Source organism: Apium graveolens, chromosome 3 (assembly GCF_009905375.1).
Source record: "Apium graveolens cultivar Ventura chromosome 3, ASM990537v1, whole genome shotgun sequence".
Classification (NCBI taxonomy): Eukaryota; Viridiplantae; Streptophyta; class Magnoliopsida; order Apiales; family Apiaceae; genus Apium; species Apium graveolens.
The window spans coordinates 49938750-50010838 of NC_133649.1; the positions used below are offsets into that span (position 1 = coordinate 49938750).

A 72089-nucleotide genomic window follows, 5' to 3' on the forward strand; every position below is an offset into this window, starting at 1 on the left:
CCTTTGAGTATGAATACTTTAAATCCAATCCAGGAGAAGGAATCACTGAAGTGTTTGAGAGGTACAATGCATTGATCAACAACCTGAACATTAATGGTAAATACAATTCCATCAGGGAGGTCAACAAAAAGTTCCTTTTAACACTGCCAACTCATCTCGAACATAGAATCACTGCCATAAGAGAAGCAAGAGATCTGAGTGAGATTTCTTTCGATAGGCTCTATGGTGTGTTAAAGACTTATGAGTTGGAGTAGTTTCAACAGAAGGAAGTTTACGGGAAAGGAAGAGTGGTCAGCACGTCTACTGCTCTAGTAGCTGATGAACAACAACAACAACCACAATATCAACAACAATCTCAACAGACAGAAAGAATGGTATAGTCTTCCAAGGTTAAAGAAAATGTGATAGTAGCAGAATTTGATCCTCCTACTACAAATCAATCAGGAGATGATTTTTATTCCTTGGAAGAACTGGAGCAATTGGAGGATGAATCAATGGCCCTAATTGTCAAGAGATTCTCAAATGTCAGATTCAAAAGGAATCCCAAGTTCAAGTACAAGTCCAACTACAACAGATTCCAGAAAGGTGGATCTTCATCCTCTAACACCAGCAGTGGTGGGTATAAAACAGGGATGGTTGATCGAAGCACCATTCGATGCTTCAACTGCAATGAGTTGGGACACTTTGCCACAGAATGCAGGAAGCCAAAACAAGTTAGGAAGAACTCTTACGATTCTAATCAGAAGAGTAAATCTGAAAGGGCTTACCTGGCAAAGGGAAGAAGCTGGGATGATACTGACAGTGAAGATGAAGAAGTTGGGAATCTTGCTCTCATGGCTAGTGATACAAAAACCTCATCGTCAAGAAAAGAGGTAAAATTTACTGATGCTGAATTAGTTTATCATCTAGGAGGTTCCTTAGATTGTGCTCGTCGTGATAATGAATTGTTAAATCAACAAATCAAAGACCTTGAGAAAGAGGTCAATGAATTAAGACTTGTGCACATTAATCAAGATAAATTAAAAGAACAAGTATCTTTTCTAGAGAATAGAGTTGACTGTTATAGACAACTTGAAACTATTCTCAAAGACAAGATCACCGGTCTTGAGGCTAAGGTTAAAACTTACTTTAATTCTTGTTCGAAGTCCAAAGAGTTTTACAATAAGCAAGCTGTTAATCAAACATCTGGAATAGGTTATGATTATAATGCTGCTATTGGAAAATTAGGCATAAACTCCCCTCCTCATGTCTGTGCTAAAGGCAAGGAAGTACCACATGTGCTTAAGGGTGTTGACGAACCCCTCTATAAAGAATCAATTGTTGAACCATTTGATGAGACCTCTTTTATTATTCAAGAAGAAATCCGTGCTGAAGATAATGCTAATGAGAAAGCTGTCTCCAAGTCAAGTGTGTCAAAAGTTCCAGTCAAGGTTGTGAAAGCAACTGAGGCTAACTCAGACACACATGAGTTGGATAACACAAATGCCATGTCTACCATGCATAAGTTGCCTATTGTTAATCCCTCTCATAAAGCATGTGGTGTTCCTGATTGTATGTCTTGTGCTTTTAATCTGATGTATGCTTATTTTAATGGTAAGCATGTTTCTAATGATAAGACTACTCCTCGTCAGCATGTGAATAATAGAAAGCATGATAGGTCTAAGACTGCTAGTCCTCCTAAAGCTAGAAAGGAGATATTTGTGCCTAAGCCTAAACAGAAATTTGTCAAGGCTGTTCACAAGGTCAAATGTCCAGTCATTGAGAAAGTTGAGAATATTAAAATTAAGAATGTTGTTTTGCCTGATAAAGGCCAATTTTACAAATATGCCGGACCCAGCCAAGCTTGGGTTCCGAAGAAGGTCTAATCCATTTGTATTGCAGGGCATTAAACAGGTACAACCGGTAGTGTGGATTCTTGACAGCGGATCGTCAAGATATATGACCAGAGATAGAGCCCTGCTATCAAATGTGGTTGAGAAAGCTGGCCCAGTGGTTACCTTTGGAGATAACAGCAAAGGTTTAATGGAGGGATATGGCTGTTTGCTAGCTGGAAATGTTATCATTGAAAATGTGTATGTTGTGCAAGGACTTGAACACAATCTGCTTAGCATTAGTCAGTTCTGTGACAACGGCTACAATGTTTTATTCGACAAGCTGAAGTGTCAGATTCTGCACAAGAAAAGTGAAAAACCCTCCTTGATGGGAATCCGGAAAGGAAATCTGTTCGTAGCTGACATGAACTCTGGAAGCAATCCTGAAGTCAATTGTTTCTATGCAAAGGCATCGTCAGATGAGAGTTGGCTATGGCACAAGAGACTTTCTCATCTCAATTTCAAAACAATGAATTCTCTTGTCAAAAGAGAATTGGTCAGAGGTCTGCCTCAGCTGGAATTCTCCCCAGAAGGACTATGTGAGGCTTACCAGAAAGGAAAGTCAAAGAAAGCAAGTCACAGAGGCACTGACACATCTTCCATAACTGGTGTTCTGCAATTATTGCACATGGATTTATTTGGACCAGTTAATGTCCTTTCGATGTCAAAGAAGTGTTACTATCTTGTGATAGTTGATGACTATTCCAAGTATATGTGGGTTTTATTTCTTCACTCTAAGGATGAAACACCACAAGTTGTGATTGATCATATCAAGATGATTGAGTTAGATTCTAATATCCCTGTTAGAGCAATAAGGTCAGATAATGGAACAGCATTCAAGAATTCACTTCTCAATGGTTTCTGTACAGACAAAGGGATTACCTGACAATTTTCAGCTCCTAGAACCCCTCAGCAAAATGGAGTGGTAGAAAGGAAGAATCGTACATTGATTGAAGCTGCAAGAACGATGTTAAGTGAATCAGGTCTTCCAATGTACTTTTGGGCTGAAGCTGTCAATACTGCATGTTATACTCAGAATCGAACTCTAATCAACAAAGACTTTATGAAAACTCCTTATGAGATTTTGAATGAACAGAAACCTTCTATCAAATACTTTCATGTATTTGGTGCCAGATGCTTCGTGCTCAAGGATGGAGATGATCGTCATGGTAAATTCGAGGCAAAGGCATATGAGGGTATTTTTGTTGGATATGGAAGAAGATCATACAGAGTGTATATCATTGATCAACACAAAGTAACTGAAAGTGTCAATGTTACATTTGATGACACTAAACTCCCTAGTATCCAAACTGAAGATCCTTCTGAGAAACTGAAGTTTGATGATATGTCAGATTCAGAATCAGAAAATGGTCAGGAACCTGAGGTTGTTGCTGGTGAAGAACCTGTTAATCATGATGATACTCAAGGTAATAGTGATGGAAACTTTGGCAACAATGGAGATACCACTGCTACTGACGGAGAATCTTCAAGTCAACATGGCAACAACTCAGGGGGAGATGCTGAAGGATCATCTAGTAGGACACAACATCCCAATGAATTTCAAGGCGAATCATCAAGATCAAATCTTCCAAGACTGACTGTCTGGAATAAAGCTCATCCTTTTGAGTTGATTATTGGTGATCCAGATGTTGGAGTCAGAACTAGACGTGCTACTCAAAATGAGTGTCTGTTCTCAGGATTTCTTTCTAAGATGGAACCTAAGAAGATTGAGGAAGCACTGACTGATCCAGATTGGGTGATTGCTATGCAAGATGAAATCAATCAGTTTGAAAGTCAACAAGTCTGGAAACTGGTACCTAGACCTTCACACAAGAAAGCTGTTGGTACTAGGTGGGTATTCAGGAATAAACTAGATGAAGATGGTGTGGTTACAAGAAACAAAGCAAGACTGGTAGCAAAAGGGTATTCACAAGCTGAAGGCATTGATTATGATGAAACCCATGCTCCAGTGGCTAGACTAGATGCCATCAGGATATTTTTGGCATTTGCAGCATTCTCTAACTTTAAAGTTTATCAAATGGATGTCAAGAGCGCCTTTCTGAATGGAAAGCTGGATGAAGAGGTATATGTAGAGCAACCTCCTGGTTTTGAAGATCCAGATCATTTGGATTTTGTCTTCTTTCTTTTTAAGGCTATCTATGGGCTCAAACAGTCTCCAAGAAAATGGTATGACACTCTCTCTAAATTTCTTATTAAAAATAGCTTTATTAGAGGTGTCATAGACAAAACTCTCTTTTCTAAAAAACATAAGAATGATACTATATTAGTCCAAGTCTATGTGGATGATATAATATTTGGGTCTACTAATGATAATCTCTGTAAGAGATTTGCTAAGTTAATGCACAGCAAGTTTGAAATGAGCATGATGGGAGAGCTGAAGTTCTTTCTTGGATTACAAGTAAATCAAAGGTTAGATGGAACATTTATTTGTCAATCCAAGTATCACAAGGAACTCCTCAAAAAGTACAATCTAGAGGATTCTGCATCAGCAAGGACTCCATCAACTACAGCTGTCAAGCTTGGACCATGTGAAAACTCCATTAAGGTAGATGTCACAAGCTACAGAGGTATGATTGGCTCGTTACTCTATCTTACTGCAAGTAGACCAGATATTATGTATGCTACATGCTTATGTGCAAGGTTCCAAGCGGATCCTAGAGATATTCATCTCGTTGCTGTTAAACGAATCTTAAGATATCTTAAGGGAACACCAAATCTAGGTATTTGGTACCCTAAAGAATCTGGTTTTAACCTTATTGGATATACAGATTCAGATTATGAATGAAGTGTTGTTGATAGGAAAAGCACCTCAGGGAGTTGTCAATTCCTAGGTAGCAGACTAGTCTCGTGGTACAGCAAGAAACAGCAAACAGTTTCCAACTCAACGGCCGAGGCTGAATATATTGCTGCTGGAAGCTGCTGTGCTCAGATCTTGTGGATTAGGAACCAGCTACGAGACTATGGCTCTGTATTGAACAAAATTCCTATTTTATGTGACAATACAAGTGCAATAGCCATCACCAACAACCCTGTGCAGCACTCGAGGACAAAGCACATTGACATCAGGTATCATTTTATTAGAGAGCACGTCATGAATGGTACTGTTGAACTATTTTTTGTTCCAACAGAAGAACAAATAACAGATATTTTCACTAAACCACTTGATGAATCCACATTTACCAGATTAGTTGGTAAATTGGGTATGTTGAATAGTTTTAGTGATTAATCTAGTTAATATCTGAGATCTGTTCTTGAATGAATTTACAAATGAATTTTTCATAAATGAAAAATTCATTTGCAAATTTATTTTATCATTTTATCATATTTCTTGCTTATTTCTATGTAATTTTTATTATCTTATCTTATTTATTTACTCAACTTGTTAATTTTAATATCTAAGAATATTTTATTTTCTCTAAAAATATTTTTCTATGAATTTAATTTGTTAAAATTCAAAAGAAATCTATTTTTGGATTGAAAATATTATTATCTCTGAAATATTTTAATTATGAAAATATTTTCTGCAATATTCATTTCAGTTTTCTGAAATTGAAATATTTTATATATTCTGTTTTTTTTATTATTATGTGTTTTTAACAGTTTTTATGTTAATTATTCAGTATATGTAAATACTTAATTTATCTTATACTAGAATGACAATCGGCAAGATAATTGAAATTGTCTTGCTGAAAGTCATTTCAGTAATAATGCTTGGTTATTTTTAAAATCAGTTTAATTTTATAACTGGCAAGACAATCGGTATGACTATTGATTGTCATGCCATTAATAAAATTAATATCAGATATATTATATTTTATTTTGTACTGGTATGACAATCGGTATGACTATCAGATTGTCATACCAGTTATATATTGTTATTTGTTTTATTTTTTTGTTTTTTTTGTCTTTAAGCTGGTGTGACAATTGGTATGACAATCGGTATGACAATCCGATTGTCATACCAGTTATACTACTTAATCGTTTTTGTGTGTGTTTTAATTTTCATCAGTTCAGTTCTATAGTTTTTTTTAAAAAAAAAAAATTCAACAGTCTTTCAGTTTTTTTTTCTCTCTTCTCTCTCTCTCTCATATTCGAATCAAACTCAACTGCTTCCTTGTCTTCCTCGCTCGAGTTTTTACTCAGCATACAAAAATCATCACTCCTGTGATATATACATACAAGTATATACATACAGAAGTGCTGTTGAATTTTTGTTAAAAAAATCAGTTTGTGTTTGTTGATTTTGGGTATTTTTAATTTTAATTTTAATTTCTATTTTGTGTCTTTTGGCTTTTCAAATCTGTGTGTGTGAGTTAAGAATTTTAACGAGACACATTTCTATCTAAATTTTTCGATTATAATTAATTTAATTCGAATTAATAAATTAATTTAATTAATTCGAATTTTCTTAATATTATTCTTAAAATTCTGAAAGTGTGTGTCTTATTATTATTTTTAAATGGCTCTCAATTTCCAAATTGTTTCGCATTATCTTGTTGGTTATTTTAATCCAGAAAAATGTGATGTGGAAAAATTTATGCCATGGATTAGATTTTTAAATGACCATTCGATTGTTAGCTCTGTTATTAAATCAAATGTGATTTTAAATGTCGATCTGCTTAGACTGATTTGCACAACCTCTACTGTGGCCGATGATTCAAAATCTTTTTCATTCACCGTGGCAAACACACAGTATGTAGTTGATGAAACAGTCATCAATCGAGCGTTAAATTTTCCATTGGACAATTTCTGTAATTTACCCTCTGAAAATGATATCACAAACTTTTTCCATGCTATTCACTATCAGGGGGTGATCAATTTAACCAAACTTTCAAAATCCAATTTGGTGTCTGAATGGGACATTTTCTTCGATACACTTTCAAAAGTGTTTGCCAACTGCACTAAATCCAACTTTCACAACATCACTTCCACTCTGCAGTATATTGGTCTTGCGGTTGTTTTCAATCAAAGGATCAATTTTGGCAAACTACTTTTTCCCATTCTCTTGAGACGTCTCACTACTGCTTTACGTGATCATTCTACAAATCGTAGGGTCTCGTGTTACTATGCTCGTTTTATCATGCTTATAGCAGATCATCTTCTCACACCTAAGCACAAAGCCCTTTTTGCTAACTCTGCAGTAACCGAACCCCCTCCTGTAAGCAAAAAGATTTACACCCGCCAAGACACAACCTTCAAATTCATGCAAGTTCCAGTACTTGTATCTGCTTTCATGGCCACTTATTTCCCTTACCTATTTTCAATCTTCCTGATCATGAACAACAACCTCAACCTCCAGTGGTTCAAGCCACCCAGGCTCCTCCAACATCAGATGCTCTTCCATTACAGGTAGTAATTCCTCACTCTCACTCCATTCCTACTTCTGTTGAAAGACCCCCAGTGGTCGATAGGACTAACCATGAAGTTGTAGAACCACAGCTTCAATCCCAGGTCATAGAGCCAAACACAGAGTCACAACCTATCTCAACCTCTCCCCCACTGTCTAAAATATTACCCAGAAGGTTAATAGGAAGTAGTGTATTGTTGAATGTGAGTGAACCCTCAGCTCTGCCTCCTCCCAAGAAAAGAAGAACATATACTGAGGCATCTGAAAGCCCATCCTTGTCCTCCCAACAGGACATGGACTTTGAAATGGCCAATGAACAGTTACTAGAGACATTCTCTCAACAGGATGAATCTATTGAAATTCGCCATAGGGCCATGGCATCCTGTACTGAGTCAAGCACAATTCCATTACTCACAATGGAACCATACATACCCGTAGATGATACTCAGGACACGGAGCGAGGAGTGCACATAGAGTCTGTTACAGTGCCTGCCATAGTTACGGCAGAAGAGCAGTCATATGCTTCTGAGGGAAAATCTGACTCTCAGCCACCTTTAATAGAGTCATTTTCTCCCCTCCCAGATCTAACACCTCTGGCTCCCTCACGGGATTCTCCACTCGCAGATTTATCTGGAGAAAGTGGAGGGCAACTCGGTCAATCTATCCCTGAAACAATTCAGACATCTATTTCAAATGAACTGATAGTATTGACTGAGGATAGGGACTCGCGAATTCCCATTGCACCACCACTGACCTCTCTTGAAGAGGCTAGGGTGATTTTAATTGCAGGTACAGAAGAACAGCAACAGGAAGACTCCTCACGAGCAATTATATTGAGAGAAACACAAGCATGTGAGGTGAGTGAACCAAACACGAGTGAAATTCAGGTGAGAGCACACACAGACACAGACACTGAAAACCTGTTAGCTCAAATTGCTGCTTTAAAAGAAGAACTTGCTAAAAGCCAACTGAAGCTAAATCATTCAAAGCACAAGTGGTTGAACGGTCTTCTTCTTCCACCTCTGTCAACAATCAGCTGGCACTCATCAGGAATGATATCTCAGATCTCAAGACCATTGTCATACCAAAGCTCAATTCCATTCAGGAAACTCCAACTTTATCAGCTGATGACATTTCTAACTTCTGCTCTCTACATACAAGAATGACTTCTCTTGAAGACCTGGTTGAAATGAATCATACACTGGACTCCTCCAGATTTCTAAAGATAGAAACGGGCATGGAACATCTTAATGAAGGAATGAAACACTTGTATTTCATGATCAAGAATTCTCACTGCCCTAATGAAGAACAAAGAACTTAGTTTGAAGGGCCGTCTGTTGGAGGCTCAGGCTCTGGAGGTGATGGAGGTCATGGAGGTTCTAAAGGAAAGTCAGTAGAGGATCCCTCAACTAAGGGGGAGAAAGGGAGTAGTGGAAAGGTAAAAGAAAAAGATACCTCTGCTGGAGACAAAGGAAAGGCTGATGATATCTACTACAGTGGAGAACAGGATGACTTTGATATTTTTGACATTCCCACTGAACCAGTCTTGGAAGATAAAGATGGTTTATTTGAAGCTGAAGAGGAAAGTGATTTTGGAGAATGGGAAGAGGAAGCTACAGTGGATCCTATCTTTGAGAAAGAGTTTCAGCAGCAGCAGTCAGAGATGAAAAGAAAAGAAGCTGAACTCAAAAAGGTCTCCCAAATCATTGACATGAGGAAAGACATACAAAGAACAGAAACTCTTCAAAAGCAACATCTTCATGACATTAAGGCTCAAGAAAGGAGAAGAGATGTCAGACTGAAGATTGGTGAAAAATGGGATGAAGCTAGGAGAGTACTTGATATGCCTCAGCTGAGCACTAACAATGATAGGCAGTTCCTACATCTTCTTGACAAGCTGGAAATCTCAAATCCTAACAATGACATGTACATGAATGCTATCAAGACTGAAGTCTCAAGGATCACAGCTGCTTTTGACAGATCCCTAAATGAGATGAGCATTTTTGTATATTGTCAGAGTGAAGGATCTTTCAAGGTGTCACTTCATCTGTTTGAGAATCGTTCTTTGTCATAGATTTGGGTTCTTCTCAACAAAGTAAAAAGAAGCTCAGAATTGAATGAAGTTCTTCGAGAAAGACTTAAAGAGTTTGCCAGCAGGGCTAGTCCTCAAGTGGTCAACAATCCTCATCAGGTGAGATTCTTTAAGTCTGATTGTCTTCAAATCTGTCAGCTAGATGTATAATCTCTTAAAGACTACTCAGCTAGGTATCTGGTCTGGATGGAACATCATTTAAGAACTGCTGGATACTCATCCATGTTGAAGACTCAAGCTGCTGATTTGATTCAAGCTTATTGTGAAAAGAATATTAAAAGGTACAATCAGTTCAAGAATAAGCTGAAGTCAGTTGGAGTTCAACCAGTCAGACCAGCAAGCTTCACTACAGAAAAGGATCGTGTCTTTGACAATAAGTTGCTTCAAGATCTAGAAGAAGGTGAAGTCAGAAGAGAAGACAACTGAAGTCAATTAGCTCAAAACTCAATGTAATATAATTAAAGCTTTATGAATCAAGATAGACTAATGTAGTTATATGTTCAGGCTAGAGGAACATCTATCTTGTATTCACTTGTAAATTTCCTATAGAATCTGGAAAATGTTAAATATAATCCAGAACTTTTCTGCTATTTACTTTGCATTACTGTTTATATCTTTTTCTTATTTGTTAGTTGAGTTATCCTCTAGGTATTTGTTGTTATTGTCTAACAAGCAAATAGGGGGAGATTGAAAGGCATATGTCATAGCCTATTTGTTTATTCGAGGATTTAACTCAACTCAAATAAGAATGTAATAAGTAAATAGTGGATCTATCGTCAGAGAGATCTCACAGAGTAACATCTGTCAAAGGGTTAAGAAACATTATTCATCTACAGACTTGAAGACTTAATTCACTGGAAGAAGCTCAAGAAATTGATCAAGCCTCAGTGATATAAATCAAGATTGTGGATTTAATCAAGTGACAGAGATCTCGTCAGGGTATCAATTAATTACAAGGATTTAGTCTGAAGAAAATCAAGAGTATCAAGGTCAAGGCTTGAAGAAACGTCACGGAAGTTAGTCACTCATGAACCAGACAGTACATCGAGTGTCAACATTGAAGTGGTGGAATTGATTCATAATTGACAGTAATTTTCAGAAGATTTTCAGAAGAATGGTTGCTGCTCAAGATTAGTATTAATTCTCTATTAATTAATTAAGTCAAATAATTTAATTAAGAAAATAAATTATATCTGCAAAGATTAATTTATTGATTAATTGAATTAATTGATTAATTAATTCAGAATTAATATTAAGGATTTTCAGAATTGTTATTAGATTAAAATCTATTAATAATTCAGTAAGACAATTTGATTTGAACTACTATGACAATCGGTATGACAACTGATAGTCATACCGAAAGTCTTGCTAGTTCATTCTGATTGTCTTGCTAGCTATTGGGATTGTCTTGCTAGTTCAAAAGGATAGTCTCACCGAAAGTCCTACCAGTTCAAATGGATTGTCATGCCAGTTCATTTGATTGTCTTGCCGAAAGTCTTGCTGATTCAACTGGATTGTTTTGTTTACTTAAACAACAAAAAAGCAGAAGACATTCATGCAATAATTCAAACAGAACACACAAGTCAAGAACAAGCAGAAAAGAAAAACAAGCAGCAATATTTCATTTTTTTCATCTGCTTTATTCAAGATCAAAATTCTAGATTGTAAAATTAAATCCAAACCACTAGAATTATTTATCTTGTTCTTGTGTAACAATCTAGCGGATTAAAATCCCTAGAACTTAATCTCAAATCGCATTTAGCATTTGATCTTTTCATTGCAAAAATAGAAAAAGTTCATGTCGAATTTATTCTAGATTTGTAATAATTGATTTGAGATTAATCCCTTGTAAACGATACCGTTGTTGTAACACCTTTCAAGTTTAATAAAAGTTTTATTTAACTTGAATTTTGTTTCACTTTTTTTATTCCGCATTTTATTCGATTAAACGGTATTGTTTGTATTCAACCCCCCTTCTACAAACAAATTGGGACCTAACAAATGGTAAAGTAGGGATTAACAAACACAATAACTACACACCTGATAAATATGCTCCTAGAAAAATCTGTGTCAAGTGTGGTAGTGTAAATCATCTGTCTGTTAATTGCAAATCTGTCATGCCTACTCCCATGTCTGTTCAGTCTCAATTTCTTAACATAAATGCCATGCCTCCCATGCCTGTTAATGCTATGCCTACACAGAATATGAATGCACAGTTTGCTAATATGCCATTTACACCTAATCCATATTATGCTGCATACAGTATGCCTCAAATGCCATTTAGCATGCCTTACTAGAATAACATTTTTACCCCAAGCATGCCATTTCCTGTTATCCATAATATGCATGATAATTCTGTTGCATTAAATGGTTTCAAAGGCCCAACCCAAATGACTAAGGAAGAATCTGAAATTCCTAAGTCAAATGAGTTAAGACCTAAGAAACAGAAGAAGAAAGCTAACAAGGCAGGACCCAAGGAAACTTGGGTACCAAAATCAACTTGATTTGATTTTGATGTGTACAGGGAAACAGAAGGAATATTTGGTACTTGGACAGTGGTTTTTCAAGACACATGACTGGTGATTCTACCCTGCTCACAGAGTTTAAGGAGAGAGCTGGCCCAAGTATTACTTTTGGAGATGACAACAAGGGTTATACTGTGGGATATGGCTTGATTTCAAAGGCCAATGTCATCATAGAGGAGGTTGCCTTAGTGGATGGTCTTAAACACAATCTGTTGAGTATCAGCCAGCTTTGTGACAAAGGCAATTCAGTAACCTTCAACAAAGAAGCCCGTGTTGTGACTAATAATCAAAGCAAAAAAGTGGTTCTCACTGGTGTGAGAAGAGGAAATGTGTACCTAGCTGATTTCAACTCAACTAAAGCTGAATCTGTAACTTGTCTTCTCAGTAAAGCAAGTCAAGATGAAATTTGGATATGGCACAAAAAGCTATCCCATTTAAACTTCAAGACCATGAATGAGCTGGTAAAGAAGGAACTAGTAAGAGGCATTCCTCTAGTGGAGTTTATAAAGGATGGACTGTGTGATGCCTGTCAAAAAGGGAAGCAGATTAAAGCATCATTCAGGAAGAAACTTGATTCAGCAATTGAAGAGCCTTTGTAACTGCTTCACATGGATTTGTTTGGACCAGTCAATGTATTGTCAATATCAAGGAAAAGATTTTGCCTAGTAATTGTAGATGATTTCTCAAAGTTCTCTTGGACATATTTCCTAAAGTCTAAAGATGAGGCTAGTGAAATCATCATCAATCACATAACGCAAGTTAACAATCATCCTGATTTCAAAGTTAGAAGAATCAGGAGTGACAATGGAACTGAGTTCTAGAACTATGTCATGAGAGCATTTTGTGAAGAAAATGGGATCTTGCATGAATTTTCAGCAGCAAGGACTCCACAACAGAATGGAGTAGTGGAAAGGAAGAACAGATCACTTATTGAAGCTGCAAGGACAATGTTTGAAGAATCTAAACGTCCAACATATTTCTGGGCTGAAGCTGTAAATACTGCATGCTATACTCAGAAAATTTCTCTGATTAATCAAGCAAGATGCATGACTCCCTATCAATTGTTTAAGAACAAGAAGCCAACTCTAAACTTTCTTCATGTCTTTGGCTGCAAATGATATATCTTGAGAAATCAAACTGATCAAAATGGGAAGTTTGATGCTAAAGCAGATGAAGGAATTTTTGTTGGATATGTTGTTGGTAAAGCATATAGATTCTACAATCTAAGAACCAACATTGTTGTGGAATCTATACATGTTGTGTTTGATGATAAAAAGATTGAAGGACTAGAAGATGGAGATCACCATGAGAGCCTCAAATTCGACAATGTTGAGATGGTTAGTGATGAAAGTGATGATGAGAGTGATCAAGAAACAGTGTCTAAGGATAATGCAGACAAATCTACCACCAATGAAGCACAAAACTCAACATCCGTCGAGTTGCATAATGCTTCATCCGTCGGAAGGCAATCTGTGTTATCCGTCAGAAGACAACCTGCCTCATCCGTTGATAATCAAAATTCACCATCCGTCGGGTTATCAAAAGGAGCAGGAGGTCAAGACATATCACCTATAGAAAATTCTCCCTTCTCAAATCAAAGATCCATAAACTCAGGGGGAGTTTCTAGCAATCAAAACTCAATCACACATTAAGATAATCATGAGGCCTCTTCATCTAAAGCTAATCTACCTCAGCAAAGGAAATGGACAAAAGATCACCTCTTTGAGCTTATCATTGGTGAAGTGTCTTCTAGAGTTCAAACAAGAAGAGCAACTCAGGAAGAATGTCTATACAACAGCTTTCTATCAAAGGAAGAACCAAAGAAGGTAGAAGAAGCTTTGTTGGATCCTGATTGGATTTTAGCTATGCAGGAGGAGCTAAACCAATTTGAAAGGAATAAAGTATGGAAGCTGGTACCCAAGCCTAAAGGAAAGAATCCAATAGATACCAAGTGGGTATTCCGAAACAAGATGGATGAAAATGGCATAGTAATCAGGAATAAAGCTAGATTGGTTGCTAAGGGTTACTGTCAGCAAGAAGGAATAGATTTTGATGAAACTTTTGCTCCTGTTGCAAGACTTGAGGCCATCAGAATTTTCTTAGCCTATGCAGCCCATGCCAATTTCAAGGTCTATCAAATGGATGTCAAAAGTGCCTTTCTGAATGGAGATTTGGAGGAAGAAGTATATGTCAGTCAACCTCCTGGTTTTGAAGATCCAAATTTTCCAGAATATGTCTATTATCTTCTGAAAGCACTTTATGGACTGAAGCAAGCACCTAGAGCCTGGTATGACACTTTATCAAAGTTCCTTTTGGAAAATCACTTCACAAGAGGTACTGTAGATAAAACTTTATTTTTCAGAAATGTTAATGGCTCTAGCATACTTGTTCAAATTTATGTAGATGATATTATCTTTGGCTCTACAGATGAGAAACTTTGTAAAAAGTTTGCCAAATTGATGCAAAGTAAGTATGATATGAGTATGATGGGAGAACTAACTTACTTTCTTGGTTTACAAGTTAAGCAAGTTAGTGATGGAATATTCATTAGTCAAACTAAATATATTTTTTATCTTTTAAAGAAGTTTGATCTAATGGATTGCACATCTGCAAAAACTCCCATGGCCACTGTAACTGAGCTTGAATTAAACACTACTGAAAAGTCTGTGGACATTTCATGTTATAGAGGCATGGTTGGCTCTCTTCTGTACTTAACAGCTAGTAGGCCAGATATAATGTTTGCTACATGTTTGTGTGCTAGATTTCAGGCTAATCCTAGAGAATCTCACTTGATAGCTATTAAGAGAATTTTAAGATATCTCAAGGGAACACCAAAACTTGGCATTTGGTACCCTAGAGATTCTGGTTTTGATCTAACTAGTTATTCAGATGCAGATTATGCAGGTTGTAGAATTGACAGAAAGAGCACAACAGGAACCTGTCAATTTATAGGAAACAAGCTTGTGTCCTGGTTCAGTAAAAGCAAAATTTAGTTTCTATTTCTACAGCTGAAGCTGAATATATTGTTGCTGGCATTTGCTGTGCACAGATTTTATGGATGAAAAATCAATTGCTAGACTATGGTTTGCAAGTTGAGAGGATTCCTATTTTTTGTGATAACACAAGTACAATTGCCATCACTGAAAATCCAGTGCAACATTCAAGGACAAAGCACATAGACATCAAGTACCATTTCATAAGGGAACATGTGATGAATGGTACTATGGAATTACATTTTATTCCAAGTGAGAAGCAACTTGCAGATATCTTTACCAAGCCACTGGATGAATCCACCTTTTCAAAGTTGGTAAGTAAGTTAGGTATGCTTAATTACGCTTAAATTTATCTGAGTTATTTTGCAAGTTGTAATGTAGCTAGAAATTTAGTTGAATTTTAAGACTTGGATGAGATTTTGGCTAAGTCAAAATTTGCATCTCGACGGATGACCCTTATTTATCGAGTTTAGTCATCCGTCGATACCCTACTTGCTAATAAAAGTCAATTACTTTTCTGGAATACTTTATGACTCGACGGATATCAGTTTATCCTCATCCATCGAATTTTCTAAATCTCAGCCGTTAATTCCCTGAACATTATCCATCGAGTATACTTACAGTTTGTAAGCATTACACGACGGATAATGGGTGGAATTTTTACAGTTTATTTTTAAACGGCTATTTTAGGCAATTTCTATTGGTTAATTTACTTTTCTTTATTATTTTTGTCAGTTATTTTTGAGATAGTATAAAAGCTTATTTCATTCCAGTTATTTTCTTTCATCATTCTCAAATTCAACTGCTCTTATTTCATTCTCTCTCAAGCAAATATTTTCTTTCTCTTCAAGCTTTTTTTCTCTAACAATGGCACCTGTAGTAAAAATTATGTCTCAAACTGGGTTCATTTATGAGAAGAACAACTTCACTGCATTGGTCAATAAGGGTATTCAGCAATCAGAGGACTATCACAAGATGATGGACTTTGTGAAGAACTACAAGCTAAATTACGCCATGCTGGAATCACCCACAATCTTCTGTGAAGTTGTTGAAGAAATGTGGACCACTGCAATCTACAACTCTACTGACAAGACCATCACTCTAACCATCAAAGGTAATGTATTCTGTATCAATAGTGATGTGATAAAAGAATGTTTCAAAATTCCTGATAATAATGTGACTTCACTACACACTGACACTGATATTATCAATATGCTTAATTCCATGCATTATGCACTTCCTACTTCTAAACTGAGTGATATTAGAAGAATGGGTCTTAGGAAGGAGTGGAGTTTCATGTGTGATGTAGTTACTAAGGTTTTCTCTGGAAAAGTCAGTAATTTTGATTCTGTAAACATTTCCATGCTTAACATGCTATACATGCTAGTCACAAAAAAATTTTACAATTTCAGTGACCTTGTCTTGATTGAGTTAGGTTTTAAACTAGGTGAGTTAGCTGAAAGAGGAAAGAATGTGTATTATGCTAGATTTTTCATGTTATTGGCTAACCATCTATGTCAAAAAATTGTGCTTGAGAACCCAAACAACAAACTGGCTTGTTGGGTTCAAGAGAGAAGACTCATTGCAGATTTGAACAGAGCCAACCACCACAGGGATGTGCCAATGTTCTATTTTCCTATAATGCAGACACCTCAGGTAAGTGAGGTAAGTTCATCCATCCCTACAACTATTCCAACCTCCTCCATTTCTTTGAGTTCAGGACTAGCTATGGCAACTGTGACAATGACCAAACAGTTGCCTACCAAAACTGCCAAAACTACTGCAATTTCTAAATCCAAATCAAAGAAAACCCCCTCTGGTATCTCTCAAAAGGTACCAGTTGAAAAATCCACCAATGCCAAAGAGGGGAGTGTGAAGGAGGGTAAGTTAGGTGAGGGAAGGGGTGAACATCAAAGAAACCCCAAGAATAAGGTTGGAGAGTTGAGTGAATCCCAACCTAGCCACACTATAGTTTCCCAACAAACTACAGTGCTTAAAAAGGATAAAAGCTCACTTCTAGCTACATCCTCCCAAAAGAATGCAGTTATTGAACATAGCTCTCAGCCAAGAGCACAGGACAAAAGGGTTAGGGACACAAGCTCACCCCAAACTTACACAAGAAAGAAGAAATCTAAAACCTCTGGGGATGCACAGGGCACACACACAGTGCAAACTGGTGCTAAAGACACAGTCCATGCATTCTCTCAAATTCAGTTTGATGTGACTCCAATAAATGTGGAGTCACAGCCAAAATCTCTAATAATAGAAGCATCTGAAACACCCTACTCACCAACAAACTCTCTGGAAGTGGATATGATAAACACTTCAATTCCTGATTCCCCTTCTTTAACTCTATTGGGGAAGCCAAAATCCAGTGCAAGTGAACATCATCTTTTAGATGATTTGTTGGCTCACTTGCCAATTCTTTCAGATTCTATTGTGACATATGTGCCCCAAATATCTTCAATCAACACAGAGTCAACAATAGTTTCTCTTCCCACCTCATTCACTTCTAATCTCTCGATGGATATTATTCATCCATCGAGTAGTGATTGTATCCCGACGGATAAGCTTAATAGCAGTTATCCGTCGAATAGCATTACCACTCACTCGACGGATATCACTTATCCGTCGAGTATCTCTGCACAACTTCAAACTTCAACTATTTCAAGTGCAGAAGATTTAGTGGTTGTACAGTCACTCTTAGGACTGAGAGAGGAGAGTGTATTGAGTGAGAGGCTAGGTTGCTCCCAGGCAAAAGGAGAGGAAAAGAGTGAAAATCAGCAATCCATTTATTCAGGATTGGCAAAAGTGAGTGAGAGGAGTCCCACCTTAGTAGGTGAAGGTGAGGGTGTGAGGGTGGGGAGCCAGGGTGAGACCCTGATGCAACAAAAGAGAGATTATGAGAGAAAGGCAGGTATAGGAGAAATAAGGGTGGATCCAGCCATTGCTAGTGAGTCAATGATTGTGGATGATGCTGAAAAGGAAAGACAATTTCAGCAACATTACAAAGCTGTAATTGATAACATTTCCTTGGATGCTGACACTTTTACTCATCCTGTGTCAGCCTATCAATTATTGGCTGCTCAGGGCAATGTGGAGGTAGAACAGAATTTGAACTTAGTACACACCTCAAAATCTCTTCAAAGAGATAAAGCCGCTGTCAATAGGATGCCTTCCCAAGCTGGTGAGCCATCTGAGGAATTTGAAGTAAATTCTAATGATGATGACTCTGTTTCTTTGGATGGAAACATGAACTTAGGGGGAGATAAAGGCCCAAGTTCTGTTTCAGATTTACCTGAATGGGCATGGACAAAGGAATCTACACTAGGACAATTTGGTGTATCCTTGGTTAAGCAAGTTATGGCTATTCAAAAGGCCCTTCAGGAAACTTCAGATGCTGGTACCAAGGCTATAATTCAAGCTCACCTAGACTCTCTATATCTCATGAAGATCCAGCAGTTAAGACAGAATCTAAGTGTGGATGAACTCAAAAAGGATATAGCTGACTTGAAGACCTATAATTCTGAGAAGCTGGATTCAGTCATGCCATATGGTACCATGCAAGATCTATTACTAAGATTGAGGAGAGAATCAAATTCTGAAAAGAAGCTGGCCAAGCTGGAAGACAGAGTTCAAGTTATTGAGAATTTAGTGGCTATCCTTCTTCAAAATCAACAGACTCAGACAAATCTTCTCATGCAACAGACTAAAGCACAAGGCCTAACTCCTCAACTTGATGATAACAAAAAGGGGGAGAGAGAATCAAGTAAGGGGGAAAAAGGACCAAGTGAGGGGGAGAAACTTCAAGTACAAATCAACAAAGTAATTGTACCTTCAATTACTGTCTCCAATCCACCAGTTGCAGATGGTATAGATCTGATTCAAGCAGCAGCAAATTTGAAAGTTGCTAAGAAAGAAAAGTTGAGTTTGATCAACTTGGAAAAGATTGATGAGGAGATACAGAAAAAGTTTGAACTTGTCAAGGAGCCAGTTAAGTCAGCCATCCATCACTCTCAAGTCAAGCAAATCAGTGTGAATGAGATGAGCATGAATTATCTGGAAAGAGGACAATCTTCCTGCATCAAGTCTCCAAAGGCTGAAATAATTCTTAAACCAAGGGCAAATTATCCAAAATCATCTTTGAAGAACCCCTTGGACACTGTGTATGAGACACCCAAGCCTGATGAGAAAAAGCTTCTTTCAAGATCAATTATCTTCTATAAAGATCCAGCTGATTCAGCTTCAAAAAGGAGAATTGCTAAGATATTCAAAAATGGAAAGGAAATTTGTGTGGTAGCTGGACATCCACAATTTGCTCAAGCAAAGAGAGAAGAAAAAGCCAGATTGAAGCAGGAAAAGAAGCAAGCTGCTCTAGATGCAAAGAAGTCTAAACAAAAGAAAGAGCAGATTGCTATCTTGGCCAAGCTACAGGCTGTGAATTCATCTCAACAAATTCCCTCACAACCATCTGAAGCTGCTGAATCTAAGAAGAAAATTGAAGAACAGAAGAAATCCCCAAGGAAGAAAGAATTGGCTAGAAGAACAAAAAGGAAACTGGATATTGCTGATAAAGAATTGGAAGATCAATTTCCTAAGGTACCCACACCAGCTACAACTCAAGCATCAAAGCCCTCTGTGGCATTTGAAGATATAATGGTGGTGGATCCCTACAGGAATATTCATGGTGAACCTATTGTGCCCAAGGATGAGCCAATAGAGTGGGATAAAATACCCATTCCTGACTTCAATTTATCATTCCTTAGCAAGCTAAAAAGGACAAAGTCAAGGGCAGTCAAGAAAGTGAAGCTGTCACCATTCAAATCCAAGTCAGTAGTCAAAGCTCAACCCAAAGTCAACAAGGGAGACTACTTGTACTTGTGTGACATCAAAGAATTTTCAGATCTAAACCTCTATCTGGATGAACTGGATGAAGTGAGGGGAATTGATGCATACAGGAACCTACCTGAAAGGTTAGTGTTCAAGTACAAAGGAGGAAGGAGATTGTGTGGCCTCTTCACAGGATTCTTCAAGAGAGCCAAGCTGTTCTGATTAAAGTTTATTCATCCTTCAAGAAGAACTTTGGGTTCAATATAACTGCAAGAAGACTAGTATTGAAGAAGATTGAAGAACTAACGAGTATTAGAGCTAAAGATACACTCCCAAAGACTCTAATCATCCCATACACAGGGAGAAGAGTGCATCTAAGGCCCTACTGGCTGATGGAGTTCATAGATGACAAAGGTGTGAGAAGATTCTTCAGATTAGAAGACCAATTGAGTATCTCTAGCAATGAGACTCTCTTGGAAATGTAAGAAAAGCTAGATCTCTCAGAATCTGATGAACTGAAATTCCACAGGCAGCTCCAAAGTCAGATTAATGAAAACAACAGAAAGCTTGGAAGAAGAACCAGACCTTCAAGAAACTAGAAAAATCTGCTCAGGCTAGAGGAGCATCTTGAAAATGACTGTGAGCCAAACCTTGTACATTTTGTTTAATTGAAGCATTTTCAGTATTATCTGCTTATCTTTAAAGCTGTATGTTTAGGATGTTTTGTTATCATCAAGTATCTCTTAATTTATGGCTACAATTCCAGTAGACATAAATTGGGGGAGATTATTATGCATATGTTGTGTACTTGATGGTTTTATAAACAAAACATCTAAGTGGATTTTACTTAGTGAAATAATGTAGCACTCGACGGATAAGAATTATAGTCCCGACGGATAACTCATTATAGTCCCGACGGATGTTAACTAATTATCCGTCGAGTGAGTAGCTTATGTAATAATAAGTCTGTAGCACAGTTCTGTATACATCTTTGTATAGATTCTGTAGTAGCCTATAAGTCATGTTGACTTTAACTAGATATGCAGAGTAGGTTGATTAATTGTATATAAATGATGTCTTGTAATTCTGCCTAGGTGAAATGAAGTTAAGTGCCAAAATAGCTACCGACGGATGATTAACAAAGCCATCGATGGATGATCAAATGACTATCAACGGATGTTTAGCATAGCAGTCGACGGATGATCAATGAAGCCATCAACGGATGTTCAGAAAGTCGACGGATGATCATATATCCAACAGATGTTCATAAAATCCAACGAATGATCATAAAAAGAATTCAAACAGCAGTTGAACAGTGAAAGCTGAGCACAGCCGTCGAGATGTATACAAATCTACTGTGGAAGCCCATTAACTGGGTAATAGAGGATGAAAAACAGCAAAGCTTAAGGCTGATAGTTTTTATATTTATTCAGTCTTTTTGACTTTGTAATTTTGGTAATATATAAACCAAGAACGTAGCAAATAGAAAGTGTTGAGAAACAAAAAAATAGAGAAATCTTTGTAAGCAAAATCCTTAGTATTTCCCTGTATTCTCAGCAGTTCAATTTGTAAGCAGCTGTGAGCATTCTTGCACACAGAGTCCTCTCGATATATAATATATATCTCTGGTGGAATTGTTTAAATCCACCAGAAAGTTTTTAAAGACTCTTGTTTTTAATTACTTATGTTTTGATTCAATTAAGTTTCTATTCCGTATTGTGCTAATCAAAACATTATATCTATATTCGAGTTGAACATTTTTATTTCGAGAAAAAGGTTCAAGAATTCCATTCAACCCCCCTTCTGTAATTTTTGCTATATTGTTAAGGGACTAACAAAGTATTTAAAAATTTTCTGGTGGATTGAACTTTTCCACCAGAGATATATATTAAGTAGAGAACTCTGTGATACAAATAGTACACAGCCACTTACAAGTTGAATAACAAGAACTACATAGATATTCTTTACAGATTTTGTTTTATCTATTTCTCTAGTTTTTGCTTACTAACTTGGATATAATTCAACTTGCTACCCTTGGTTTATATATCACCAAGTTACATGATAAAAAGACAAGATAATTAGACAAACTGTATCTAGTCTAACTTCAACACTTTCCTTTCCAGCATCTTTGAATATCATCTGTTTAGCATGGAAATGTAAATGCTTCTTTGTTCTCTAAATCCTTCAAACAGGCTGCCACATTACATTTTCATACAACCAATGCATGTGACTGTCAAGTCACTATCAACTGCTCTTTTGAATTTAAACATCCGTTGAAACTTAGATTGATCATCTGTTGGAACTTTGTCTGATCATCCGTTGAAACTCAGGTTGATCATCCGTCGAGACTTATGTTGATCATCCGTTGAAGCTTTGTAAATCATCCGTCGAGACTGTCTTTTTGGCAGTTAACTCTACTTCATTTACACAAGATTACAAGGCACCTAATATTTATAATTAACCATCATATCTTGTATATCAATCTAGTAGTTAACATGACTTGAACAGTCTACAACATCTAGTTCACTAAGCTATCCAAGTATGCAGAAATATGCTATTAGTTTTATTGTACATAAGCTACTCTTTCAACGGATGTTGAAAATGATCATCCGTTGAAAGTTACAAATTTTACTTAACTAAAATCTACTAAGTATTATGTTCAAGTTATCATCAAGTACACAACCTATTCCTAACAAGTTTTATCATAATCTATCCCTTCATGTTGATAGTAGCCTTTAACAACCAATTTGGCTTTGTTCCTTATGACTATGCCATTCTCATTCATCTTATTTCTTAATACCCATTTGGTGTCAATATAATTCCTGCCTTTTGGTTTGGGTACCAGCATCCATACTCCATTCCTTTCAAAATGGTTTAGCTCTTCTTGCATAGATAAAACCCAATCAGGATTCAACAAAGCTTCTTCTACCTTTTTTGGCTCTTCCTATGACAGGAAGCTGCTATATAGACATTCATCTTGAGTTGTTTACCTTGTTTGAACTTTTGAAAATGCATCACCAATAATTATCTCAAATGGGTGTTCTCTAGTCCATTTCCTTTATTGTGGTAAATTAGCTCTAGATGAAGATGCCTCAAAGTTGTCTTGATATGTGACTGAGTTTTGATTAGAAGAAACTCCCCCTGAGTTTGTGGATCTTTGACTTGAGGTTGGGGTCCTTTCTGTGTGTGATCTAAAATGACTTTCAACTCCTATTGATGGCTCAACGGATGTTGATTTTTTCCTCTCAATGGATGATGCAGTTTTTCTGTCAACGGATGATGCACTTTATCTTTCGACGGATGTAGAATTATGTGCTTCATTTGTTGCTGATTTTTCTGCATTTTCTTTAGAAATTATTTCTTGATCACTTTCATCATCACTTTCATCACAGTTCATCTCAACATTGTCAAATTTGAGGATTTCATGGAAACCTTCATCTTGCAGTCCTTCAATCTTCTTATCATCAAACACAACATGTACAGATTCCGTAACAATATTGGTTCTAAGATTGTAGACCCTATATGCTTTTCTCGTAGCATATCCAACAAATATACCTTCATCGGCTTTGGCATCAAACTTCCCATGTTGCTCAGATTGATTCCTTAGAATGTAGCATTTGCATCCAAAGACATGAAGAAAGTTAAGTGTTGGTTTCCTGTTCTTGAACAATTGATAAGGAGTCATGCATTTTATTTTATTGACCAAAGAAATATTCTGAGTGTAGCATGCAATATTTACAGCTTATGCCCAAAAATAAGTTGGTAACTTTGATTCTTCTATCATTGTAATTGCAACTTAAATAAGAGATCTATTCTTTCTTTCCACCATTCCATTTTGTTGTGGAGGACTTGCTGCTAAAAACTCATGCATGATCCCATTTTCGTCATAAACCAACCTCAATGCAGAATTCTTGAACTCAGTTCCATTATCACTCCTGATTCTTCTAACTTTGAGATCAGGATGATTGTTGACTTGCCTTATATGATTGATAATGATTTCACTAGCTTCATCTTTAGATTTGAGAAAATATGTCCAAGTGAACTTTGAGAAATCATCCATAATCACTAGACAATATCTTTTCTTTGAGATTGATGACACATTGACTGGTCCAAATAAGTCCATGTGCAATAGTTGTAGTGATTCTTTAATTGTAGATTCAAGCTTCCTTTGGAATGATGCCTTGATTTGTTTTCCCTTCTGACAGGAATCACACAATCCATCTTTTGAGAACTCAACTTGAGGAATGCCTCTTACTAGATCTTTCCTGACTAATTTATTCATAATATTAAAGTTCAAATGAGACAGCTTCTTGTGCCATAGCCAACTTTTATCTTGACTTGCTTTGCTGAAAAGATAACTAATAGAATTTGCATTTGATGAGTTGAAGTCAGCTAGATACACATTTCCTTTTTTCACTCCTGTGAGGATCACTTTGTTATTCTCCTTATATATAACAACACATGATTCTCAATTGAAGGTTACAAAATTGCCTTTGTCACATAGCTGGCTGATACTCAAAAGATTGTGTTTGAGTCCATCCACTAGAGCAGCTTCTTCAATGATGACATTCTCCTTAGAAATCAAGCCATATCCCACAGTATACCCTTTGTTGTCATCTCTAAAAGTAATACCTAGGCCAGCTCTCTCCTTGAACTTACTAAGCAAGGTAGAGTCTTCAGTCATGTTCCTTGAGCATCCACTATCTAAATACCACAGACTCTTTCTGTTTCCCTGCAAACATCAAAATTAAATCAAGTTAATTTTGGTACCCAATTTTCCTTGCGTCCTGCCTTGTTAGCCTTCTTTTTAGGTTTCTTGGGCTTTTCCTCAATTGAATTAGGTGATTGAGATTCAACCTTGGTCATTAGAGTAGGGCTTTGAAAACCATTCATAATTGCAGAATTATCATGCATAGGTTGGTTAACATGAAATGGTATATTATGTGCAAACATGTTATTCCAGTATGGCATGCTAAATGGCATTTGAGGCATATTGAATGTAGCATAGTGTAAGGATTTTGTGTAGATGGTATATTAGCAAATTGTGCATTCAAATTTTGTGCAGGCATAACATTTATATGCATTGTGGGCATGTTGGAAAATGAGGGAGGTGCAGACATGGGTGCAGGCATAGCATATTTGCAATCAATAGACAAATGATTAACACTACTACACTTAACACAGATTTTTCTAGGTGCATATTTATCAGGTGTAGTTGTTATGTTTGTTAATTCTTACTTTCCCATTCCTGTTTTTTTTTCTTTTGGAGTCTGCCTTGACCATAATTTTCTCCAATATGTCATTCAGTTACTTACAGATGCCCCATATTTACTCTTTTGTTTTCCTTGACTTGACTTGATTCTCCTGGAACAAAGTTCTTGGAAACTGATCAATATTTCTCATTGAGTTTAGCTATCTTGGCTTTGCTAATTGGCTTCTGTTCTTTCAACGGATGAGCATCCTTATTTTTCAATGTATAATTACTTTTATCTTCCGACGGATAAACTTCATCATCCGTTGATTCCACATCCGTCGATAATCCTTCTACCAACTCAGGATCCAGTTTCTCCTTACTTTTTTTCCAGGCTTCTTCACAAAATGATTCTATTTCTTGAACTTTAGCAATTTGGGCATGTACATTTCGTGATGACTTCCAAGCCTTGATTACCTCTTGCTCTCATTCAAGCCATTTTCTTAAAATTTCTTCTTTGTTCAAAGATTCAATCAATTCATCTTTTGTAATCTTACACTCTATCTTCAGTTTCTCAAACTCAATAAATTGAGTTTCTAACACAGTATTCCTCTCACTTAAAAATAGATTATTATCTTTAATTTTTGTGTTTTCTTTGGTGAGTGATTTAAGTGTAACACACAAGTGATATAACTCCGTTGACATGTCATTTATAGCATCATTACACTCATCTTTATAAAGGTGTGCTAGATTAGTAGTGATTACCTGATTGCTTGAAGATCTGGCCTCTGCTTCATCTAATTTGGCCATTAGAGCTAGATTGAGAGAACTTATTTCTTCATCTTCATCTACCCCATCAGCTGCCCAGTCATTTTCATGAGTAAGGAAAGCCCTTTCCTTTCGTTTGAGAAAATCATAATATTTCTTTTTGTAATCTACAGGCTCAAACTTTCTTTTCTCAGAATCAGGCTTTCTGCATTTATTTGAAAAATGACCACTCAAGCCACATTTGAAACACTTGAATTTAGATTTATGTCCATCATGTTTCCAACTGGTTTGGTTGCTCCAAAATTCTTTTTGAATTTGATCTTGCAAAATCTTCTTGATAGGAAAGCTAGATGTTCATATATTTCCTCCATTTCATCCTGACTAAGATGATCTTTATGCTCAGCCATTGACCTTTTCCTTTGCCTTCACAAACCCTTGAATTTGGTGCAGATTCCACAACTTCAACCTTCATCTCTTCCACTCTCTCTTATTCAGCTACCAATGCAATAGATCCTCCATTCTTCCTTCCTTTCACTAACTGCTCATCTTGTTCCAACTCAAGCTCATAAGTTTTTAGAATGCCATACAGTCTCTCCAAAGTAAACTCCTTATAATCTTAAAAGTTTCTAAGAGAGACAGTCATATGCTTCCATTCTTTTGGTAGAGATAGGAATTTCAGGTTTGAATCTTTTTTCTGGTAGATTCTTCAATGCAGCTTCAGTGCATTTAGTAGTTTTTGAAACCTACTAGAAATGTTACTTAACGATTCATTGTCTTCACAATGAAAGTGCTCATACTGCTGGATTAGTAGTTGCATCTTGTTTTCCCTCACTTGTTCAGTTCCATCACATATGATTTAAATTGTATCTCAAATGTCCTTAGCAGATTTACAATTGATGGCATTGTCAAACATATCTCCATCAAGACCATTGAACAGAATGTTCATAGCCTTTTTATCTTTGTGCGCTTGCTCAATGTCTTCATCTTTCCATTCTGATTGTGGCTTTGGAATTCTTTGCTCATTGCATGCAGCTCCTTCAACATCTGTAGCGGCTCTTTGAGGAATATGAGGGCCTTTCTCAATGCAATCAACATACCTTTCATCTTGAGAGAGAAGATGCATGGCATTTTCACCTTCCAATGGTGATAGTTGTCTTTATCCAGAAAAGGGATCTTCACTCTAACATCCTTCCTACTCATGTTGTTAGTTGTTTTGATCTTTAAATTTTTAGTGTGTCAAGATCTTGCTCTAATACCAATTGTTATTCCCAAACAATCTAACAATAGAATTACAAAAGGGGGTTTGAATGTAATTCTTAGTTTCTTTTTGGAAATTAAGAAAACTCTTTAGCAAAATATATTTATGTTTGAATATGCAAGTGTGCAGAAGTGAAATATATATGTATTCAAGACACAGAGTAATTAAACACAAGATTTAAAAACTTTCTGGTGGATTGTTCTTTTCCACCAGAGATATATATTGATTGAGAACTATGTGATATAAGAATGCACACAGCTGCTTACAAATAAAGTTACAAAGAAAGAACAGAGAAATTCCTAAGAGATGTAGCTTTTTCTATTTCCTAGTTCAATCGTCTACTTGCTACTCTTGGTTTATATATCACCAAGTTACATATGAAAAAGACAAACATATAAAACAAAATGTTTCAGTCTAATCACATGTTTCTTCATCTCTCTATCCAGTATCATTGTATTTCTTCAAGTAAGCATGGAAATGGAAATGTTTCTTTGTTTATAAACCTGCAAATAGGCTGCCACATTCCTTTTGTAAACAATCAACCCATGTGACTGTCAAGTCCCTCTCAAACTTTATTTGAATTTGTTATCCATCGAGACTTTTTAGATTATCCGTTGAGTCTCTATTGGATCATCCGTTGAGAGTATCTTGAGTCATCTGTCGAAGCCTTGTAGAATCATCCGTTGAAAGTATTTTCATAGCAGTTAACACAGTTTCATTTATGCAAAATTATAAGGCATCTAATATTTACAATTAGCCAACCTATTTTGCATATCATTTTAGTAGTCAACATAACTTAGAATATCCTACAACCTCTAATTCTCTAAGACATTACAGTATACAGGAATGTGCTGCAAAAAGTTATTTAAACATAAGCTACTCTTTCAACAGATGACAAAGTAAGATTATCCATTGAAAGTTATAAACATGCTTAATTAAATCTACTAAGGTGTTTTGGTGAAATATCATCAAGCCTACAACATATTCTTAACATGGCCCCTCCCACAAACAAATCAATGAAGTCTCCCTCTTTCATGCTGATGCAAGAAGGATCTAGGGCCTTCTTCATTTTTTTCCTCTTTTCTCGCTTTTTTACTGATAAACTCAACTCCTATCGGATAAGATTCTATAGGCCTCTTTTCCCCCAACGAAGGATTCCCTTTTCCTTCAACTTTATCTTGGTTGGAGGCAGTCCCCGAAGACGCCTCATCCCATTTTTTTAAAACATTTTTTTATTGCCTTTCGTGAGCCAACCTCAAGATCCTTCGACGATCCATGTGGTCTCTGATTGGAAAATCTTGTAGCAATACTGAAATAAAAACATTTTTTCATTCTACGTAATCACTGAAAATGTAAGAAGTAATCTTCAATAAATGGAAACAGTTAGAATCAAAATGAACAAAACCAAAAAAGAAGCAATCAAATATCATATGAAGCTGCCCGCAAGGGTTGGCTCAGTTGGTTAAAGAGGGGATAACTATCCTCTTGATCACAGATTTGAATCCCACGGAAGGAGAATTTATGATTATGCCTCCTGAGCTAGAGCATGTCACTTAAATGCGGTTTACCTTAGTTCACGTGGTTTGCAGGCTATTGCGTGAACCCGTAGGCTTTACCCAGTGCGCAGCTGATGGGTAGCGGCTGCGGGTTACCTACGATAAAAAAACATCATATGAAGTTAACGATTGTGAGCTATCAGAAAATTAGGATCCAAAAAATCTTTTACTAGCCATAAGCCGTCTATATTTCCCCCACAAACTGAGTCGCATGATCCTTTTCATTCTCCTCCAAATTCTCAAACCTATGGATCGCCCCTATAATTCCATTGGGCCTCTTATATTCCGACAAGTATGCTAAGTCCCCTCCCTTGAACTTTAAAAATTCCCCGTGCCAACCTTTATTTGACGAATGATCTGACATTAATATCTCTCCCAAAGTCGTCGCACCCCTCTAATGAAGTTCTTGCAAAGGATGATATCCCCTTGATCCCTGCATTTTATGTAATGACCAAAAAAGGCCCAAAGTCGGTTCCAGACCTAACTCCGTACACTTAACTATGAACACACTGATCTTTCTCACCGAGTTAGGGACCAATTTCCCTATGACAATTCTCATTTCACACAAGAGCGTGTGGAAAAATCTGTGCATGGGAATCCATAAACTGCCCCTGAAAGCCTCTAAAGGAAATCCTACCGATCTTTCTCCCCTTCTTTGCCAAAAATTCTCCCCTTTGGCAGACAATCTAATCTCGAACTCCTCCGGGATCTGGAAAGCATACCTCACCTCAGCAAAATAGCCATCTCCAAAGTTGGGAGGTTTTGATATATTCCAGGTCCCCAAGAACTTTTCCCAATAAGTCATCGGGAATGTTCCCAAACCTCTTTGGTTGATAATAACTAATTTCACCAAGAGATTTAAAATAATCACACCTCTGTGCGCTCGAAGGTGTTTTTACGAATTTTTGGGTACTGTCTATCCAATCGTGATCCTCAATCAAACTTCCCATCGCCAGGCATACTTTTCCCCTTCCTTTCTCATTCTCTTGCCTCTGCACTTTGGCTAAGTCTGCTATCTCTTTCCCTTTTCCCCTACCCACACCGGGAAAATTTAACTCCCCTTCTCCTCCCTTCTTATAACCCTGGCCGACAGAAATATCTTGTTTGGAACTATAAACCATAGCCGAAGACGAACATGTGTCTATTCCCATGGTCAACACCTCCCCGTAGGGGATAATTGTGACGCTCCCGACCTCGAGATGTCCTCAGAAACCCGACCCGGGAACGCCACATAAACTAAACAACTCAATAAATGCTTATAAAATCTAAAACTTAATTAATAACATAAAGTTCGTATAACATTCTCAAATTTACCATAAAAGGTACGATACATCATAAGATCCTAACATAGTACAACCATACGTCTACTACAACATTTTTCGTCACGATGCTAGACGCCTCTTGACCCTCACTAAAACCTTAGTTTATCACATTCTTATCCCTTCCCGAACATCCTTCTCCAATATTATTTCCTCTAAATGTTAGTCACATAAAAGAGTGAACTTATAGAGCTCAGTAAGCATATATCATATTAATTCAACTAAGATTTATCCGAGAAAATCAAAGTTCTTCAAATCATCAAATATATAGGATGATCAGAGTTTCATCACAATCATCAAGAGTTCATCAAAATAGTTCTCAAAAGATTAAAACAGAGTATTCAAGCACGATAGGTTCATCAATTCATCAAGTTGGGATCCCGGCCACCTAAACAATTGGTTTAGCTTACTTCCAAAAAGGAAGCATCATCATCAGTTCATCAAGTATCAGTGCAAGAATACTCATTTTTCATCAGTAAATCATCAGTCAAATCAAATCAATCATCATTTAGAGATCAAAATATCAACAGTGAAATAGTACAGTATATACTTACAATGCACCGCTTAATTTACTCTATGAATCCCGAACTTCAAATTGATTTTACTATCGATATGTCATCCACTTAAATCTATAGTGATATGGTTGCTTAAACTTGGTTCTACTTGGTCTCGATTCGACTACTTGCACGCTAAAATCGGAGTTCGATAACACCTTCGAATCCTTGTTTGATTATGAAGAACACTATAAATATACGTATTTTCTCTGGGTAATTATAAGATTTAACTGCTTGTTTATCATTATTTGAACAAGGTACTGTAAGGCTATTTATAGTTACAGAAAGATAAGATAGGATTGCACGTACTACGAAAAGATAAGATAGGATTGCACGTATTATGAAAAGATAAGATAGGATTGCACGTACTATGAAAATATAAGATATGATTGCACGTACTACGAAAAGATAAGATAGGATTTTAATCAAAATATCTCGTATATCAAAAATATATGATTTATCGGTTTACTGAAATAAAAATAATATCGTAAAATATGTAATGGGAACCGTATGGGTAAAACTGTACCCCGGATTGAAAAAGTCAAATTACAGAAAATGCTCGAAATAATCAATTTAAGATAGAAATGAGTTTTCCCGAAACTTCTGGGTAGTAAAACGTAAAAACCGTTGAAGTTAGACGATTCTCGATTATTCAAAATAATTAATATCTAATTTGAAAAATAAATAATTAAATCTATAAATCATTTATAAAATCATATAATGACATATAAATTGCTAGAAAAATATCAAAATTATCTATAATTTATTTTAGATATATAAAAATTAAAATTCGCAAATTTTATCGCATGTAAACATCGAACACAGATGTCAACTAACACATAATTAGAATATTTATTTCATTCATTCCATCTAATACTTATTTTTAAGTTACGGGTGTTACATATTAATAAGATAGGATTGCACGTACTACGAAAAGATAAGATATGATTGCACGTACTACAAAAAGATAAGATAGGATTTTAATCAAAATATCTCGTATATCAAAGATATCTGGTTTATCGGTTTATCAAAACGAAAATAATATCGTTAAATTTGTACCGGGAACCGTATGGGTAAAACCGTACTCCAGATTGAAAAAGTCAAAATACGAAAAATTCTTGAAATAATCAATTTAAGATAGAAATGAGTTTTCCCGAAACTTCTGGGTGGTGAAAACGTAAAAACCGTTGAAGTTGGACGATTCCCGATTATTCAAAATAATTAATATCTAATTTGAAAAATAAGTAATTAAATCTATAAATCGTTTATAAAATGATATAATGATATATAAATTGCTAGAAAAATATCAAAATTATCAAAATTTTATCGCATGTACACATCGAACACAGATGTCAAGTAACACATAATAAGAATATTTATTTCATTCATTCCATATAATATTTATTTTTAAGTCGGGGTGTTACAATGATCATCCTCGGATGATTCCCCATTCGCCGAAGATTCACTCATAGAAGTCTCTTCGCTCCCAGTGTCCTCCTCACCCCTCTGCGATGAAGACAAAGCCTCATTCTCTGAATTTGTTACACTCTCGTTATCCCTCTCCTTCACAACGAATCTCCCACGTTTCCCTGTTCGTAGATCTTCTACAGATAAAAGGAAAAAGGTCCTTATTAGCAAGATAACCACATTATAAGTATGAAGAAGACAAAAAATAAAAGACAAAAAAACCCCCATTTTTACCCACACCCAGAACTCGCATCATAACACCCCTCCTTAATCCTCTCATAGAACAGGAGTACTACTTCCAATTGCTCAAACTTCAGACTCCAATCTGCTGTTTATCACTATGAAATTCCTCCACCTCCCCCAAATCAACTTCAACTTATATCTCACATCCGTTCTAACCCCCGTGCCATACCCCCAACACCGCAGATATGTATACGAAGTACATTACTTTACTCAAAAAATTTAACTAAAAGACAAGGATAGCATACTTAAAGTAAACTTACACCGAGATTGAGACAATGCATGTTTAAGAATGATGGTTTGACGAACAAAATCAATTCTTTTTGCTTATCGCCCCTCTTTCTCCTATCTTTCGCCTTTTCTATATGGAAATATGTGAGAAGTAAAAAGTGAGAATGAAATGACGGGTAAATGAGTATATATTTGAAATTTGGTAACCTTCCCCATTTTTCAAGAAAGCGAATTGTCAAATCTTTTTTAAAAAATAATGATGATGAATGATGATATACATTTTTGGGACCCATAAAGATAAAAAGCGGCCGCGTGAAATCCACTCCTCCACAATTCCCCTTCCCTTTTTCACGCCTACATTTTAAGGTATGTCACTCCACCATCACCCCTTAAATCCACCTTTACAACTGTTTCGCATACCCTCTCTTTTTATAAAAAGAGATATCTATAAATTATCAAAATAATTCCCTTATCCCCTTTTATTTTTTCGCTTCCTAGAAAAAACAACACTTATCGGGGGGCAACTGATGACATTTTAATATCATGTGCCTACGAGACATTTCATTCCAGTTACAATAACACTACATCTAGGCAATATGGGAAAAATTAAAGGGCATACGTCTCGATGGCCGTAGGCCTCGTCTCCTTTGGCCTAGCCTCCGGAAGCTGTGGGCCTCCCCACAATCTTATCCTTTAACACTTCTTTACACGTTTCATTCACCTAGGCATCCTACCATTATTTCTGTTAGGAATATGTTGTGTACTTGATGATAAACTAAACAAAATACCTTAGTAGATTTAACTTAGTGAATTTTGTAGCACCCGACGGATGATCAATTATAGTCCCGACGGATGATTCAATATAGTCTTGACAGATGACTAATTGATATCCACCGGGTGAGTAGCTTATGTAACAATAAGTAATGTAGCACATTTCTGCAAATAACTTTGTGTAGATTCTGTAGTAGCATATGAGTCATGTTGACTACTAGTAGATATGCAGAATAGGTTGATTAATTGCAAATATTAGATGTCTTGTAATTCTACATATGTTAGACATATTTGATAATGTCATGTCTAATATGATTTGTGTTTAGTTTTCAGATCTTAATTAAACAGGACAAATCAGTACTTAACTGGAAGTCAGCACTTATACTGAAGTCAGAACTTAAGTGGTCAGAACTTAAGTTATCAGGAGATATTTATCAGAAGATAATATCAGGACTTAAGGAGACTTTCAGATAAGGAAGGCGGCTGATTGAAAGGAAAGAAGATCAAGACAAACACAAGAAGAGATATGCATGAAGAAGGAATTCTATGAAAAATAGAATACTTGAAAGAAAAGATAACTGATTGATATATTTTAGGAAGCAGAATTATATTCCATATAAATTAACGATTATCTTGTAACTGTGTAGTATATAAACACAGATATAGGGTTTACACTATATGTGTTATCATTATCGAGAATAATATTCTTTGTAACCCTAGCAGCTCTCGTGATAATTTGTTCATCACTGAGAGAGGACAGTTCCATATTATAACAGAGTTTAATAAAGTTTGTTTTCTGTTACTTGTGTTCTTTAATTCTATTTGATTGTGCTAAACACTGTATTCAACCCCCCTTCTACAATGTGTGTGACCTAACAAGTGGTATCAGAGCAGATTTGTTAACACATAAACAGTTTAAGATCCGAAAACAATTATGTCTGAAGAAAAACAATCTCCAGCTAAGCCCACCAAAACTGAAGAACCTCCTAAGACTCAAATCCATAGTCCATATGAGACTATTAGAGTTCCCATACTGAAACCATCTGAATATTCCATATGGAAGGTGGGGATGTCTATGTTTCTGGAAGCTACTGACCCAGAATACCTTGATAGAATCAATGAAGGACCACACAAGCCAACCAAACTCTCTGTTGTAGTTGCAGGTCAACCAGCAAAGTCTGTACCAAAGGAGAAGAGTGATTATACTGCTGAAGATATCTCATCAATTGCTAAGGATGCTAAGGTACGACACTTGCTGCATAGTGATATTGATAATGTAATGTCAAACAAGGTAATCAACTGCAAGACTGCAAAGGAGATATGGGATGCTTTGGAGACAAGATGCAGGGAACCGAATCAATTAAGAAGAACAGGAAGACTATACTCACTCAAGAGTATGAACACTTTGACTCAAATCCTGATGAGTCATTAACTGGTTTATATGACAGATTTGTCAAACTCTTGAATGATTTGTCACTAGTTGACAAGGAATATGATCTTGGGGATTCAAATTTTAAATTCCAGTTAGCACTTCCTGAAAGTTGGGATTTGAAGGCCACCACTATAAGAGACAACTATAATCTTGAAGAAACAACTCTTGATGAAATTTATGGGATGCTAAAGACTCATGAACTTGAGATGGAACAAAGAAGCAAGAGGAAAGGAGGAAAGTCAAGGAAAGTTGCTCTTAAGGCTGAGGAGGAATCTCCTAAAGCAGCTACCTCAAGGAAAGGCAAGGGAAAAGCTCTCATCACAAAGTCTGATACTGAGTCATTAAGTTCTGATAGTGATGATGACTCAGAAACTGAAAGCTTGCCCGGGATGGATGCTGATGAAGAGATGATGAAGCTGTGTGCTCTTATGGTGAAAGGAATGACAAGGATTACATACAGAAAATTCAGGAAGGGAAAGAAGTTTTCCCAGGAAAGGTACAAGTTCTGATAAGAAGAGTTTCTAAAAATTTGAAGGCAAAGGAGGAAAGTCTGACAGAGGAGATTACTCAAATGTCAAATGCTACAACTGTGGTGAGAAATGCCACATATCTCGTGATTGCAAGAAAGTGAAGAGTGACAAAGGCAAGACTCTTGTCACAAAGAAGAAAAGCTGGACAGACACTTCAGATTCTGAAAGTGAGGAGAACTATGCCTTGATGGCAAATGCTGATAGCAGTTCTGATCAGCTACTTACTTAAAGGTACCTCAAACTACTTATGCCTTTCATACTGATGATATTAATGAGTTGAAAAGATATCTTAAAACCATGTTCATTAGTTATAGAGATCAAACTTTAACATGTGAAAGATTAACTTCTGAAAATCTTGCTTATAAAAAGAGGAATGATTACTTAGAAAAAGAGTTAGTCATGTTCCATCAAACTCAGAAAGATAGAGATGATGCTTTCTATGTTAGGGATGAAGTACTTAAAATGAATGAATCTCTAAAAACTGAGTTAGAAAAGGAAAGAGAGATTATCAAAACTTGGACTAACTCTGGCAGAACAACTCAGAATTTATTAAGTAGTGGAAACTGGAAAGAAGGCTTTGGTTATGGAGATGATAAGAATGATAAATGAACTGTAGAAATTGAGCCTATAGTTGTTAAACAAAAGCCAAAGGTAAAACCTGTTAAATTTGTAGCTGTAAATTCTGATTCTGAGAAATCAGAAGTTAAAGAGGAATTAACTTCTGACAAACTAAAACAGGAAAAGCCAACTTAAGTTAACATAGGCTTAAGGACTAAGAAGCAGCTTAAGTACAAGCTGAAAGATGTTAAGAATGTAAACAGGGTAAAGCCACCTAGGAAAAATAGGAATGGAAAGGAAGGTGTGAATAAAAGCAATGATTATAAGCCTGTTCCTAATGCTCCTAGAAAAACATGTCATAACTGTGGAAATTCTAACCATCTGGCTTCTTTTTGCAGGAAGAATAAGAACATAAACTCCTTACCTTCAAAGCCAGGAGTTAAGAGTCAGTCTGTTAGATATAGGCCACAAAATCCTTGTTTTCATTGTGTTAGTTTATGGAATTTCATTTATACTTGTAAGGAATATCATAGTTTGTACTATGATTATTAACAAATAAAACCTTCTTTAAGGAAAGTTAGCATTGTTCCTTTTAGTGTAAGTTTTGATGCAAAGTCTGATACTGTAAATGCTGATAAGAAAATTGTTAACATAAATTCTGATGCTAAATCCGTTGCAAATGTTAACAAACTTAATAAGGCCAAAGGATCCAAGCAAGTCTGGGTCCTTAAAACTAATCATTAGTGGTCTTTGTGATTGCAGGGCTACAGGAAAAACATCCTAGTTCTGGACAGTGGATGCTCAGGACATATGACTGGAAATAAAGCCCTGCTATCAGACTTTGTGGAGAAAGCTGGCCCAGGTGTTTCTTATGGAGATGGATATATGGGAAAAACTATGGGATATGGCAATATTAATCTTGGGAATGTCATCATTGAGAAAGTAGCTCTGGTCTCAGGACTTAAACACAATCTGCTCAGTGTTAGTCAAATATGTGACAGAGGTTATCATGTGGATTTTTTTGAAGAACACTGTGAAGTTGTAAGCAAATCTACAGGCAAAGTTGTTCTGAGAGGATACAGGCATGGTAACATTTATGAAGCCAAGCTTTCAACAAGTACTGATGGTTCTGCAATCTGTCTGTAAGTAGAGCATCAATTGAAGAAAGCTAGAATTGGCACAAGAAACTCTCTTATTTAAATTTCAATAATATAAATGAACTAGTCAAGAAAGATCTTGTGAGAGGATTGCCAAAATCAGTATTTGCTCCTGATGGCCTTTGTGATTCATGTCAGAAGGCAAAACAAAGAAAATCTTCATTCAAGAGCAAGACTGAATCATCAATTCTTGAGCCTTATCACCTACTACATGTTGATCTATTTGGTCCAATGAATGTCATATCTATTGCAAAGAAGAAATATGCTATGGTCATAGTGGATGAGTTCACCAGATACACATGGGTGTATTTCTTGCACACAAAAAGTGAAACTGCATCTATTTTGATTAATCATGTCAAGCAACTGGATAAATTGGTCAAAGATTCTGTGAAGATCATAAGAAGTGATAATGGCACTGAGTTCAAGAATTTGATCATGGAAGAGTTCTGCAAAGACCATGAAATCAAGCAGGAATTTTCTGCTCCTAGAACTCCACAACAAAATGGAGTTGTTGAAAGAAAGAATAGAACTCTTATTGAAGCTGCACGAACTATGCTTGATGAAGCAAAGCTACCAACCTATTTTTAGGCTGGAGCTGTGCAGACTGCTTGTTTTACTCATAATGCAACACTCATTATCAAGCATGGAAAGACACCATATAAGATGGTGAAGAAAAAAAAGCCAAATCTGAAGTATTTTCATGTATTTGGATGCAAGTATTTTGTTCTTAAGACTCATCCTGAACAGTTATCCAAATTTGATCTAAAAGCTGATGAAGGAATCTTTGTTGGATATCCACTTTCCACAAAAGCCTTCAGAGTGTACAAATTAAGAACACGGGTGGTCATGGAATCTATCAATGTCTCTTTTGATGATAAGAAGATTACTGGACTTGAAGATTTTAATGATCATGATCAGCTGAGATTTGAAAATGAAGTTTTAAATTCTGATTCTGTAAATCCTGACAGTCTAAATCCTGATAGTCTAAATCCTGACAGTCTAAATCCTGATACTGCAAACTCTGATGGATTAAACTCTGATGTTATTGAAACTATGGTGACTACGCCAAAGGAAGATGCACCTGTGCAGGGGGAGCATACTGAAGATACAACCACATCTCAAGAAGCATCAGAACCCACAACTGGCTCTTCAAGTTCTGATTCATCAAGTTCTGATGAGCCAAGTTCTGATAATTCTGGAAACTTAAATTCTGAAGGATCCAACTCAGAGCGCATAATTTCAGGGGGAGCATCAGAAAATGTTGATGAAGACAACATGGATTATGAGGGAGCATCCAGTTCTAGAGAAAACCTTCCATCTGCAAGGAAGTGGACTAAATCACATACACCTGACTTAATTATTGGAAATCCTGATGCAGGTGTCATAACTAGAACAGCTACTTCAAATGAATGTCTCTATAATTCTTTTCTTTCTCAGACTAAACCAAAGAAAGTGGAAGAAGCTCTTCAAGATGTTGATTGGGTGCAAGTAATGCAGGAAGAGTTAAATGAATTTGAAAGAAATAAAGTCTGGACCCTAGTGCCAAGACCAAAGAATAGATCTGTTGTTGGTACAAAGTGGGTGTTCAAAAACAAAACTGATAGTGATGGCATAATTACAAGGAATAAAGCAAGGCTGGTTACAAAAGGATATTCTCAACATGAGAGAATTGATTATGATGAAACATTTGCACCAGTTGATAGATTGGAAGTCATAAGGATATTTTTGGCTTATGCTGCTCACAAAAAGTTTACAGTCTTTCAAATGGATGTGAAAAGTGATTTTCTCAATGGAGAATTTTAAGAGGAAGTATATGTTGAACAACCTCTAGGCTTTGTAGATTCCAAACTTCCAAATCATGTCTACAGGCTTGATAAAGCACTTTATGGCCTTAAGCAAGCTCCAAGAGCATGGTATGAGACTTTAGCTCAGTTTCTTCTGGAAAGTGGATTTAACAGAGGAACTATTGACAAAACACTGTTCTATCTCAACCATGGAAATGACTTACTTTTGGTGCAAATATATGTTGATGATATCATTTTTGGTTCTACAAATGACAGACTTTGCAAGAAGTTTGCAAAACTGATGCAGTCAAAATATCAAATGAGTATGATGGGGGAACTTAGCTATTTTCCGGGCCATCAAGTCAAGCAGAATGAAGAAGGCACTTTTATTTGTCAATCCAGGTACACCAGAAATTTGCTGAAGAAATTTGGAATGCAAGATTGTTCAAGTGCATCCACTCCCATGGCCACTGCAATAAAATTTGATAAGGATACTGGTACATCATTAGATATTACTAATTACAGAGGTATGATTGGCTCACTACTCTATCTTACTGCAAGTAGACCTGATATCATGTATGCTACCTGTCTTTGTGCAAGATTTCAAGCAAATCCAAGAGAACGTCACTTAACAGCTGTGAAAAGAATTTTCAAGTACCTTAAGGGTACAGCTGATCTGGGATTATGGTATCCTAGAGAATCAGACTTTAAGCTAATAGGTTACTCAGATGCAGATTTTGCAGGATGCAAAATTGACAGGAAAAGCACAAGTGGAAGCTGCCAATTTCTTGGAGGCAGATTAGTTTCTTGGTTTAGCAAGAAACAGAAGTCAATCTCCTTATCAACTGCAGAAGTAGAATACATTGCTACAGGAAGTTGTTGTGCACAGATTTTTTGGATGAAGAATCAGTTACTGAATTATGGTTTAACATATTTTAAAATCCCTATTTACTGTGATAATCAAAGTGCTATTGCTATGACAGGTAATCCAGTTCAACACTCAATGAAAAAGCACATCAGCATTAGGTACCACTTTATAAGGGAACATGTGGATGAAGGTACAGTGGAATTGCATTTTCTTCCAACAGATCAACAACTAGCAGATATCTTCACAAAACCACTATGTGAAGCTACTTTTACAAGATTGGTAAATGAACTTGGAATGGTTTTATGTTCTTTCTCTAAATCTGCTTAGTTTATGTTCTGATACATCAGACTTTATGATCAATATTTACATATATTACTATCTTTGTGTATTCTGTGCTTAAATTGAAAATTGCTTAAGTGTTGATTGTTGTCTGATGTGAATTTATAAACTCTGATAGTGATATGAATGTTTCTGTGACTATTCAATCCAATGTGGATAATTGTGTTAAATGTTGACCTAGTAGTCTTTAATATACTAAAGATCCCATGTATGAAGTAATTATTTATGTAGAAATCTCTTAACACAAGCAAATTCTGATATTGAGCTTAGTTAAGTTTACTTTGTGTATCTTATTACTAAGTCAAAAACTAAAAATAGTGCTTCTTATCTGTTAAGTTCTGATGTTAGTAAATCTGATGGATGTACTAAGTGCTAATAAACCTCACTTATCAAAAGAAAAAGGAAAAGAAAAAGAAATAAAAATCAGGTACTCCTTTGAGATCTAGAGTAAAAATGTGGAAGGGACGACCCAAGTGCATTGCTGGTATTAAGTAATATGCATTAGAAAAGCAAAATAAATATTTTCTTGGTGACTTTTCACACTCTATGATTACTGGAGAAATACTCTGATAATAGCATAAATTCTGATAAGCAGTCGTGACTCACTTACACTGAGAAGCCACTGTAAAATGGAATCTCAAAAGATGCATAAAATGAGCACAAAATAGTTGAGGTGGACTCATGCATGAACTCATTCTAAAGTAGACTTCAAAATAATGACAGATTTTGAGCAAAGTTCTTAGTTATGCCTTATTTCTAAAATATACTGAAGTGAATCAGACTTTAATCTTTATCTGATATTTAGTTTACTGCACACACATACACTCCATATGAATGATGAAAATTACTGTGGTGATAAATGTTATTTTAGATGAACAGTTTAAGTGTCAGTTGCATAAATTCTGAGGATAAGTTATGTTGGAAATTCTGATGATTAAGTTCTAAAGAAACGAAATCATTATTTGTGTGAAGAATTACAGAAATAGACATTCACTTTTTGAGTTAAGAAGTCATGTTCTGATGACTGTTAAGTTATGATATAAGTCTAAATTCTGATATTAAATCCTGATTCTTTACTTGACTTATTTGTGGTTCAATCTGAAACAGTCATATTTAAAATCAGAATATGTTTGGGTGAGTTATAAACAGTCAACATAATTTGGGTTAGTGGTACTCGTATATGCACAGTAATTTTTACTTGTTTCGTGTGCTCATTAACTCCTGTTTTAAGCTTCCAATGGCTGTTATTATTACTCATCAGTCTAGGAAGTCGAGAGGTCATTATTTTTACTTGTAATTGTTGCCCAGTCCTCGCATCCCTTGGTATTCCATTGGCTATTTAAACCAACGATTCATTCCAGCCAAAAAATCCTTCACTTTCTCACAAACTCACTCTCTTTTTATTCATATCAACAAAAATGGCTGAGTTTGGTTGGTTTTACAACTATGACATCGACACTGTGCATATTTTTCAAAATAGAATTCCGACTGCATATCCTATCAACAACATTCCTTATAATCTCTGGATTCAATTTCCAGAGATCATTAAAAATGACTTGTTGACTGTCCAAATAAATCTTCATCTCCGTTATCTCCATCAGCAAGAACGGATCATCCATCTTGCAGTGCTCTTCGTCAGCAGCAGAAGGAGTTAGTCGTTAGGCTTCTTAGCTTAGGACTAAAGCTGTTGATGTTAGGAATTTTAGACTAGGGCAATCTTTTAATTTTATGCAAGTAATTTAAGTTTCATGAAATGTATTAATTTGATATATTAATGAAATTTTACTTTATTGCAAGATTTTGTCTCTGAGTCGTTTCATATTCTGATGACCTTTTAAAGGCTAATGCTAATCATATTCTGATGAATTGTTAAGTTCTGATAAAAATCAAGTTCTGATGCTGATGTGGCAGTATTTATTTACTTGGTTTATTTTTGGTCATTACCTCAATGGTCATATTTTTTAAATATTGGTTTATGAGAGATAAAACAGTAATAATTATTTATTTAATGGGATTACTTGGTTAGTGGGACGGTTTTTCTCCTTGAAAAACTGCATGTGATAAGTAATAATTGCTTATTTACCGTGCCCATTACTTTTTGCCTTAACTACTGCATGTCTGACAGGTGTCAAGGTCTGTTCCACTACATATTAACTGCTGTCACGTGGGGTGTCTAAGTAAAAGAGATAAAAGACTTTAAAATCTTTTATTTTCATTCTTATTCCACTCTTTCTCTTTTCTTATTCTCTCTAACATTTACTGACGGTTTCTTTACAGACATTTTATCAAACACCTTACAGGCAATTTTCTTTCTCACTTATTTCTCATGGCACCCAAGGACATAATTTTTGATGGAGCTAAGTTTGTTCCTAATAACTTCTCCGCTATTCTTAGCAAGTCAGAAGCCCCATCCGAACTTTATTTCATTCAGGACTTTCTTGCTAGTTCTGATATTGGGTACGCTCTGACCGAACCTGAAGCAGTCTCTGGTACTCAAGTACTGGAGTTCTGGAGATGCGGAGTATATGATAATGGTAGTGCTCAAGGGTCCCCAAGTATTATTTTTTCATCAGGGGAGGATGAGTATGTTGTCATATTGGCTACGGTCCGACAAGCACTGCAGCTACCTGAGAACTGTGTGTATTCTACTGTTGAAGAGCCAGTTCTTCAAAACATGATGGCCAGTCTGGGGTATGAGGGGATATTGGCAAAGCTGGGTCAGTTGAAGAGATCTTTCATAAGGAGGGAATGGAGTTTCTTCTTTGACTGCATAACCAAGGCTTTTGCAAACAAATGTTCCAATTTCGATGCAATTCTCATATTCAGCCAACAAATCGGGTATGCTCTCATAAATCAAACTGATTTTGACTATGTAAGTGTTGTCTTAGGTTTTATTGGGGATAGAATGACAGAAGATAGAAATACTATTTATTTTGCTAGATTCTGTCAGCTTATCTATAGTTTTTGTTGTGATAATAAGCCTCAATCTGCTAGTGAATTAATTACATCATTCAGACTAGCTAAAAGAGCTTTTAGTGACTTATTATCTAATGATAATAAGAAGGCTGTGTTAAGACCCCTTCTAGTTCCTTTATCTGTCAAGCAAGCCTTAATAAACTACGATTCGGTTAAATACACTGAACTATATCATGATGTCCAATCATCCGAACCTCATCCATTAGCACCTACCACCTCTACAAAAACACCTCCAACTTCTCAACCTCAACCTTCAGATCCTACAGTGCAGCCCTCATCTTCAAAACCCAAGAGGACTAAGAAAGTACCTCAGACTCAACAGAAGAGAAGAAGGATCATTCTGCGAGATGAGTCAGACAGTGAGGAACAGGTTCCAGTGTCAGAACCTGTTGTTATAGAAGCTGAGAAGGTCTCTTCTCAGAAGGATGTTGATTTTGGGAGTTCTAGGCCCCTAAAAAAGCTTAGAAAGCTTAATTCTAATGATGCAGCTCCTACAGACTCCTCAAAAGCTAAAAGATTCAAAACATTGGCAAAAAGGCCTGAAAATTCTGGTGAAGGAATGGAAGCAGCAGCTAAGGAAGGGGGTCAGGAATCTCTGATCTCACAAGACCCTGTTGAAGCTCACAATTCTCCTAGTGCTGATCCAGACCTTCATGCAACTCATCACTCTCCACTTCATGAGCCAGAAATAACTCATATTCCCACACCTCGAGTATCTCCAGTACATGCTGATAACCAGGGGCCAAGTGATGAAATTGACATCCATAACTTGGAAGTGCCTCAGGTTTTGAATCTAGAAGCTCCACCGACTCAAATTACTCCACCAACAACACCACTTCTTGATGCTGATTTTAATCCAGAATTGCCTACAACACCTTCTCTGCATCTAGATACTGAAGAGCAGATGTTAGGTGAGCATCAGAATATGGTTGTTGATCAGAACTTAGTTGGAGATCAGCACTTAGAGGATGATGTTGAAGCCTCAATAGCCTCTCATACTATTCTTTTATCAGAGAAAGTTGCTGATGCTGATTCTATAAGTTCTGATACTGCTAATGATGAAGTTACTAGTGAAGCTGCTGCTACAAATATAGATGCTGATGCAGCTGGTCCATCAGGACATGTACCTCAACAAACTGTTCATAAAGCTGAGATAGTCAAGAAGTTTGTTACAAGGGAAGCACCAGTACCTTGGAGTGAAACTACTAGAGGACAGGAGAGGACTAAGGAGTGGAACACAGTTAGTTTTGTTCCTTCTGAAAAGATTCTTGCTGAGCATCTTGCAAAAGCTGATGAAATGCTGATAAATGATGATTTCAAGGCACAGCTGAGAGTTACAGCATTGAGTACAAGGCACCTTCAAGGTCAACACTCAATAACTCATGACAAGGTGAATAAAATTCAAGAAAACTTGATCCAACAAGATATGAATCTAAAACTTGAAAAGAAAAGGTTTTTCCAACCTACCTTTGACAGAATTGCCTACATTGAGAAAACCCAAGAGTAGCAACAGTCTCAGATTGATAAAATTTGAAGAATCAAGTTTCTCATCAAAATCAACTCAATGAGATCCAATCCTCAGTGGAATTGTTTGTCTCTCTTCTATTACCTGCTGATGCCAAAAAGGGGGAGAAAGTAATTAAGTCCAAATACAAACCTATTAAGACACTGAAGGGAAAGGATGATGGAAAAGATGATCCGGGAAACCCTGGAATGGGTGGAGGTCATGGTCAAGGTAAAGGTCTTTCATCAAGTAAAGCTGGAACTACAAGTCAAAGAACAAGTTCTGATACTGGGAGAAGAATAACTTCTGATACTGGTAAAAGGATAAGTTCTGATGAACATCTGGAACTTGATGAGGAGATTTCAAGACAGTTATTTTTGAAAGAAAATCCAGGAATGGACTTTGAGAGTCTAAAGGAAGAAGAAGCTAGACTTAAGTTAGAAAAAGTCAACTCCAAATCTGAAGCTTCTGTTGTTGAAAAGAAACTTCCTAAGGCTAAAGGTATTGTGATAAAAGAAAGGAAAAATCCTGTGGAAACTAAGGCCAAATCACAAATGGAGATAGATCCAAGGTCCAAGGGCAAAGAAAAAGTTGGTGAACCTGTAAAGGTTTATGTGCCTGCTATGGATGAAGAAATATCTGATGAAGATGCTAATCTTACTCTGATTTCAAAGAAGATTTCTCAAACAACCTCTGACATGGCTCAAGTTGTTCAGAGTCAAGATATAGTAAGTTCTGATATGACAACGAAGCAAGCAACCTCTGACATAGCTCAAGTTGGCTTGATATCAGAAGATAAGTTAAAGAAAACCTCTGACATTGTTCATGTTAAATCCTCAAGGTTACTCCTACCAGGATTCACTAAAACTAAACAGACTCAACCTTTGAAGACTACAACAAGTGGTTTTGAAGCAAGAGTGGTTACAGGAAAGGAAGCAAAAGATAAAGCTGGATTGGGTAGTGCTGATGAAAGAAGAGTGCAGAACACAACCAATGATCCAACTTCCTTAAGTGAACCAGGTGTTGGAGCAACTCCTGAAAGATTGAATCAGCTTGAATCTGTAAAGATGGTTTACCATACCTTCTTGAAAGAACACATCTTGTTATATTTTATGACGGATGGAAGGGTATACCATATTAGACCGAATGTTATACCACTGAAGTATTATGAGGAACTAGAACATGTTCTATTCTTACTTCAAGTGAAAAATAGATTAACAAATGGTGCAGCAAATTATTTGAAGACTCAAATTCAGAGACAGAAGAAGCTTTATTCTGTAAAGTCTGACAGCACATAATGTCCCAAGTACAGAGATCACAAGGGTGATATTGTCGAGATGAAGCCTAACTCTGTTAAGATTATAACTACTTTTCTGGGTTATAAGGCTGTGAAATTCAATCTTGAGTATGACAAGGCATATTTGATCAGACTAGATCAGGACATAAGAAAAGCTAGAATAAATGATCTCAGGGTTGCTATCTTTCAAATTAGTGAAGATACAATTGAATTGAAGAATGCTAAAATGAGGATGATTGATGAACTTAAATATGCTGAGAGATGTTTGTTAAAGAACTATCTCAGAATAACTTCTGACATCAAAGAGATCAGTAATTGAAGCCAAGTCGAGATCTACAACTGCTCAAATTCTGATGTGTATACAGACTGAAGCTGTTATCAGAAGTTAAAGTTGGTAAAGCTTTAAGGACTATAAGTTGTAGTTATCTAGTCAAATTCTCATGCATTTGTACTTAATATTTTGACATCATCAAATATCTGTTAAACTTGTATATTATGTTAATTTACAAGTTGGGGGAGATTGTTAGATATATTTGATAATGTCATGTCTAATATGATTTGTGTTTAGTTTTCAGATCTTATTTAAACAGGACAAATCAGTACTTAATTGGAAATCAGCACTTATGCTGAAGTCAGAACATAAGTGGTCAGAACTTAAGTTATCAGGAGATATTTATCAGAAGATAATATCAGGACTTAAGGAGACTTTCAGATAAGGAAGGCGGCTGATTGAAAGGAAAGAAGATCAAGACAAACGCAAGAAGAGATATGCATGAAGAAGGAATTCCATGAAGAGAATACTTGGAAGAAAAGATAACTGATTGATATATTTTAGGAAGCAGAATTATATTCCATATCAATTAGCGATTATCTTGTAACTGTGTAGTATATAAACACAGACATAGGGTTTACACTATATGTGTTATCATTATCGAGAATAATATTCATTGTAACCCTAGCAGCTCTCGTGATAATTTGTTCATCACTGAGAGAGGACAGTTCCATATTGTAACAGAGTTTAATAAAGTTTGTTTTTTGTTACTTGTGTTCTTTAATTCTATTTGATTGTGCTAAATACTGTATTCAACCCCCTTCTACAGTGTGTGTGACCTAACATCATAAAAATGGAGTCAGGTGTCAAATAGCTACCCGACGGATGATCAACAAGGCTACACGACGAATAACAAGCATGTATCCGACGGATGATCAATTCAAATATCTGTTCACAGTGACAACACGGTCACATGCGTTGGTGTTTGCAAAAGGAATGTGTCAGCCTGTTTAGCAGGGTTTTGAGAACAAAGAAGCATTATCATTTCCATGTTATTATGAAGATATTCAAAGATGCTAGAATATAGTAGTGAAGCAGCATGGATTTAGACTTGATAGGTTTTGTTTTATTATCCTGTCTTATTACCATGTAAACTTGGTAATATATAAACCAAGTGTAGCTAGTAGAACAAAAAAACTAAGCAAACACATTTTAGAAGAGAAATAGAAAAGGACTGTTAAGAATTTCTCAGTAGTTTGTTTGTTCACTTGTAAAAGCAGCTGTGAGCTATTCAAATCCACCAGAAAGTTTTAAAGACCTGTATTTTTATTACTTGTATTTTAATTTATATAATTCTTTCATTCCGTATTTTGCAAATCAAACACTTATATATTATTGAGTTAGAACAGTTTTAAAAATCTAAAAAAGAAGTCAGAATTACATTCAACCCCCTTCTGTAATTCTTGTTGTATTGTTAGGGAATAACAATTTCCCACTTTCCTGCCTTCCACGCTAGAAGCCTTTCACGTGTCCCATTAGCCTTTAACAGTCACTTAGTTAATAGCCCCGGAGACACCTGACTACTAGTAGGATAGGGGATAAATAGGAAAATCTAAGAGAAGAAACACATACACAATTCACATCCCAAAAAATCAAGAACAATTCTTACGGACTTAAAAATATAATATCAGAATTATCACCGATCGTTGATATTTGGAAATCCCATGACACGAGAATTGAAAAGTTACACATTTATTGATTGACAGGATTAAAAGAATGGATCATCGATTAACTTCGAGATACAACTTAAACAAAGAAACAAACTGCCTAGCTAGCTAGACATGAAGACTAGCTAGCCAGTGATCACAATTTTTATTGACGTATTCAAACAAGAGTACTTTATTCAGCTTATGCCTAGCTGATGACTTGATCACATGTCTTGTATGAGTGAGAATGGAGGGACGGTTTGTTCGTGCCTGAAAAAGTTAAGAGGATCAACCAAGGTTTTAATTGCAATCAGCCTGTTGAAGTTGTTAGCAAAGTAGCTACTCCCCCATTTACGCGCAGCTATGTTGCTGATAATACCGGTGGCAGGATTTGCACCCAAATCTAGATCGTTGTAGTTATAATAAGCTCTTCGCGGGTTGCTTGACACGTATGGAGTCAAGTAATCATATAAGCTTCGTATCCATTCCAATTTCTGTGTAGTATTTCCTATCCAAAGTACCCTCGTGTATATCATGAACAATGTTCCGGCTCTATTGGGAAAGGGAATGGTTGATTCTGGGTAATTGTCCAACACTCCTCCGTAAGGCGTGAAAATGACGGTTGCTTCCCCTGCTCCAACTTCAAGAAGCTTGTCCCAAAAGCCGTTTAGTCCTGGCACAGACACTGGCGATCTTACAAAATCCGACTTTGCCTTGGTAGGAATATCAGCTAAAAATGTTCGGTCAAGGAAATCCTCGGGAGTGTAGTTGGCCGAAAAAAGGGGGAAAAACGACGACTGCATCAAAGCTTCAATCCAAGTAACTTCCTGGAGCTCCGATCTCTGCATACCTAGTTGAGGAAGCCTCGTATTGAAAATGGTGATGAGTTCATCAGCTGGACCAAGGTATGCGCCAGTAAAGGCAAGTTGAACTACCAAACCATCGGCTCGAGTACTTGCGTTACTCACAACTGTACTAATACGAACCCTGATATCCAGTTCATTTGGAAGAACAGGAGCAACAGTTTGGAAAGGATACATAATTTCAGTCTGCTTCTCTTCCCTCATCACAGTAAAGATAGTAACTTTTGTCGGTACATCAACTAAATGAAGTTTCCAAGACAAAATGACTCCAAAACTAGAACAGCTACCACCTCGAATAGCCCAGAAAAGATCTTCTCCCATTGCTCTTCTATCAAGGATATTTCCACGCACATCAACAATACGTGCATCGACCACATTGTCAGCTGCAAAACCATATTTTCGTCGTAAAGGACCATAGCCACCTCCACATATAAGTCCAGTGGCACCAACTGTGGACCAAACCCCAGCAGGAAAAGCAAGCGTGCCACTTGCTCGGTAAATCCAGTAGTAAACCTCACCGAGAGTTGCTCCTGCTTGTACTATCGCTGTCTTTGCCACGGGATCTACTATAACAGACCGGAGATTGATCATGTCAAGTAAAACAAATGCACGTGTATATGTGCTACTATAAGAAAGACCCTCCCAATCATGACCACCACTTCTTGTCCGAATTTGCATGTTATTTTTTCTAGCGCAAATCACAACAGCTTGGACTTGTGATTCGGCAGAAGGAGTGACAATGACGGCAGGAGTAAGACGATCCAATGCGAGAATTCTAGGGTTTCTAGCTGAAAATGAGTAGACATCATTGTATGAAGTATTAGCAGGTGTGAATAAGAGTTGAGAAATTTGATCAGTGGAGGTACTGCTTTTAAGGCATTTTACGAAACCAGTAGGGTCAGGAACGTCTGGCCATGGAAAAGAAGCTGAGGAGATTGAGATGAGGGAAAAAAGGATGAATAAAAGAAGGGCTAAAGAGGTTGGAGGAGCCTTCATTTTGTCTTCCTTACTTAGTGTCTTGATTGATTCTATTCTCTAAGAAAGTCCGATTTTTATAGAGTACTTTTGAAGTGTGGTAAACGACACCGTCCTCTAGGGTTTTAGAGTCTTAGCTACTGTAGTAGCATTGCTGTTTTCAAGTCATACAGTACGGTGGGTGCAGTGCATTAAGTATATATAAAGATCAAGTGGGACTTAGAAATCTAAATTCGCTGCGCACATTATTGTTTTTTTTATTTAAAACGATGCTAAATTGTAGAAGTTGCTATCATCGGGTTTAGGGTAAAACCGGTATTGTAGTGTTCGTTAGCTTATACATAAATATTGATGAATTATTGAAAATTATAAATGAAATTCAAGGTGTTTTTTTTTTTTTTGTGTTGATGAGGGGCACAATAAAAACAAAAAAATTATCTCACTAGCAACTACTCGACGCCAAGCTACTCCGACCAGGTCTTCGTGAAGAATACTTCCTGATTTCTTAATCAATCTGCTGCTGTGTTATCCTCTCCATAGCAATGAAGAAATATAACCTCTCAATTATGATTTTTTAATTATTTCTTTGCACAGGTGGATAAGATTGATCAACGGGTCACTTCGGGATCGTGGAATGCTCCCCCCTCCCAATCCTTGAACCCAAAAATGATCCCCGAACGGGATTTATTTTATTGCCAGATCCCTGCCCCAAATAGAGAACTGGGATTCCCGCGGAGATTCGGGAAATTTCTTTATTTTTTCCGTTTAATAAAGTTAAATTATAAATAATATTTTTCAATAAAAAATCACATAATAAATCATAATATATAGATTTTTTTAAAAAAATTAATATTAATTTTTAACCTTAATTTAAATTAATATGTATTTCTAGTATCAATAATAAATAAAAATAATATTATTATAATAAAATAATACCATAATAAGTAAATTTAAATCATATATTATATACTCCCTCTGTCTTTTTCATTCTCGCCCTTTCTTTTTGGATATCTCATCCATTTCTGTACATTTCAAAACTTACCAAAAATAGTCAATGTGTCCCCTTATTTCCCTCAATTTTTCTCACTTTTCACACTACTTTTATCCCACTATCTCTCTTTTATACATTAAAAATCAATTGGTTTCATCACTTCACCCACTTTTCTTTCTCTTTTTCAATAATTTATACATATTTCTTAAACTCCGTACTCAATCTTTTTTATAACAATTCAAAAAGACGGAGGGAGTATATAATATTATATTTATTTAAAATACGATTCGGGATCGGGAATCGGGGCGGGGAAACACTAATTCACGATCCCGCCCCGATCCCCGAATTTTTTCCACATATCTCCCCGATCCCTATCCAGTACCTGGAAAATCCGGATGTCTATCCCTACCGGTGGACAATATGAATGCGTATTCCCCTCCGCATGAATCTGCACTTTGAAGTGCTTTGACACCAGACTGACTATCCATTCGGAATCATCAAAATTTTTATTCCCATCCTTCTTGGTTCTTGCTAGGTTAATTTCAATTTTCACTGCTTTTATTTCCGCACGAAAAGTTGAAAAAGAGCCAAAAATTACTGAAAAAAGATAATGTATTTTACCTTGACAATCACGGATAATACCACCACCATCACCTGGTGGACCTGGTGTTCTTTAGCAGCTCCATCTGTATTTAAAGCAAACCAATTCTTAAGGGGGAATTTCCATCTTATGTACGGCAGATGTAACATCCGGGATTTTCCTGAAATAAAATATGTGAATAAATTAATAAATAATTTGGTCATGTACAAATTATGTGAATTAGTGAGTAAATAATTAAATATAAATTATTCCAGTTTGATGAGTCGTCGTGCGTAATATTTTTTTTAAACGAGTCAAGCCGAACCGGGTTTAATAACCGAGCGGAAAGTGACGTTCAAACTCGACTCATTTATAAAGGAGCCGGACCCGAGTTTGTTCACGAACAACCGAGTTAAGTCGAATTCGTACCGAGTCGAGTTGTCCACTGATATAGTTTGCATATATTTTTCAATCGAATAAGCTCAAATTATTATTTATAATTTTACAAGTTGTATCGAGTTCAACTTTTAGTCTTATCTTACAATTATATACACACACTCATATTTTATACTTTTTTTTAATCTATATCATTTTAATTTTTAAGACGACTTTTAAAAATATATCCAATTTTATTTTCAATTTTTGAGATATTCGTAACTTTATAAACCGTATACTACTTTTAAAATGGTGATTTCAAAATCTAATTATATTTTTCAATTTTACTTAAATTTGGTTTATGTAAATTACAAGTTATTTAATGGTATCTATGAAATATGAGAATTGGAGATGAATATGTCATGATAACAATTTGATAGTTTAATTCTGAAAAAATAAAGTGATAAATTTAGAAAAATAAATAAAAATTCTAAAATAATTAAATTAATAATAAATGATGAATAAATGTACTAATAAAAATATTTAAGTGATCGATAATAATTTATTATTTGTAATACATATAAACTTTATCTGAGCCGAGTCGAATTACCGAGTTCGAGCCGAGTCCGAGCCAAGCCCGAACTAAAAGAGCCGAGTCCGAGCCGAACACACAAAAAGTTCGACTCAACTTATTTATTTATCCGATCTCATTTTCATGTTCAAGACCGGCTCGTTTAGAAAAATGAACCGAGCCGAGTTCACTTAGACAAGTCGATCTCGAATTTTGTTCACAAACAGTTCTATTCATATGCAGCCCTATGATTAGTGTTAAAGATGTTTATACGGAAAAAGGGAATCGGTGATAATAAAAAAAGTAAATTGAATTGATTATGTAAAAATATGTGATGTGAATAGTCCTATGTGCCTCTGTCATTATTTGAGTTAGAGTATTCAAAGTTAATCATTGTTTGCATTTACCTGTAGTTGGTAAATAGGAAAAATTATTATCTATACTATTATATTAAAGATAAAATATTAAAAGTTTGGTTGTTGATTCTTGGTTAAATTTATTTTGATAACTCTAAATCTGTAATCATATTTAACATAAAATATCCTTTTTAATAAACTTATACTCGCAATATAATTATATAAATACAAATAAGATTAAACATGTACAATGGTTTCTAGTAGGAATAAAATAATATATATATATATAACAAAATTATATATATATGGTTACTCTAATAGAAATCAATTTTAAAATAGAAACTAGAAATTAAATATTTTTTTAAAAAAATTACTTCGAAATATATCATATATGGTATGCAAATCGATCGTTGAGAGATGGAGAAAAATACAGTGAAGCCGGATTTTAAAAAAAAATTACAGTTTGACGGGAAAGATTAAATTAAAAACAGAGGAAAAAGCTGAGATTGTGTGTGGTAGGGTGCAGATTAGTTAGGTGTGGTGCTATTAGGGGGGACCATTAGATTATATTAATCTAATGGTTTAGATTAGTTTCTAATTTTTATTTTAATTTTAGATTTTATTTGATCATGTGCCTATATATATATATATATATATATATATATACTAACTATTATATTAAAGATGAAATATTGAAAATTTGATTGTTCATCTTTGGTCACCTATATTTTGGTAATTCCAAATCTATGAGTAAATTGAACTTAAAACACTTTTCTTAATAAACTTATACTCGTAATATAATTATATAAATACAAATAGGATTAAATATGTATAATGGTTTCTAACAGGAACAAAATAATATATATATATATACTATTATATTAAAGATGAAACATTGAAAATTTAATTGTTGGTCCTTGGTCACCGGTAACTCCGAATCTGTAATTAAATTTAACATAAAACACTCTTCTTAATAGACTAATATTTGCGATATAATTATATAAATATAAATAGAATTAAATATGTATAATGGTTCTAGCGGGAACAAAATAATATATACTATGGACCCGGGCCAAAAATATTATAATATTGAGTTGGTGTAAAACAAAATAATTAAATATTTTTAAGGGTCACTTGCTAGAAAAAAATAAATGTACTAATCAACCGGGCCAAAAAAGTTATCAAATCTTACCGATCTAAAACATGATTAGGATTAGAATAATTGGTTGGTAGGAATGACAACCTCAGATAAAAAAAATAATATGCACTATTAATAAATGTTTAAACAATATTATACTACTAATCCGGGTTAAAAAAAATAAAAAATAAAAAAATATAGTTAGTTGATTTTTTATATCGAATTAAAATACAATTATAAATACTACTGGTGCGGTTTAAAATAATATATAGTTATAGTACTCATCCGGGTTAAAACTTGCAGGCTATTGCGTGAGTCCGTAGGGTTTACCCAGTGCGCACCCGAAGGGTAGCGGCTGCGGGTTACCTACGATAAAAAAATACAACTAATTCATTGGTTGATATAATGACATCGAGTTAAAACAAATAACATATATTACCTATCCAGACTAAAATTAAATAATATTCAACCCGAACTAAAATATAATTAAAAATAAATAAATATAATTACTTGAATTTGGTTGATATAAAGGTCTTATATAATGAAAGGTTTTCTTGTATGCTACAATATACATATTATTTTATAAAACAAAACTAAAGACAATATAATTTTATTAAAACGAAACTGGACACTATTCGCAAATTTTTAGGATAGGGTCGGATAAACAAAAAATAATATATACTGTCACCCAAGCTAAAATAAATTAATAAAGTAAACCAAGATAAAAAATTAAAATTGAAAAATAATTAGACCAACTATAAAAAAAACATTTATACTTTTATTAGCATTAAAAAATTTAAATAATATATCTGAACTTTAATAAATTATATTAAAATTTGAATATAATTAAGTGGATTTTGTCGATATAATTTGTTTTAGGCCAAAATAAAATAATGTGCACAACTAAAGGGAAAATCAAGGTTAAAATAGAATTAAAGATGATTCCCCCTATTGATTATGTTAAAATAATTATAATAAAATATAACAAATTTAATAATTACAGTTATTTAAAATAATTGTGTATCGCACGGGTTATTGGCTAGTAACTATAAATAGGGGTTAAATAAAAAATTAGTGAATATGAGATTTGTTTGGTTGGTATGTGTGAGTATGTGTTATTTGATCCTACATGACTGAATTTATGATTGTAGAATTTTAAAATAATTTATTATGTGAAAGATAAGATATATTTGACCTTTAAATATTTTTATTAAATCATCGGAGTATGTTTAAATTATAAAATTTATTTTACTATCTCTATAATTTCTTTAGGGACTTTTTAAAAATAAGAGTTAAATTTATTTTAAGGTTTTAGTAATTTAAATTAATTTTGTGAAAGTTATTTCTATTTTTGTGTGTTAACTTAAAAATTCGCAAAGAATGAACCTTTCGTTCAAATATTATTTTTAAAATACTAATAGATATATATTTTCATAAACGTTTATTAAAATTTGACTTCGTATTTAAATCCTATTTTTCCTATTTAATATATATTTTTTAATAAATTTTCAGCTATGTTAAAATAAGAAAATAGTAAGTAAAAATCATTTGAGAAATTACAAAACCGCCCATGGGCTTATATTACCCAGGCGGCTCCTCCTTTCTCTCCCGGTGCTCTTTCTTCGCTGCTCTTCTCTCTATTTTTTCTTTCGGTCACTCGATTCGGAAAGCATGGAAGCTCGAAACATGAAAGGAAGTCTTAGGTGACAGTCCTCTGATACAAGTAGTCTCAGTGACAAAGGAGTGAACATGATTGTGAATTGAATAAAGTTATGATTTTGATATAAAGCAAATGATTGCGTTGATACCATTACCCTATTACCTTGTTACCTTTGTTATTAGCCTAACCTTTCTCAGATATCTGATATTTTGATTTATTTTAATATCCTGTTTCCATTTATAATACCCATGCATTGTTGACACACCCTGCATTGATAATAGCTTTGTTTTATATACATTGTTAATATCTATGTTTACGCTTTGATCGCACTTTAACTTACGTTCCTTCCTTATACCTTCGTATACCCCACTTGAATTCTTGAAATAAAACTAACAATTATTTTCAACTTGAAAGAGTCCGAATAATTTTACAAGTCGGTAATTTCTTTAAAATGGAAATAAGGTTTATAAATATAAATGACTTTTCCAATATAAAGGTTTTCGTTAAAATCCTAAAGGTTGGATAATGGCATAAGAGGCTAGCAGGGCTAGTCCAGCTGTGTAAGAGGCTAGCGGGGTTAGTCCAATATTAAAGGCCGATATAGTGCCTCAGGTACCTTATGACCGGGATGGAGTTCAGTACAGGGTGATCACCCGTATTATGTTTAAAGGATGGATAATCCAATTAGGGATGACAAATTAATCCGATCTGACGGATATCCGACCCGAACCCCGAAGTTTTGGATATACCGAACCCGAAGTTTTGGATTTGGATTTCAACTGTACCGAACCGATACCCGATCTGAAATCCTTAATCCAATTCAAACCCGATTCAAACCCGAAACCCGATTAAAACCCGACATATTTATTATAGATTATATGTAATATTTTAGATGTAGTACATATAATATACATATTTTTCTTGTATTATTTGAGTAATAGTAGATTATTATCAATATTGTCAACACTTATTTAGTGAATTATAACTTTTTATTTCAAAATCAGCTTTTATTATGTAAGATGTACTATGTATATATTTATAAAAAAATAATTTGTGATAAAATACTAAATATTATGTTATCAACATATTTTAGATATTACTCTTGCAATATAATGTGTTTAACTACTTATTAGTTAATGTATTTTAATTTTAGCTATCATATAAATGTGATTAATAGTGTTTGTATGTATAAATAATATTAAATTTTGACTATATTATTCATAATTTTGGATACCCGAAAAATACCAGATCCGATCCGAAACCCGACGGATTTGGATTTGGATTACCCGAAAATATTTGGATTTGGATTTGGATTTTACAATACCCGATCCGAACCCGACCCGTTGCTATCCCTAAATCCAATCAAACTTTACTGATTTTATAAAAAATTAAGATAATATTCATGCTTTAAGCTCTATTCACATAAAGTATTATGAGTCGATTTTCAAAAGTGAACTTAAGATTTTCCAGCTTTTGACAGAAACTTACTTATAATAGTTTTATCCAACCAAAACATTTGATCCTTTCGGGACCGAAATGTTGAACCCTTAAAACCCTAAACCAGAGATTAACTTTATTACTATTAAGTTACTGTCAGGTTTTATTAGTTAGAATTTTTCTTATAGTTACTTGTTGAGCCTTTTAGCTCATATTATTTTATGTTAATCTAACATTGACAGTTAAGTAAGAGGATGACTGGACTTAGGCGCACCGCTCGTAAAAGTGTCTATAACGGTCCCTTCCATACCGTTAGGTTTCATGTTCCAACTCAAGTAGAAGCTTTAGTGTGAGGATCGAATATAGATTTTTGGTGGTGTAATCTTTTGTGTTCAGATACAGTTGGGTTATCTGGCAATTCCAAGTTGGAATTGTAATCTTTAAATTCTAAAAAAAGGTTGTAATAATTTTTTTCTTTCTGGTTGGTATTTGTAATCTTTTCTAATACTTTATCATGTATCGGTCCTTGTAGTTTTTTGGAGTTATTATATTATTATTATTGCATAGCTTAAGTCTTATAAATGTATCGTGAGTCTTCATTCCTAACCCCAAATTTGAGGACATGACACCAGATCTTGCCTTTGTAATTGCATCTCATTACTCCATAAAGCATCTCACAGTACCCTCCATATTTTTTTGAATCTTTCCGGTAAGAACCCTTTTGAATTTCTCCATTTCCGATTTGTAAAAGGTATATCCCTTACTCCGTCCCACGGTATATGATACTCTTTTTTTTCAATTGTCGTATTTATAAAAAAACATATATATTGAGAAAAATTGAATTATATTTTCCCTTTATCTCATCCATTTCTTTATTTTATTTTTTTTGAATGTCCCTTTCATTTATTTTACATTAATTTTTTTTCAAAAGAAGTAAAAATTTATAATATAAAAATCAACTACATCCACTATTTTCCTCCATTATACTCTTTTTATACCTTAAATATTGATTGATCACACAAATTTACTCTTTTTTTTACTTTTTATCACTAATTTATTTTTCTTCTTATTCTTCATGCTCAAACCCAGTATAAACAATTGAGTAGGAGGGAGTCACTTATTTCCCTATATGATCCTAACTATTATATTAAATGGTAAGACTACAACTATATTTATATTATAAGTTTGTATATTAGTTGTAAATTTAAATATTGATATGACATGATTACAATTATTATTCCATCTGTTTCATAATAATATTATCTTTTCAATTTTTTACGTTTATTAATAAAATATTAATTTAATGATAAATTTATACTTGAACCATCATAAATTTATGAATGTAATTTTTTATTTAACTTTCGTTAATTTTTTAATATCAAGATTTAACTTTCGTTAATTGTTATACAAATTATAAGAATACCAATTTTGGGATAAATTTGTGTTGGAAGTTGAAACTTAGAAATAGATAGATATGTATTATGGAAAAAAAAATCTTAAAAGAAATTATTATCGTGAGAAGTATGTAATGAACTCACCGCCATAGTTTAATAATAACAAGTCTAATAAACGAAATGCAAAACAATACTCAGTGTTTGAAATGAAAATGACAAGATAGGTACTGAACATTCGAAAGGTCCGGTGCTCTCCCAGACAAAACATAACAGACACAACTTAGCATAATCCTTCCCCTGACCCTCCCCTCTATTTTATCTTTTCCCTCACCAAATTTATTTTGTAAAGACTAATGCACCTCTTACTTCGGAAACACTGTATTACCCTTCTTTTTACGTACAATTTCGTTCCTTTAGGCACATGCTGATGCATCACATCACCCTACCCCCAAAGAATCACCTTGTCCTTAACATGAAAGTCAGGGAATCTGGTTTGAACTGCTGTCTGATTTTCCCAGGTTGCCTCAAATGGCTGCAGACCCTGCCACTTCACGAACACCACTAAAGCTCCGGGAGGGCCTTTGACTTTTGAACGAACATCTAACAGAGACTCAGGAACAGCCAGTAATTCCAAGTCTGGAGCTAATTGCTCAGGGAGCAACGAGGACACATGTGTTCTCTCTTTTGAGTTGTGTCACATAAAAAACAGGATGGATTCTGCTGTAAGGAGGGAGCTGTAATTTATATGCTACATTGCGTACACGCTAGAGAATGGTAAACGGATCGTAGAACCTCGCAGCTAGCTTCTCCAATGGCATGCTTGCTAACGACTTATGTTGATATGGTGGGAGCTTTAAGTAAACATGTTCCCCCACGTTGAAAGACTTTTCTCTTCTTTTTGCATCAGCTGCTAATTTCATTTTTTGTTGACTCAAAATTTGTGGCTCAGCTTGATTTATCACATTACCATGCCCCCGAAAGTTCAGTTTGTCCTCTAGGTGGAAGTCGGAGAACTTTGCATCCAAGTCACTAGTTGCCTCCCAAGTGCCCTCAAATTGTGGATAACCATGCCATTTAATCAAGACTTCCAGCGTCGTGTTCATATCAAAACAGAGATAGACTATTTTTAGTACTGCAATAATTCAAAGCAAGTTTACCACTACCCACGGTTTGATCTTCTCGAAAAAATGCCCAAACATCTGCTTCTGAATCGCCATATAATTAGTGTTCGATGGATGCATAACTACCTGATTAAACTCTTTTCCTTTAATTTTTGTGATTAAAATTAGAGCAGCCAGGCCTCTTTTTGTTTGACACATACTTATAGAAAATTTAATATGTGAGACTATTTTTTTCTCTGGCCTCAATTCAAAACTGTCCACCGCTTTATCAACAAGTTCCCTTGTCGCTAAAGTCATTAGCACCTTGTCAAGAAATTTCTGATCAGGTCTAGGTTTCCTATTTTCAGCAAGAGCCTTACACTTAATTCTGGCGGGTGGATGACTACCGTTAACTCCGACCGGCCAATTTGGAACCTTAATTTCAGCATCCACCTTCATAAAAGATCTAGAAAATATAACAACTATCAGCATCCCTTCTCCCACAAATCCAACATGAGCAGGCTCAGGGCCACTTCTACCTCTTGATAGTATGGCAACATTTTCATTGGATTTACTTGAAACATCAGAATGTAATACAACCATCGCCTCTGGAAAGCCATCCAAGTACTGTAATTCATGATAACTTTCCACAAGACCCTCAGTAAACTCAGTCACTACAGTTTCAGGATTATTGGTTAGTTTTTTAGCTTGGAATGCCATTGAAAAAATGAACCACTCTAATGGTTGCATCTGCACTTGCATGAAATTTCCCTAAAAATCCCAAAAATATCCCTTTTGATGTCTCAGCCTCTGCTGTCCCAAATGCCTGAAAGTACACTTCCGCCCTAGACACCCAAACAGCTTCAGGAATCCCCTTATTCACTACCGTGCTTTCAATTTCATCTTCATTTCTTCAAACCTCCCTATCCCTAACCATACCTTTATAACCAACACACTCACTCGGATGATTATCACCATCTCCATCGCCATCTCTCAAATACCTAACACACTTCAAAACACTTTTGAAATCATCCGCCTGCAAATGTGAGGCAGCGATGAAACTCGAAGTCTTAAATTTAATTCCTTTAAACCTAGTGATTTATATGACCTCTTCATGAGCAACTTCAACTCATATATGTTTTTACTACTTTCTTCCAGTACATCAATCTTCCCATACTCATCCTCGTGTAGCTTAAAATGACACGTTCTTTCACCTACAACATCAGAACCTACTAAAGTTCTCTGAAGCTTATTTTCAAACAGTTTACATCCTCTTCTCTTACAATATGCAATTTTCAGCACAAACAATTTTATTATCGTACCAACCACATCCATTATAGGCAATTCATCAGTTTATGTTGCTCCGTGCACCATCTGTGACACCCCGAGATCCGGGGTCGGGGATCCGGGTCGTCACGGTCTTTCTTTCCATAAATATCACTTAACTTAATTAAAAATAAATAAACTCATGCTGTGACCTCACACTAATGCACACCACAACACGTTATAGTCTCATAAATGAAATTCAATAAAGTACAAGTACTTGAATCCACAAATTAAAAGTTATTACTGTTGGACAAACTTAGTATTTTAGACTAAGTACTCTATATGAGTGAGACACATTATGTGTAAGTGGTGTGTATTTATTGGAACGTATTCTCCTCTTCGAGGGGATTCCAACGCATACTTACACGCTCAAAATGAGTAAAAGGTGAATGAGAACTGATGTTCCAAAGTTTTACCTTTTAATATGAAAAGTGGTTTTGTACCACATCGAGAGTAGCACAAACATATTCCTTAGTTTTTCTTATAAATACCATGTACCACATTGAAAAGAAAAACAAGTCATTTCAAGCCTCTCTTTATAAATAGAGTCTTAGGGTATCAGTTTTATTAAGTCAAGGGAATAAAAATCATCTCTTTCATTCTCGGTCTCTTTAGTCTTAAATTTTTCCAATATTCCGTTGATAGTTCTCGGGCTTAGTTCAAGTTCACTAAGAGTATATTCGATCTATCGATTATACTGGTATCTCATTTTATCCTGGGAGGCTTATCGACTCGCACATACGGTGAGAGGCGAAATAGCTTTAAGGAGACAGTTTGAACTGGACTCGAGGATCTCCATTTGGTTATATCCTTTCTTTCTCTGTTTGATTTCATTTACTCACGCACACACTTATTTGATTTATATGTATTAATCGCAGATTGTATTCACAATCTTAAAACTATTCTATTTTATACATCTGTATCTGATTGTTTTGTTGAGTAACAAATCGATGGAGAACCAAACTGTGAACGATCCGATGAACATGACGGCTGACCCCAACGCACAGATCACTGGATCTGATGGGGTTCACCAGCAGAACGCACGGATCGTACGATCTGATGGGGGTCAAACGCCTGTTGGACATGTGCCTTCGGGACATGTGCCTGTGGGACACACTGTCATTGGACAGTTTAGTGTTCCTCTTGGACAGATATCAGCAGGATTCACTCCTCCGATCATACCTGCAGTGCCTACTGGTGTGCATACACCTGTAGTACAGACGCACGTACCATCTGTTCCACCTGTGGTGCCTGCTGCACATGCTGAAAAACCTGAGAAGTTCAACGGAACGAACTTCAAACGTTGGCAACAAAAGATGCACTTTTATCTGACCACGTTGCATATGGATCGCTTCCTTAAGGAAGAACCACCGTTGCACACTGCTGAGAGTAACATGTAGACTGTGTATGCTGCTGATGCTTGGAAGCACTCCGACTACATCTGTCGGAACTATGTGTTAAATTGTTTGTCTGACTCGTTGTATAACGTATACAGCGCGAAGCCAACAACTAAGGTCTTATGGGAGTCACTTGACCATAAGTATAAAACCGAGGACGCTGGGGCAAAGAAGTGGATTGTTGGCTGCTTTCTTGATTATAAGATGGCAGACTCTAAGACTGTGGTCAGTCAGGTGCAGGAACTGCAGGTGATCATTCATGACATTGATGTTGAGAGAATGGTCATAAGTGAGTCTTTCTAAGTTGCTGATGTTATTGAAAAGCTTCCACCTGGATGGAAAAATTTTAAGAACTACCTTAAGCACAAGCGAAAGGAGATGTCTATGGAGGATCTTATTGTTAGACTTCGTATTGAAGAAGACAACAGAGGGTCCGAGAAGAAAGTTTAATGTTGCCACTGAGAAGGCAAACATGGTGGAGCATGCTCAAAGCTCCAAGCCCAAGAAGACTAATTCTAGTATAGGGGCAAAGTTGGCACCCAAAGGAGGGATTTCGAAGTCGAAATTTCAGGGGAAGGGCTACAACTGTGATAAAGTTGGTCATAGGTCTTCTGACTGCAAGAAGCCCAAGAAGCCCAACAAGAAGAAAGAAGCAAACATGGTAGAGAATATCTCCAAGGAGATGGAGTGATATAGACCTCTGTGCTACGGTCTCTGAAGTGAACCTGGTCGGTTCTAATCCACGTGAATGGTGGATTGATACTGGTGCTACTAGGCATGTTTGCTCAGACAAGGCGATTTTCTCTAGTCTCAAAGCTTCCGATGTTGGTGAGAAGCTCTACACGGGGAATTCAGCAACTTCTACCATTGAGGGTGAAGGCACGGTGATCCTGAAGATGACCTCTAGGAAGAATCTGACTTTGAAGAATGTACTTTATGTGCCTGATATTCGCAAGAACCTTGTGTCTGGTTCTCTATTGAGTAAGCATGGCTTTCACATTGTAATAGAGTCAGATAAAGTTATTTTGTCTAAGAGTGGTATGTTTGTAGGCAAGGGTTATTTAACCGATGGGCTTTTTAAGCTCAATGTAATGTCTGTTAAGGACGATAATGAAATGAAGAATTCTTCTGCTTACTTGCTTGAGTCTCCTAATTTATGGCATGCTAGATTAGGACATGTAAATTATGACACTTTACGACATTTAAGTGTAAAAGAATACATACCTAAACTTACCATCGATTCAAAACATAAGTGTGAGACTTGTATTGAGGCAAAATTAACGAGATCATCATTTAAACGTGTGGAAAGGAACACCAAAGTGCTAGACCTAATACATAGCGACATATGTGATTTAAAATTCGCTCCAACAAAAGGAGGAAACAAGTATTTTATTACATTCATTGATGATTGTACAAAATACTGCTATGTATATTTGTTGAAAAGCAAAGACGAAGCTATAGATAAATTTAAAATCTATAAGGAAGAAGTTGAGACACAACAGACTGAGAAAATCAAAACGATACGAAGTGATCGTGGAGGTGAATATGTTGAACCTTTTGGAGAATTCTGTTCACAACATGGTATAATCCATGAGGTCACTGCACCATACTCCCCTCAGTCAAATGGTGTGGCTGAAAGGAAGAATCACACTCTGAAAGAAATGATGAATGCGATGTTGTTAAGCTCTGGGCTTCCACAATCGATGCGGGGAGAAGCCATCTTAAGCGCAAATAATATTTTAAATATTACGATGCGCAAGAATAAGGATGTAAGTCCTTATGAAATGTGGAAGAAAAAGAAACCAAGTTACCAACACCTGAAAGTGTGGGGGTGCCTTGTAAAGGTACTGATCCCTACACCGAAGAAGGTGAAGATAGGTCCTAAGACTGTGGATTGTATCTTCATCGGATATCCTCCACACAGTACTGCATATCGGTTTCTTGTTCATGAATCCAAGATTACTGATATTCAAAAGAATACCATTATGGAATCAAGGAATGCCTCATTCTTTGAGATGATGTTTCCCTGTAATCCAGGAAACCAACAACCTACGACGTCTAAACGATCTCATGAGTCTGTAGATGACGATAATGAGAGTGACGAAAGTGAAGACGAAAATATAGGGGTAGTGAGAAGGAGCAAAAGACAACGAACGGAGAAATCCTATGGGTCTGATTTTATGACCTATTTGCTCGAAGAAGGTGACCCAAAAACCTATAAGGAGGCGGTTACCTCACCTGATGGACCTATGTGGAAAGAGGCCATCAAGAATGAAGTTGATTCAATTATGCAGAATCATACTTGGGAACTAGTGGACTTGCCAACTGGTTGCAAACCATTAGGTAGCAAGTGGGTTTTCAAGAAGAAGTTGAAAACTGATAGAACTATTGATAAGTATAAGGCCAGACTTGTGATTAAAGGATACAAGCAACAAAAAGGCCTTGATTATTTTGATACATATTCTCCTGTAACGAGAATAACGTCCATAAGGATGCAGTTTGCTATTGCTCCAATGCGTAATCTAACTGTACATCAAATGGATGTGAAAACAGCCTTCCTAAATGGGGACATAGATGAGGAAATCTATATGGAACTTTAATATCCGGGATATATCGTATAATTATTTTGCTATTAAATAATTATTATAAGTGTCCAGTATTTATTCTGCGAATTAATTGTTAAGTGTTATCTGTATTTGGATATTCAAAAATAATATTAATTGAGTATTTTAATTTTTATATGTCCAAAATAAAATACAGATAATTATCATATCTTCCTAATTATTTTTATATTGATTTATGAATTTATAAGAATCATATGAAATTTATAAAATCTTTTTCCGGGTATTTAAAATCTATTTTATAAAAACGGGAACCAACCGACGTCACCCGTTGTTACGTTTTTGGAACCCGAAACTCTTCCGAGAACTCCTTCCGAACCTAATTGTAATATTCCGAGCATTTTCCATGTTTCGACTTTTTCGATCCGGCGTACGGTTTGTCCTGCGTGGGTCCCGGGGCAACATTTTCGATACAATATTCGTTTCGGTAAATCAATAAAACTCGTATTTTCGATAAACGGGAGCTTTTTATTAAACTATCACAATTATCATTTTGTAGTACGTGTAACTAGGCGCTGAGACCAAGACCGCAATACAAATTGTACTGATTTGGATAATTATCCCGAAAACCGATACCGTTTGGATCAGTTTTTATAAATAAATGTACCGTTTTATATCCGGAATGATCCAACGGGATACTAATTTTCCGTAAATATAAATAGCCTTTACCCGTATTTTATTTTGTATCAAAATCATTTGCAGACAGATAATTATATAATTTTCAGAGAAAAACTCTAGTTTGATAAACTGTTCTAAGAATCAAACAAGCTTTTGGAGGTGTTATTGAATTCGGTTTGGAAAGCTCGAGTAACCAATCTGAAAGTCTTGAAGAACTCTACCAGATTCTGTAATCCATACACCTGCAGAAATCAAGGTTATTTTTCTATAATTTTAATTATTTTCGAATTATTTTGATTAAAAATATGAATTTTTGTTCGGATGATTGTTTATATGATTTGATGATTGCATGTTATAAAGCTTGTTTTCCTGATGATTTTGATATATTATACGTCTGATTTGGAGTCCAATAACATGTTCAAATTTGAGTTTGATTTTCGAATTTTAAAATTAGGGTTTATAACCCGTATGAATGTTCTTAATTGAAATTTGTGGGTTTCTTATTCTGGAATAGATTGATGTTGTGATATAGTGGGTTGTGTTCTCTGTGAAATTTGCAATCCAGTCATATAAGTTTCATGAATCAACGAGGTCTGTAGAGAAGGGAGTTGTGTTTTGAATATTTTCGAAGTTCGCCGGAAACTGGCAAACTTCACGGCCAAATTTCAGCCAACTCAGGGACTGTTAGGTTAATTTGTTGGCATGCGTGTGTTCCTGGTGAAGTGTAGTTGTGATCTGGAGGTGGTGGTGGCCTGAGCACCCCTGGATCGTGTTCTCCGGCGAGACAGGGTGTTTTCCGGCGACCCCTTGTAAAAATTGCAGTTTGGTACCTGAACTTTTGGGGACGATACAGTAAGGTCCCTGAAGTTTCCAGACTTTACAAATTTAGGATTCATGTTTTAAAAATGTTTAAAAATCATATTTCCTATTTATTTTTATTATAAAAATTCATTTTTAATTTCTGAAAATTCTAAAAATCATTATTTTAATTCCGAAAATTATTTTTAATTCAAAAATAAATCTGAATTAATTAGTTAATTAATTTCAGTTAATTTTTAATTGATTAATTGGTCAATTAATTCGGAAATTAATTGATTAATTGATTTAATTAATTATTAATTGATTTTAATTAATTATTTAATTAGATTTAATTATTTAAAAATGATTTAAAAATTCCGAAAAATAGTTTCGAGCTTTAAAATATTATTCTAAATTATTTCCAAGGCTCGATAATTATTATAAAATTGTTTCGAGGCCAGAATTGGCTAACCGAACCCTGTTTATTAACCCGAAATTGATCCAACGACCCGTTTTAATTCCGAAAAATGTTTTAAAAATCATTTTAATTACCAGAAAGCCTATTTATGACCCGAAATTTCTTTATAAATGATATGTCATTGATTATGTGACGTATTATGTGTTATATGTGATTTGTTGGTTGACTGTCGGTCTTTATATTCGATGTGTACTTGTTTATTGCATAACTTTCAATCCGTTAATCGGATTTGGGTGAAACGAAGGGTAGATAGAAGTATGTGTTGAATGTTATCATATGAGTTGATCATTGATAGATGCTTATGATATGTGAGCAGAAGAGGCAAGACGTAGGAAAGGGAAACAGGTAGTTGAGGAGTAAGGCGGTTGAGATTGGAAGCGAGTATAGTGTAGTAAGCTAACACCAGGCAAATGTTCTGAACTTTCTCGAGATATTGTAGTACTTAGTAGTCCTATTGATATTGCAAGTGCTTTGAAGCACTGAAACCCAAACACTGATTCCAATTATTGCTCTTGAGTCGTAAACCCTATTCTTTCTAAGCCATTGATTATTGCATACCCAAATACGAACCTCAAGTATACGATACTACTCCACAAATACCTACAAACTAAATATCGAACACTGAATGGAATTACCCACACACTCAAACCATTGTATCACTATGCTTTGAAAGGCAGAATCCTTGAAACCTTGAAACACTGATTCCTTTGCTATCCAATTCTTTCATTACCCAACAGCTAAGCTTTGAAAATGCCATATTAATCCTCGTGAACTCTGAAACCATTTCATTATGAAACATCCAATGTTGTTAATGATTCTGTATATTGTTTATTATTGCTTATTCTGTTATTATGATAGAATTGGATTGTTTTTTTTATAAAATTGTGGACCAGATTCGTGGTTAGACCATATAATGGTCAAGTTAGACCATATAGTAGTTAGAGCAATGTTGTGTGCTTTGTTCGGGGTTAGTGCGTGACTGATCAGTAGCCTAACCTTGGTTTTTAAAATAAAAGTATAATATCCAATTCTAAATCATAATCCATTTTTCACTTGATATCATAACCAAATTTACCTGATGATCATTATTCTCAGTTTTGTCATTGTGACTTGCTGAGCTAGTTAGCTCATTTGTGCGATGTTGTTTATATTCTTTCCAGTTAAAAAGGAACCAGTTGGTAACGAGGATCCCCAGTCCAGCGCGAGAGCTAGGGGTTCAGGTTGATTGAGTTAAGCTAGCAGGCTTCTTTTGGAATAATTTAAGTTTGTAAAAGTTTGTAATAATGTTTAATATTCAGTTTGAGTTTGAATGGTTGGGATTCGAACAGTTTGTAATATAAGTAGATGTGTTTGGCTTGTGTGCATACTTTAACCTGTTGCGATCCATGGTAGTTGTTAAGTATGGTCACTACATATTATTATTATCTTTATTATTTTTATAAGCAGGTTATAATTAAGGTGTGTGTGTGGACCCCAAACTTCTGACCCGGGTTTGGAGGGCGCCACAGGAATAACCCGAAGGGTTTGTTGTCCCAAGACAAGAAAGGAAAGTTTGTAGATTGGTGAAATCATTGTATGGTTTGAAGCAAGCGCCTATGAAATGGTATGAAAAATTTGACGAGGTCGTGCTGGCTAATGGCTTCAAAATCAATGAATGTGATAACTGTGCCTATTACAAGGATAACGAGAGTGGCTATGTCATGATAACGCTATATGCAGATGATCTACTTATTGCCGGAAGCAATGATAAAGTGATCAAATCTACCAAGGACATGTTGAAATCAAGATTCGACATGAAAGATATGGGACTGGAAAATGTAATTCTGGGAATTCAAATTTCTAGAACATTAGAGGGTCTCGCATTAAGTCAACGACATTATGTTGACAAGATCCTTGAGAAGTTTCTTAAGGATGACTTTGAGAAAGCTAGGACACCTGTGGATATGACTTTGCACCTATCCAAGAACAAAGGTGTAGCTGTTTCCCAATTGGAATACTCGAGGATAATTGGTAGTCTGATGTACCTCATGAGCTGTACAAGACCAGACATTGCATACTCAATTAGCAAGTTGAGTAGGTTTACGAATAATCCGGGAGCTGATCACTGGAAAGCGATCATAAGGTACTAAGGTACTTGAGGGGAACTCAAGACTATGGACTGCACTATGGCAGATACCCGGCAGTATTAGAAGGATATACTGACGCAAATTGGATATCTAGTAAGAAAGCACTTAAGTCTACGAGCGGCTATGTGTTTACATTAGCTGGAGCGGCAATATCATGGAAATCCTCAAAACAAACGGTGATAACTCATTCCACGATGGAAGCTGAGTTTGTGGCACTAGATAAATGCGCCGAAGAGGCTGAATATCTACGTCAGTTTATGGAGGATATTCCAAGATGGCCAAAGCCTATAACTGCAATAGGGATTCATTGTGATAGTCAATCCGCTATTGGCAGAGCACATAGCACGATGTATAATGGAAAGTCACGTCATATACGACGACACAGTTCCATTAGACAATTGATCTCAACCGGAATTATCACTATTGACTATATACCGTCAAAAGATAATATCGTGGATCCACTAACCAAAGGGTTATCAAAAGAAGTGGTTGAGAAATCATCGAGAGGGATGGGCCTTAAGCCTATTGCTTAACGGCATCATGGTGGACACCCAACCATTGCTGACTGGAGATCCCAAGAACTTGGTTCAATGGGACAACTAAATCATGATGACCAAATCACTGTGGGGGTAACCCCTGGCCTGTTCCTATGATGAGGAAACAGTGAGACCCATAAGGTACGAGGTTAAGCTTTGAGCTTTTAATGATCTTTGATGAATACATGGAGTTCAGGAGTGAACGCATGGAATTCAGTTGAGTAAACGCGGGTTACTCTATAAGATAAAGATCACCTATGTGGGAGAGAAGTGGGGCCGCTTCAAAGGAGAATTGCGAGGCACAATTCTTTAAAAAATCCTGCAGAACCAGGACGATATTCCATGGCCAAAATGGACATAATCATGAGAACTGAATGAGTCAGGAAAGATATAGTGATGTGTATGTCATTGTTTACATAAACGGTCGAACAGTTCAAGGACATCGCGTCATACTGTCTACCAGTAAAGTCGATATACTTATTCGAGCGAAGGTTCAAAGAGCATTCTCTACCTATCGTATGCTATATCTGACCGCCGGAACTATCACCAAGTCAAGCTCCACGTCTGTCTGTCTATGTGGTGCGTGCTACTAGACCATCAATCTCATTTGTGGGGGATTGTTGGACAAACTTAGTATTTTAGACTAAGTTGTGAATCATTTTGAGACTCTATATGAGTGAGACACATTATGTGTTAGTGGTGTGTATTTATTGGAACGTATTCTCCTCTTCGAGGGGATTCCAACGCATACTTACACGCTCAAAATGAGTAAAAGGTGAATGAGAACCGATGTTCCAAAGTTTTACCTTTTAATATGAAAATACATGAAAGTATTTCAGATTTGGCTTCTTTTTTTCACCATCTCATATGGTATTTTTCCATGCTTGTTTATGAGTGTAGCATTCTGTGTAAAACAAGCAGTCTACACAGCTTCAGCCCAAAAATAGGTTGGTAGCTTTGCTTCATCAAGCATTGTTCGTGCAGCTTCAATAAGAGTCTTGTTCTTTCTTTCTACAACTCCATTCTGCTGTGGAGTTCCAGGTGCAGAAAATTCCTGCTTTATTCCATGCTCTTTGTAGAACTCTTCCATGATTGAATTCTTGAACTCAGTGCCATTATCACTTCTTATTTTTTTAACAGAATCTTTGACCAACTCATCCAGCTGTATGACATGATCAGTTAGAGTAGATGCAGTTTCATTTTTTCATGATCAGCTGTGAACTCATCCACTATAACCATAGCATATTTCTTCTTTGCAATGGACATGACATTGACTGAACCAAATAGATCAACATGCAGTAAGTGATAAGGCTCAAGAATTGAGGATTCAGTTTTGCTCTTGAATGTAGATTTTCTTTGTTTTGCCTTTTGACATGAGTCACAAAGACCATTAGGAGCAAATACTGATTTTGGCAGTCCTCTCATAAGATCTTTCTTTACTAGCTCATTTATGTTGTTGAAATTTAATTGAGAGAGTCTCTTGTGCAAATTCCAGCTTTCTTCAATTGATGATCTGCTTAACAGACAGATTGCAGAACCATCAGAGTTTATTAAAAGTCTAGCTTCATATATGTTACCATATTTGTAACCTTTCAGAACCACTTTTCCTGTATAATTACTTACAACTTCACAGTGTTCTTCAAAGAATTTCACATGATAACCTCTGTCACATATTTGACTTACACTTAGCAGATTGTGTTTAAGTCATGAGACAAGAGCTACTGATTCAATAATGACATTCCCAAGATTGATATTGCCATATCCCAGAGTCTTTCCCATGTTGTCATCTCCATAAGAAACTCCTGGGCCAGCTTTCTCCACAAAGTCTGATAGCAGGGCTTTATTTCCATTCATATGTCCTGAACATCCACTGTCCAAAACTAGGATGTTTTACCTATTTCCCTGCAATCACAAAGACCACTATTGGTTAGTTTTAAGGACCCACACTTGCTTGGATTCTTTGGCCTTTTTCAGTTTGTTAGCATTTGCAGCGGATTTAGTTTCAGAGTTTATGCTAACATGCTTTTTATCAGACTCTATATCAGACTTTGTATCAGAATTTACACTAGAAGGAATTACACTAACTTTCTTCAAAGAAGGTTTCATTTGATAATAGTCATAGTACAAACTATGATATTCCTTACAAGTATAAATAGAATTCTATAAACTACAACAATGAAAACAAAGATTTTGTGGTTTAAACCTAACAGACCGACTCTTAACTCCTGATCTAGGAGGTAAAGAGTTTATATCTTTATTTTTCCTGCAAAAAGAAGCAAGATGGTTAGAGTTTCCACAATTCTAGCATTTCTTTCTAGGAGCATTAGGAACAGGCATATAATTATTGCTTTTATTCACACCTTCCTTTCCATTCCTATTTTTCCTAGCTTCCTTTACCTTGCTCACATTTCTAATCTCTTTCAGATTATGTTTAAGCTGCTTCTTTGTCATTAAGCCTATGTTTACTGAAGCTGGTTTATCCTGTTTTAATTTGTCAAAAGTTGACTTTTTTTTTACTTCTGTCTTAAAGTCTTTCATCTTTTCAGAATCAGCACAACAGTTTTTGCTACAAATTTAACAGGATTAACTTTAGGCTTTTCCGCTTTCTTGGTAAAGTTTGGTTTAGATGACATAGTTTCCTTTTCTTTTTTATCATCTAGGTAACCTAGACCTTCTTTCCAATTTCCATTTTCTAAGATTTTCAGAGTTGTTCTTCCAGAGTTAGTCCAAATTTTGATTATCTCCTTTTCCTTTTCCAGTTCAGATTTAAGAGATTTATTCAATTATAGCACTTCATCTCTAATATACAAAGCCTCATCTCTTTCTTTCTGAGTTTGATGGAACATAACTAACTCTTTTTTTATGTAGTCATTTCTGTTTCTAAGAGCAAGAGTTTCAGATGTTAGTCTTTCATTTGTTAAAGCCTGATCTCTAAACTAATGAATATGGTTCTCAGATATAATCTTAGCTCAGAAATATCATCAGTATAAAAAGCAAAAGTTGATTGAGGTACCTTTAATTCAACAGCATCAGAACTGCTATCAGCATTTGCCATTAAGGCATAGTTCACCTCATCTTCAGAATCTGAAGTGTCTGCCCAGTTTTTCTTCTTTGTGATAAGTGCATGGTCTTTATCACCTTTTTCTTTCTTGCAGTCAGGAGATATGTGGCCTCCTTCACCACAATTGTAGCATTTGACATTTGAGTTGTCTCCGCTGTCAGACTTTCCTTCTTTGCCTTTAGACTTTCTGAACCCTTTCTTTTCAGAACTTCCACCTTTCCTGGAAAACTTC

The 72089-nt window shown here is 35.7% G+C and overlaps 1 protein-coding gene across 1 annotated transcript; it reads right to left on the reverse strand.

Annotated features, from left to right (window-relative positions):
• Positions 1-47486: 47486 nt before the first annotated feature.
• Positions 47487-49397, reverse strand: LOC141712262 (berberine bridge enzyme-like 8). The gene has a single exon (XM_074515133.1). It carries the CDS (start codon positions 49313-49315, stop codon positions 47681-47683), a length of 1635 nt encoding a protein of 544 aa, XP_074371234.1. The 5' UTR covers positions 49316-49397; the 3' UTR covers positions 47487-47680.
• Positions 49398-72089: the final 22692 nt, after the last annotated feature.

What these genes read in the sequence shown, in the direction of transcription:
- LOC141712262 (XM_074515133.1), bottom strand. Translation starts at nt 49,315, where the DNA reads ATGAAGGCTCCTCCAACCTCTTTAGCCCTTCTTTTATTCATCCTTTTT.